The 72,089-nt window shown below is 37.0% G+C and overlaps 1 long non-coding RNA gene across 1 annotated transcript; it reads right to left on the bottom strand.

Annotated features, from left to right (window-relative positions):
• Positions 1 to 52,543: 52,543 nt before the first annotated feature.
• Positions 52,544 to 55,440, bottom strand: LOC128803246 (uncharacterized). Its single transcript, XR_008435667.1, has 3 exons — positions 55,275 to 55,440; positions 54,583 to 54,663; positions 52,544 to 52,638 (listed from the first exon to the last, which is right to left on the bottom strand). It is a non-coding gene; the product is annotated as an uncharacterized LOC128803246 (long non-coding RNA).
• Between the last annotated feature and the right edge of the window lie 16,649 nt (positions 55,441 to 72,089).

Here is a 72,089-nt window from a genome sequence, read left to right as displayed (position 1 = left end):
GATTTTACTTTTTGGCCATCTGCAAAATCATCATGGAAAGACAGGAAATACTGTTTCTAAAGCAAAGCTAGTACACTGGTCTTTGAAGCATGGTGCGTGCAAGTATGTTGTAATTTCTACACAGAAGAGTATCTCTTAGAGGCCACCTAAAAAGCATCCAGATCTCTGTTATTAATCACAATACAAATAACCTATTAAAGCTCATAATTGTATCTCAATATTTATGACTTGTTTTACTTAAATGTAAAGAAGTTGAACATCTCTTGGGAGAAAAGAAGCTGAAATTAGAAGCAATAAAATGCTTAGGTTGTCTTTTTCATAGAATTATGTATTTACCAAGGTGTTTAATCATGTTTTATTTTAAAAAATATTCAGGATATTGATCTTTACTGGAATATCTTTGCATTCTGAAAGAAAACCAAGTGTTCTTCCTTCAGAGCAATGAAGGAGTGATGAGGAGTCAATGAAAGGAGTGAAATTAATTCTGTTACAACCAGATGATAATTAGTTTTTCTTTATTAAATATGATACTTAAGCTGGAGAATAAGTTAATGAGACTGGTTTACAAATAGTGGCACGTCCCACACACTGTCTGGAATATAATTGTTGCTCTTGCAAATAAGGATGTATGACTGGCAAGATAAAATCAAGAATTGGTGGTAATGTTCATCAAGAAATAAAAAAGCAGGGAATGTAAGTCTAATGCCTTCCCAGCTAATCAAAGCCCCAGCAACTCCACTTTCTAACTAATTAAAAAAAATAAATTACTAGGATAAAATCATTAACATAAAAATTAAAATTTGCAATCCACTTTTTGGACTTAGCTGCATGTAAGTTAGATTTAGAGGGAAAATATTTTTGAGAACTTAAGAGTGAGTCTGGAATCAAGTGTCCTAGCATTCACATACTTTAATATATGAGCATAGATCCTCAGTAATCATGATTGCTCATGAATATCTTCATCTCAGGACTAAAAACACTGTGATGTACCCCAGGTCTCCTAGAAAGTAAATATCCTTTTGAAAGCCTCATTTCACAGTAAGTAGGTATTAAAGACAGTATTTTGCTCATTATTCATTCAGTAGTTAATGGGTTGAAGTGGCCAAACTGAATCAAGTTTTGTAGAAGTAGGGGAAGACAAGAGGGTATAAGAGAATCTCAGCTTTTGTGAATTTTGTGATTATTGTGAATCAAAGGAATTGTGAGAAAGTCAACAGAAATATTTGCACATAAGGCATGACTCAGTATCTTTCAGTGACAGAATTGGAGCCTTAGTAACATAAAGGCAACAGATGATGTAACTGGTTAAATATGAGCTCTTAGAGTCTTAGAAAGTGTAACATTTGCTTCCTATTGCAAACCTTTAATGGTCTACAGATCTTACAAAGACTTATGTGTTTCGAGTATACAGCTCCAGGGTACAGTCCAAAGCAGTACTGAATTAAAAGAGCAAATGCAGCAATATCTATGTCAATTGAAAAGAAGCTTTTACTTTAGTCTGGTCAACACAATCAGATTTCCTGAAATGCAGGAGGTAAATTAGATCATCTGAGCTATATAGCTTTTGACAAATACCGTCTTCTGCTTTAGAAACTCACTTGTCTTCTGCACATTCCAGCTGAATTCATTAAATCAATAGGATGGACAATATTATGCTTACAGGACAAGAAAGATGTCGGCCTGGTGTTAAAAACCACAAAAATCCTTAAAACATGTCACAGAAACATTTAACAGCATGTGAACAAAAGAGCTGGGTGAACCAAAAGAATGACTACCATATATGAATGTTCATCCTAACTTCATGATCAAGGAGAAAATAAAATGATCACTGGAAAAAAGCAAACAAAAAGCTAAACAAAAAACCAACAACCTTACCTTCTTCAGTGAGGATCATCCAAGGGTAATTTCTCTGCTGTGATAGCAAGGAATAGCCTTTCTAATGCCTGAATCCCAAGATGAAAAGCATGAGCAAGACTGAAGTATTCTGACTGCTACCTTGTTACAGACAAGGAATATAAAAGATCCAGAGTATAGGAACAGCCAAAGAAGGTTACAAGCAGCTACGGAAGGAGAGAAAAAAAGGTGCAGGATTCTATACCCTTGACACAAATGTGAGAGGAAGATAATTGAAAGCTTTTCTATTATTTAAGGCTAAAGGACTGACGTACCTATTCCTCATTTACCATGAAATTACAGGGTTTAAAGACACATTGCATTATCATTTAAGTCTATTTCCTTACATTAATTTTTTTATCTACATAATTTCTGTGACCTGCTTATCTACTTCTCCTCCACAGTTAGAAGCTACATCCAGGCAATTCATTTCAGAGCTTACCTACTTATGAATTTTGAAAAAAAATAAAATATCTAACCTTAATCTTTCTTATCATTTCATGAATTCATTATCTTTTATCTTCTCATGAACATGGAAAAGAATTATTCCAGTTTTCTTTGCAATAGTGTTTTACATATTTAAGACTATCATCTTAAACAGAATAACATTAGTTGAATCATATTTTTGTTGTAAGCCATGTTTAGTTGACCTATGCTCACCCTTTTTATCCCCTCTGAGCTTTCTCCATTTGTGCAAAGCTCAGAACTGGACAGAAGCCAAGATCCTCCCAGTATTCTGTAGAGCAGGATTATTTCAAAAGGCCTTACAGAATGTAGATTCACTTATACCAGAATATAGTATTTACTTTTTTTCTCAGAACAGCAGGATATCCCTGGGTTAAGGCTCAGTTAGAGGTTCATTACTGAGCTTTTTAGAGTAGCTGCCACCTGAACATTTATCTGACTTCCTATACTTCTGCAATTTTAAAATTCCTGCTTTTATGCATTTCCTCATAAGTTTGGCATCTTATTTTTTCCCAGCAACTTCAATTTCAATATTTTTAATTATCAAGTGTGTAGTCTCAGTTCAGTGACATCACATTTTATTCTGCATCCAGTTACCCCAACCACTAGCAAAGCTCTGATGAAATAAAAGCATTAGAGAATTGTAATTTGCATCAGTTCTCAAACCTTAATATTTAAAATCAGTTCTCGATAAGATCAATTACACCTATAAGTTATCAAATTATATTTTTTTCTCCTTTGGTAATATTAATATCTTATGCATTATTAATTTCATCTTTCAGCTGCTAACATCTGATATTTGGGTTTTTGGAGTTTTGCTTGGTTGGTTTGGGGATTTTTTTGTGTTTTTTTTTCCCTAAGAAAGTGTTCATTATCTTATTATAACATACTCTTAAGTGGCTCCAGTCTCAGCAGCAGTGCAAGCATTCAGTTTTCATTTTGCCATTTCACCTCTTGGCAATTTAACACAATTCTCTAAAGAAAAATATTCTGTGAACTACCTGTCCAAGGACAAATATGTATCCCTGGGGATTCAGAGATTAGGTATTCAGAGATTTAAAAACTCACAAGAAATTATTGGTTTTTTTTTTTTTTTTTTTAATAGTAGTGCTTAAGAGTTCAATAATTGAGGAACACCAGCACTAAAATTAGAGCTTTCCCTTCAGATTCAAATCTCAAGGTACTGTCTTTACTTCATGTGATTGTTATGGAGCCATGACTTGTTAAGGTAAGTGGGATACATATATGCTAACCTATTCGTGATATAACTAAAGATCATCCTTTTCCAAAGTTAGTGGCAAAGCTATTGAACCTAAAACCATGCAGAAATTCTGTATCTTCAACATATTCAGTGTTTAATACAATACAACTATAACAAGTAGTTGTATCAAAGTAATGCTCCTAAGTAGTGTGTTACGTTAGTGGGACCAAGAATTGTCCAAAATAAAGCTGAACTAATCAAAAGACAAAAGGCTAGAAAAGTAGATTCTAAAGTAAAACTTAACCTTTTTCTTTTTAAATTTGGAAAAAAAACAAGATTATTTTTCCCTGCAATCTGATAAGCATGAGTGAGATTTCTAGATTTATCTGTTTTGCCCTATCTAGCTGTAAAATACATTATTATTTACTCCTTGAAATTATCAAAGTATTTGGAGATTTTGACATTTTGTATAAATAAGTACCCATCTCAGAAAGGATTTGTCTTGTTTCCTCTTTTTGGCAATATGAGTTCAAATACAATAAATTACCTCTCTCACATTAAATAGATGCATTTCAGTTGAAAGAAATTTGAGTTAGTAGTCCTTTTTCAGAACCTAAACTAAGCCAGCTTGGGTAGTTTTGTAACCTATATGTTATCATATAGGCATGCACATGGGTAGCTTTAACTGAGCATTTTGTCACCTCAGAATGGTTTCTTTGTATGCCTGAGCTCATCTAAAGGGTTACATACAAGCAGTAATAGTAGCAAAACATACAAATAAACATTTGTCACTTAAAATTATTGGGGGGTATCAATAATCTAGGTTTATCTTAGACAATAATATTAAGATAATAGTATTATTATAACACTATTACTATTACTGATAGTAATACTATTAATATACAGATATCCTATTAATTTTAGTAATACTGTAATAATTCAGATTATAGTTACAAGTCATCTATCTGAGAGCAAACATGAAGGTCTTGACCCTGTTAAGTCGTGTTGAACAGTTAAGACCTGAACTTGAAAATACCTTGACTTTGCTTGCTTGCTTAACTGTGTATTGAATGAGCATCAAATGAGTGCCACAAGTATAAAAAACTAGTTAGTGTCAGCATTCAGGCATCCCATGTAAGTCACCATACTGGACCTTCATCTGACTAAATTTCCACATATCTTTTACCTTTCATATGACATGTGAAAGATATTCAGTTGTTTACTGCCAATACACAGACTGGAAAAAAGTGAGTGTTAGATACTAGTATTTTGACCAACTTCAAGATGCTGTCAGAAGATAGAATTACAGTCAACACAAGAAAATTTTTAATAATGATATTCTTAGGAGATAGTAGGTGACACATAAAGCTGACCATCCTCCTCACTTAATTTTGTTGCTCTGCATAAGACAGTTTGTCTTTTGGAAGGACTGCAGTTGAGGTTTTAGTTTGCAACCACAGTCTGTTGTTAATCTATTTTGGTAACCACATATCACTTTTCCCCATTAACAAAACAGTACTTACCTTTTCTCCCTTTTAAAGTCAGTTAATGCTAGCCTTTACAGGGTAGTTTTTGTTTTTTCTTCTTTTAACTGTTTAATTCATTTTGTCTAAAATTATTTCAAACAAATTTAATAAACAGTCACATGAAATGACTATCAAATTAAATTGATGAGCACTGTGCAGGAATGTTTTCTTCTTCTATCTTTCCCTTCTATAATACAATGCTTTTTCTTTCTTATTTGGTCAACAGAATTCCATTTTCTCTCTCTGTACTAAACAGAGCATGACAGCTCTGGAAATAGTTGAACTTACCAGCTGGAAAGGTAAATTACTCAATTCAAAAGTTAAGATTTTCCTCCCACAAAGCAAGAACAGAAATATTTCCTTCACTATTTAATAAACATTGTTTTTCTCTCCTCCTTGTTCCCTCTCTAAGACTATAACAAGCTTTTCTTAGACTAAAAAATCCAAAGCAATGACTTGGTTCTTCTCTACTTGAGAAACATTTCTGGTTTGTGTACTTGAGTAGCTTTTCTCACTATAATTCTAAGTATTTCATAAATTTACCTTCATCTCAGGACAAAGAAGATTTATTGAACTGTGAATATAAAGCAGACAAAAAAATGAAGTTCTTATATTTAATGAAGAAAGTAGCAACAAGGAGTAATCAGGAGGCTTAAAGCTATTTAAATGAACAGACTAAGGGAAGTTTTGGTCACTCTCTAGCCAAAATGATGGGCTGGAACTCATTTTTACAAGCGTCTATTGCAATTGAAATACTTCAAAGTAGCATTACTCCTGTCACAAGACATTTCATCATGGTTGTACTAGAAAGAACAGTCCCTTGTCAAATACTTTAATTTCCCCATTTGAGCTGGTAATGAGGGCACTGTTCAAGCATTACATAACCAAGTGACAGAAGTCTGCTGCACTAATGTGTTTGCAATAGTAAAGAAATGTTTTATGTAGTAAATATTTCCTCAAAAGTTTGTTATGGATAAACCTATAAATTCACTGCAAGAACAGGATGTATTCAAAAAGCTGCACTGCACAGTCAGTTTTCAATTGAATGGCTCAAGGATTGTTTTATGACTGGATAGTAATAAAAATTTAATTTCAGATACTAAATCTTATGATTGGATATCAATAACAATTTAATTTCAGAAACTAAATGTCAAGCTTTAGTATCTCAAAGCTACAGTAACAAAACAAGGCAAGTGCATGATATAGAGCATGTTTCTTTCCCTCAGTGGTCGGAATAAGAGGCATAACAAGAAGTATAAAAGGCATCATCTTCTGAGAAAAGTATCTGGACATTTTCAGAATGCATTACAAATGCAATAAACATCCTCCAAATTTTTTTTCAGATGCTACTTGTGTTCACAATGGCTGGAGGTGGCTATGTCACTGTGTTACAACAGATGTCCAGTTACCTGATGAAGAAACATCTGAAGTGGATTTGAGAAGGCAGTCCCTGCAAGACGCTCAGGAAAGATTTTTCTAGAGTTCAAGGCCACAAAAACTAAGAATTTTTGTAAGATTCATGGATTTCCACAAGAGTAAAGTACAATGAGTTCCCAGGCTGGTCCAGCTAAAAAGTCAAAGAACTTATGACAAGCAGCAACTCAATGAAGTAAGTTTAGGAAAATGCTGACCTCTGTCATACTGATCCTCTCTGGATTATTCTCAAGTTATTTAGCCACCTTCATTCAACTATTCCTCCTGTATGTAGAGCTTCTCTACAGATGTAAGGTAAAGCCAAAAGTATGACAGAAATGCAGCTTTTCTATAATTTCTGATTTATCTTTTAAAGAAAGTCCTTGTTATAAAGAATAATGACCCAAACTGGAACCAAAAACTTTTATGCTAAATATAGAGAGATGGCCCACTAAGAAACACAAAGTTTAAGTGTAGCAGTCTAAGTGTCCCTGTTCCTATTCTTATAACTAATACTTTTTTATTGATTTTTTTTATTTCTTCTCCTCTTTGTAACACAATAAACATTCTCAGATTTTTGTTTGATGCACCATAACCAGTGAATAATAGTTTTAATACCAGATTTGCAGATTTCTTCTTCAAGATTTCAGGTTTTCCTCAGTTCTTAGGTTTAAGTCAAAATAATGTTCCCCATTCACTGGCCCCTGTTACAATAAAGACAAAAAGCTACCAAAGGAAGATTGGTGAGCATTAGGTAAATTCAGTTAGAAACAGTACCTTCCTTCAAAGGTCACATTTAAACTAGATGAAACACACAAATATCAAATCCAGATTCAAATTCAACCATGATGTGGATGGGAGTAGGGGAGGAATTTGTATAATGGACAAGCAACTTGGTTGTCCTTGGTTGCCCAGGACAACCACATCAGACCACAAGAAGTAGGCATCATTGAAGTGTTTTAGTAAATTAAAGAATTTCATATTTTATTGCCTTCAGTTTTGTCTCTTCCCCTTTTTTTTTTTTTTTTTTTTTGTAGTAAATTCACATCCACATTCAGTTTAAAGAGATAAAACCCACTCCACAAAGTAAATCACCAGTGCAGTTTCTCAAGATCTATGAAATTTATAAATGTATAATATGAATTTTACTCAACTACTACTGCTTTCTCTAGTTAGTTAACTGTTTCAGAACTTTTAAAGCTTGATTCCAGGAGACAACCAAGTGCATCTCTTTGTTGATGATCTTAAAGTCAGTGTATGACTGCCTTTGATTCTCAAAGCCTTCAGTACTGGTCTCAAGTACCAGCTAGCATATTTTATTTTCCTCTTAATTTTGTATTTTCCTGTTTATTTGTTCAAATCTAATTGCACCACCTTATCAGACTGATACCACAACATTATTTGGCATTGAATTTTGCCCTTTGACATATACCAACTTAATTGGATAAGAATGGGAAAGACAAACAAAACTAATCAGAAACAAAATTAGTTTACTTCCAAGCATAATTCAGTGAAAGTAATGGGAAAAGGTCTGAGTCATTACTTAAACTGCAGAACTTCAAGAAGACAGATTGCACATTTACTGGACTCATAAGCCAGCAGTGGCCAAGAAGGCCAACAGCATCCAGGCCTGTATCAGAAATAGTGTGGCCAACAGGATGAAGGCAGTGATCATCACCCTGTACTAGTGAGGGTGCATGTTGAATTCTGTGTCCAGTTTTGGGTCCCTTAATTTAGGAAGAACATTGAGGTGCTGGGGCATGTCCAGAGAAGGGCAGCAAAGCTGGTGAAGGGCTTGGGGCAGCTGAGGGATCTGGAGTTGTTTAGCCTGGAGAAAAGGAGGCTCAGGGAGATTTCACTTTACAACTGCCTGAACGGAGGTTATAGCCAGGTCTGGCTTGGTCTCTTCTTCCAGGTAACCAGTGACAGGACAAGAGGACACAGTCTTAAGCTGCACCAGGGAAGGTTCAGGTTGGACATTAGGAAGAAATTCTTCACAGAAATGGTGATTGGGCATTGGAATGGGCTGCCCAGGGAGGTGGTGGAGTCACCATCCCTGGAAGCATTTAAGGAAAGACTAGATGTGGCACTTAATGGATCGATCCAGTTGACAAGGTGGTGTTTGGTCATAGGTTGGACTTGATCTCAGAGGTCTTTTCCAACCTAATTGATTCTGTAATAGGACAGAGCATATTCCTGTATGTGCATACTTAATGCTAATTCTGTCCTAAGGAAGATTGTAACTCACTTTAAGGGCCAAAATAACTCCCTGTAAACATTACAAGAGAGATTAATCTGGCTAATGACAATTCTGTGCTAGGTAACAATGTCAGTACTGTTGAGAATTCAATTCCTGTTGGCCTTGCAATTTAACATGTAAAACCACTTGTACACAGGAGTTTTTTGTTTCACAATGGTGGTCTGAATAGAAAATGGACTAACATATGTGATAAATCTTACAGCTTGCAGATTACAGTATATTTAGATTTTTTCTTTTTGTTTAAAAGCAAAAAAAAAAAAAAAAAAAGGAAGGCTGCTAAGCCTGCAGACCATCTCCTTTACAGACATCTAAGGAGAGAGTAACCAGCGCTACTAGCAAGGTCTGCTGCTCCACAAAGCCTGTTCCTGGCTTTGCAGCCCCCTCCTCCTGCTGTTGAGTTCGCAATTAAGCATATGGGCTGGTAACTGTAGTAAGAATTAGTAAAGACTTCTCAAAGACAGGCTTCCTGCATTCTCTCTGGCCTCCTGTAGCAAACAGTTTGCTTTTTCTCCACATTCCCCCTCAACCTTACAAGCCTTCAGTAATACCAGTAGGAATTTTAATCCCACCAGGTTATATAGAGTACAGGAAAGCAAATTGTTTTTTTCTAAAGTTAGTGCTAATACTGCAAAAAGATGTTACATGTAAAGCATAGAACACAGCAACTCTGTGGCAAAGAGAAATTAACACACCTAGATTTATTTATCATGGGAGAAGTTATCAAAAAATAAAACAGAAATAAAGAATGACTGAATCAATTTTGTGAATTTTTTAGGTACAATGAATAAGTTTCATCTTTTAAGAACACACAACTCTAGAGGTCCTTCAACTGCAGAACAAGTTTTTACTGCCACATTTTGGATGGCATGACTTGTCATGCTCGTAGCACTTGCAGTTACAATGCAATATTGTAATATGAGGGGAGGCCAAGATGTTTCAACTAAAGAGATATTCTTCTGTCATGCTTTCTTTTCACTTAACTTCTTTACCCCTTAGACATACTTGTTTGGGTCTCCACTGCAAGGATTATTTCCTCCAAACTAATTTCCTTCTGCAGGGGGAAAAACTGACAAGACTGGCATGCAAAAAATCTTACTGTTACAAGCTTCAAAGATGAGATACATTTTTCCTTTTGTAAGAGCTGTTGTAACCAGCAAGATATAATCACTATTTCCCTGCTGCTCCCAGAGAAATAGCACAGGATCTGTGCTCTTAATGGAACCTGAAACTGTTTCAGGTGTAGTAGCACAACACATGATAAATCTGAAGGCTTAAACTGGGATCAAGTATTATACTGAATGTCAGTCAAACACTATCCTACATGAAAGTGCCTCCAACTCCCCATTTGTTCCCCACTCACTCCACATCCCATGAAGAGTAAATGTCTGAAGGAGAGTCAATGCATTTTAACAGGTTTGATTTGTATGAAATATTATGCTGTGTTCTCTTTTATTCCTTAACAAAGCCCAAAATTGTAACGAAAGAAATAGGCACTTATAAGTTTTATCTTATTGAAGTAACACCCTAAATATGCTTCATTACTCAAAAAATGAAGTATGAATGGCTTCTCAGTTATTTCAAATTGTTGATAAAATAGTCAATATAATTTATATGACCTGTTCCACATGGGGTCATCAGATAATGCATGTCTAGGCAAAAACACCATCACACACTCTCATACTAGAGAATAAGTCTCAGTTAACCTAAAGCTAGCAGCTTGACCTTGTTTGAGCTGGGGTAGCATTAATTGTGTTCACCATAGCTAGTACAGGGCTGTGTCTTGGGTTAGTGCTGGAAACAGTGTTGATAAGACAGGAATAAGTTTTTTTTTAATTACTGAGCAGGGCTTCTGCAGTGTCAAGGCCTTTACTTCTTTTAGTACTGCCTTGCTGGCAAGGGGGCTGAGGGTGCAGAAGGAGTTGGAAGGGGACTCAACTGGGACAGGTGACACCAACTGACCAAAGAGATATTCCATACAGTAGGATATCATGCTCTGTTTATAAAGCTGGGAGGAGAACAGGGAAATGGGCAGGAGGATGTTTGATGTGAGGACCTTTGTCTTCACAAGTGACGGAGCCATGCTCTCCCAGAGGTGTCTGAACACTTGCCTGCCCTTGGAAGTGATGATTTAATTCCTTGTTTTGCTTTGCTTGTGGGCATGTGGCTATTGCTTTCCCTATTAAACTGACTTTATCTCAAACCATGAGTTTTCATTTGCTCTTCCTATTCTCTAGTCCATCCCACTGGGTGAGAACTGCATGGTGCTTGGCTGCTGGCTGGGGTTAGCCATGGCACCACTACAAATCAAAGACAGCTTGGCCTATCAAATATATATATTCCAGTTACCTCACACTCTCCAACAGAAAAATTTGCATTATAAATCAAGACATTACCCTTCATTCTTCTGACACATGATTATTTCATTTGAAGATAATTTATTCTCTTGGGGTTTCAGTCTATTTATCCTCATCTACTGACTTCTGGAAGAAGGAATAGAGTTACCTGAAAAAAACTATTATACTATTAAGTCACAAATGAACAGAATCTCAAAGGCAGTTCTCATTGAGCCAACCTCCACTGTTACAAGTATGATTTTAAACTTAATACACCCAGAAGGGAAAAAATATGAAAATGGGGTATTTTAATGAATTACTTTGCACAAAATGTCAGCTTATCAGGATGGATATGCAAGATAAGGTATTAATAAAGTTAACAAATTTCCTACTACGACATAAAGAGAATTATTAAAGTGATCTCACAATCAGTGATGTTTAATGCCATAACTCCTTAAATCATTATGTTCTACTCCAGTAAAATGAAAGCTTCCCATGAAGTGTGGAATATCTTACTGCCAGGTCTGACTAGGAAACTGCCAACATGTTTTAAACAGGATATATAGTAATAAACTGCAGTACAACTTGCCAATATGTAATGACTGACTTTTTCAGTACTGCATGCATTATAAAGTTTTAAAACAACACTGAAAGATACCATTTCATTTGCCATCTCTTTCCTGCTTGTTGAATTTTGAGTATCCTGATGACAGCCTAATTCTGCTAAAGAAAAACCCACCCCTGTAAAATAACTGGACATTTTTCCCCTGTAGTTGCATATAAGCTATTTTAAATACAAAAATCCTGAAGCAATTTCTCTGGACTGTTTCTAAACTTCTCTACAGGATGTTGATGCAACACTACAACCCCTTTGAGGGGAAAGGTTAGAAGTTATTGTTACAGACCCTTGCTGTGAATATCTTCTTGACTATTCCTTCCAGGTAGTCACTGATATAGTTCCATGCAGTATTATGCTGTGAATCCTATGTGTCAAGTAGATCTACTTGTTTTCTAAGAATGCTTTCCCTTCCCTCACCTTTCTATCTGTCTCTGGAGAGGAGGTCAGCTGTGGTTAGGCAATATCTATGCATTTGGAATACAGAAGACAAGCATCCTGAGGTAAAGCCATCCAGTTTTAAGACTAAAAACATCTTGACAGCAACCAGGGAAGTGCTGATACATAACAAATGCATACATAAGTCTGTAATAGAAAGATCTTGCTCCAGATATATGGATTGATCTGTTCATGCAAAATAACTTTTTCAAAGTGTCTGAGGGGTTTTCTTTGGTTCACTTTCTTTAAAAAAAAAGAGCTCTGCAGCAGCCTGTTTTGGGCAAATTGAACATTTTTCAAAGCAATGCCAAAGAAGTGCAGTTTCACAAACCAGTTAGCACTACTGTTGCAAACACAGGCTCCCAGCTTTCTCATGAAGCTCACTGATGATCTAATTTTTTCAGATCTCCTTGCTTGTGCAAAGGAGGTTCCTAGTACTACCCCTTATACAATTGCCTATGGTCAAGAGAAACAGCTCCAACTTTGTTTATTTTACACAGCTACCTTGCAGTCCGACCAAGGAGTGCTGGTGCTGACACTGGAAATGTGATTGACTGCATCTTGTAACAGTATATTTAAATAATTCATAAAACTATACCTAAATCTTTCCTTTCTCTCCGATTTTTTTTTCCCCAAGTGGTTCTTTATCACTTCAGAAATCCTTTGTTAGAAAACTATATTGGTGGCTGACATTGTCATTGCTTCTACACTTCCTCAAAATATTCTGCCTCTCATAGTTGATGATCTACTGAAGAGCTAATTGAAAGCCATACATTGGTCAGCCCATATTGCATTTAGACCATTCTTGTTTATCAGCTCTTCACAGAAATTTTGGGACTCTGAGGTATATCAAATATACAGGAAAAAAACAAAATAATAATCTCATGTTTTCCCCTCAAAAACAGAAAGCTGAATGTATAATATGGAGAGCAGGGATGACAAGCTTCTGCGGCACAAACAAGTGAAGACAAAGTCCCACAGCAAGGTTAACATTTTCTATTTTTTAACAAATTTCATATGATAGCAGTGTATCAGTTATAGCAGTTGACTCTTAGCTATAAAATTCTTCCTATAATTGCACCAATTAGGTGCTCAAGAAACAATGATGAACATTTAAGGGCTGAACATGAACACATGCTATATACACTTGAAATTTGTACAGCCATGGGGAAACATACTTGATCACTATTTTACAGAAGATGTATGCTTTAATATGTTGGTAGCTGAAAGCCAGAAGTTCTGATTTCACTTTCTGTTCCCACTGAAGGTGCTCAAAAGACCTACAGCCTTAACAAAAGTGGGGCAAGACCAGTAAGTAGGAAGATCATATGTGCAATATATTCACCATTGGTTCATCCCAAGTCTAAAGGTACTTTTCTCCATGCTTAGCATTCTGATATTAGAAATAGTCTAACATAAAGAAACAGAACATTAAGAGAAAAATAAAAGACAAATGAAAACAAAAAAAAATATCATTTTACAAAATCACGAGCTGATTTGCCACATGAGTGAACTGAACTGTTCAAGGCTGTGTCAATTATTTTGTCTACAGCTTAAACTCACTACATGTTTCTTTATTAAGGCAGTTTGTGTATGCCCCCATAAGTGCCAATTCTGAAGCTAACTGACACATTGAAATGTACGAAACCAAAACACTTTTTAGGTTATTATGTTGGCTAGACATGTACTATTTCATTAGAAGTACTAGGAAGTGTTCCACAGCATTGGAATTCAATTATCTGTCCTTTTAATTGTTACAACAGTCCTATCTGGCACAGTTTTTGGCCTGGATTAAACAGTGCTCTCCCAAACTATTCTTGGGCACAATTCAGGAATTGTCAGTGTTCAGAAACTACTCCCAAATGCCAATTTAGAAACAGAAATTATATTTTTAAAGACTAGGATTCTAGTGTTCTGGCATTAAGGCTAGTTGACGCAGTACAGTTGTACTCATGACATACCCATAGCCTTATTTAATTTACCAATGTAGGCATAAGCAAAAAATACCCAAAACATTCTTCTCAAAGCAAAAATACTGCAAAAAATTCAGATGTCAACAAAAGCTTGGCTTTGCCCAGATGACTAAATGAAATCCTATATATAGCCTAAGATTCAGATATTTTCTAAAGGTATTCATAAAAAATTTAAGCAAGGAAAGAGACAGGCAAGAAATACAAACCCACTGTACCACATGAAGAGAATCTCAATTTTAAACTTATCCTTATTTTTCATCTTCAGTGAAGAGGAAGAAAATCCTGACCTACAAGTGCTGACAAGAGTCATATTTCATTCTAGCAAAATTTCACCCAGCAAAAAGGTACTCCTTTACAGCTCTATAGGATACCTATTGATTAATACTAAAGAATGACAGCACAGTCATTATAGGATAGATGATAGAGCAGACTAAGAGAAATCCACTTTCCTGAACAATACGTTTTAACTGCTTAAGGACACCATAATACATAGAGCTGCTTAGAGAAGTGGAGATACCTACCTAAACATAGACCCTAAAACATCTTCAAATATTGACTATTTCCTTGATGATGAGATTTCCAGAAGAACAGAGGGTTTAAATAATATATGCCAACCAGCCTATATACATACATATATATAGTGTTCTATATTAATGAGTCTCTTCCCTTTTTGGAGTAATTTGAAGCTGTATTACTCCCCTTATGGGAGCCACCTGAAAGCAGAAATAAGAAACAGTTCCTTATTGGATTCGGTGATTTGTTTTGATGTGACATTTAAAAAAATATTTATACCTTTATATATATATATATAATCTTCCAATTGAAGCAGTGTAGTGTATTAACCTACGTGCTAGAAGCAGTCTTTTAAAATAGCATTCCTTTCTCCCTGCAGACTAAGAAGTAAAACCAACAGAATTTCTTGATGACAAAACAGTCATGACAATAATTAATTTTTATCTTTCTAGGCATCTACCTCCAGCTTCTAAATCTGACTAATAACAATGGCTTAATGCATGCTGTCTTCCTTCAGCTGAAATGTTTTGCTCCATAGTTTCAGGTGAATATTTAGTAAGAGCTTGGAGTAAAAATCACTGTAAGGGGAGGGAAAAAATCTAGTAGAATGAGATGCATAGGAAAACACTGTGCATTTAATATCAGTATCAATTTAATTTCAATAGCAGCCAATTACAGGTATGTGATCTAGTATTTTTTTAATTAATTGTGAAAAAAAAAAATTCTTAGTCTCCCTATCTGTAAATAAAGTGCTAATGGAGATATTAATGGAATATCAATAAAATTAGTATACAGTATTATTAACCAATACTGTTGGGCTACTTCCAGAGGTCTGTTGCAAGATGCCTCATAAGCCTGTACGTATTTGTCACAGCTTCCAAGAAATCCTAAAAAGTTAATGAGGATTCTTTTTTCCCTGAAATGTGTAGTATTTTAGAAAATTATCTCCTATGCTTTACATACTAAATGTTTAATTATGCAAAACACTACAGATCATAGAGGCTGTCTTTCTCATATCCCTTTCAAACTTCCCATATTTCTTCTCAAGAGCATCCTTGAAGTCACAACTCTATCTCATCAGTAGATCTTCCTGCTCTTGTTTCAATTGGAGAGCATTAACCTATTTTCTGTGCTTCATTTTCCTGTTAGTATTTTCTTCTTATACTCTCTCAATAAGTCACTATTTCCCTGAAGATATACCTGGCAAACTTGGATAACCCCTATGTCTAAATGCTTTTAACTCCTTTGTTTTCATTTGCCCAACTAACCCTAATGACTAGAAATGTTGATTATTCATTTATACTCTAAAAACTACTGTATCTACTTTATTACCTTTAAAATCCTGTAAACTAGCAAAAAACAAGAGCATGTTTGTATTAAAGGAACAGGGAATCAATGCAAAGAAAACCACACATTTAAAATAAACCTGAGAAAAGTTGCATAAATTTGCATTAAAAGTTGCAAGGTCAAAAAAACCCATGAAGGGAGGGCAACTGACACGGTAAAAGGGAACATCTTACCTTGAAGAATTTGCCTCTGAAATACCTCAAAGCCTGGCCTGTAGCTTCACCCTCTCTCTTAGGCAGACTGGTCATTACACATCCAAAAACTCACCTCCTGCTAGCCTCAGCAAAATACCTTGACACCGCCACAAATGGGCAAATGTTTTGAGTCATTAATCTTTAATAGTCCAGTTTCATATGCACTAAATAGTACAAACTCAAGTCTACAAAACACAAAAAAATAACTAGAGAGGGGGAAAGATGAATTTTTATGAGGCAGTCACTTGCCTCGTGAACCTGCCACAACAACACTATCAGGTACAGAGCACAAGACCAGCAGTCTGAGATTAACAACATGACAGAAAAGAAAGAAAAACAGGGCTACAGAGGCCCTGGAAAACTCTACCTCAACAGCTTTATTGCTGCCTTAGTAAAGAGTTTCAATCCTACTAATACCAAGGGACCTGCAGTGCCAGACATCATATTTATTTCTACACAAGAAGGGATTTCCCCCCAAATAAACAGCGTGCCATCATAGCTAGCACTGTGTAAGAATAGTCAGGCTTTTGCATTAATCATAGCTGGAAAGCTCTGTCAATATTGAGAAAATATTAATTTCCATAGGATAGCACATATACTTCAAATGCCTTTTGATAACATATGGGTTATATAGAGAAAAAACATTAGAGTGCTTCCCTTTGCTTCCCCTGCTGTTTTTGATGTGCTGCTATGACTGCCTTGAAAGAGATGTGTTTTCACCCCTGCTTCAAGACCCACATTAAACAGATAAAAGTACCCCCAAGAACTGCAGGGTACTGCATACCCTAATGCAGTATGTTAAAGGGAAAAAAAACTATCGACCCAAATCAAATTAAGCAGTGATGAAGAGGAAATTACTAAAGCCATATTTTCTGAAAGGTTCAGTATTAGTACCAGGACACATTTTCAGAATAGTCTAGCAGTAAGGATAAAAAAAAAATATAAAATTTGCAGCTTGCTATACAGACTGCAAAGAAGCATAGCCACTAATTTCATAAAACTTTCCACAAACCAGTATTTACTGAAAAAGTAAACAGGAACTGAAGTCTTAAAGGAGCAACTAAATATGAAAATGATCTTTTAAAAAAGGTGGATTAAACTTCTTTTGCAAAAATATATTTAAGCTCAACTCTCAAGCATTGAAAAAACTACTTGAGGAACTCAGATACTAAGCTCACTCATTTCCACCTTCAATGTATTAGTTAGGCCCAAATCTAGAGGATCTCCAATGATCTTCAACAAGCAGTTATGACTAAGACAGGAATTTAAATTTATTAATAGGATAATTAATCCTAATATTGTTGTTCAAGTTTCAGTAGCATAAAAGTGGTAAACTAACAAAAAAATTTCAAGCTTTCCCTTTAGATTGTAGATCTCCACCACATAAGCCAATCATCCCAAGAGTTGCTCATACTCTGTACAGGTCTAACACACTGGGGAAAAAAAACTAAAGCACAAAACCACACACCTCATAAAAAAATGCATTATGCAGTTACATTAACAATTTCAGAAAATAAGCCATCTATTTACCTAGCAAGGGGGATTGCAACCTGGATAGTCCAGACCATGTTCCACACTTAAGAGTAGAAATTTTGGCATTGCTAAAAACACCATAAAACTGCATTACAAAAAAATCTGAAAGGCATTCAACCTAGCTGTGTTTATGACAGAGTATCCATGCTTGCTTTCAGCTGAACTTTCAAACAAACTCCTTACGTTTCTGGCCTTCATACTTATTGTTTTTTCTATCTATAAAGCAGGAATATTGCAATTCAACCAGCAAAATCCTCTCTGCTGAAGATAACGGCCACTTCAGAGTCAAAATACATCAAAACATTAAAATCACTCCTTGCGTAGCCCAGAAAACAATACGACAAGCAAGAAGACTTGTTAAGCTCCTGTAAGTGCTAAATTAATAGGTAAAAGCTGATTAACAAACAGAAAGAAAACTTTAGACAGCTTATTCTAATGAACATGCTAAGCAGTTATTTAGAGAACACACAAAAGACTACATGTAAAATATTTTCCATCATGGTCCTGTAAAGCAGTGGTTTTATTTTTTGGTGATTATGTTGAAGTCATAGACTGTTGTTAGGTAATAATTGTGTCCTGTCATTCTATAACAGTTTCTAGGCAGGGTTCTATAGCAAAGGAGAACTCTTCCTTTTTAAAGGTCACATAAGGGAAATGCTGAGGCAGGAAGAATCCTTGCACTGCTTCAATTATTTCCCACCTTGCCCTCTAAACAACTACAAATACATCTTCATGCTTTTCCTGCTTCAAGGGAAAAAGTGCAAAGCATAAATATCTTGACTGTCAGAAGAAAGCAAACAGTACCACTTCTTTAAAAAAAATATAACGGAAAATAACTGCTATCACAGGCAACACAAATCAAAGACAGAAATAAGATGTTTCAACAAGAGTATTGGAAGTGGATGGTGATTAAGTGTACAGGTGTTATAATTTACTCACACAGTAAGGAAGAATCCATTGGAAGTACAAATACAACAGACATTACATACTTTAAGCTACTACCCTTTTCCAGTTTTCTTGTCTAAGTACGTGGCAGACATGATGATACTAATGTCAGATGGAATTTAGGTTTTCTGCTATATTACTTGAGTATAAAGGAGTTTCTAGGCAAGAACGATATTTAGGGCAGTTAATACTCCACAGCTGAAAGGGTCCACAGCAACATGGGAAGACAACACACCTCATACATCTCCAGAAAAAGATTGAGTAAAAAAAAAAAAAGGAAAAAGGATGCACCTCACATTACACTATAAAACTGAGATGTAACTTTAAACACATTTACTAAAGGAAATGGCTACAACTGTATATAAGCAATCTTCCCAGCTCCTTAGAACCCTACTTTATCTCCTTTTACCAAGGATGTTAATCTCCTCAGCACACAGAGGAGACAAAACACAGATTTTTTTTTTTTTTTTTTTTTCAGTTATACATACAAGCAAGGCCTAGGGAAATACTGAAAAGAATCTAAAAGTTTAATTCCTTTTAGATATCTAGATATATTTTTTAAAACAAACAAAAAAAAAATCCATAAAAAAACAACCAAAACAAACTCCAAGTTATTAGAAAAAAAAAATCTGTAAATCAGTCAGTGATAATATGTGATAAGACTTATCTACACTTCCCTCAGAAATTCGAGCACATACTTCATAGAATTTAATACAGAGAGCATCAACTATCTAAAAATATCACATAAAGAGTGAAAGAAAATAGTTTCTCCCAACTACTTTTTATTTTTTAAAATTTTAAAGAATTTGGTTGTATAGATCAGCATACATTTCTTGCACATTTAGTACTTCAATCTCATAATTTATAATAATACTAAACAGTGCCAGAAACAACATCAAAAAAGTTTGCATTACTGTCATACAGGTAAATTTCAATCAAAAGGGTTTCAACTCTTCAACATAACAAACAAATGTATTAGAAAGAATCTCCTATTTTACACAATCATTTCTGGAAAAATTAGGCTTTGCAGCAAGTTGAAGTTGGTAGTTCTTAAAAGGAAATTCAGACATCCATCGTCTCATCTTTCAGGAGATCAAGGACACCCATAGGATACAAGTTCAACCTTGTGCAAAAGCCGAGTTTCCTCCTCTACCTCCCTAGATCTTATAGTTAAGATCTTTGATACCTTTGAATATAAAATAACCTTCTTTTCCAGCAAAAAGCTTAACTTACACATCTCCCTAAAGCAAGTAATTTTTTTTAATCAAATAACAACCTTTTTCACCAGGAGAACTATTTGGACCACATAATTGCATTCAGTTATTAACCTACCAGACTACAAACAGATTTTAAGACCCTTAAATACAAGTAATATTATTAGCCTCCTTTGCTGACCAATGAAAAAAACCCCAACAAAATAGACTACCACAAATATGCATTGTCCTTCACTGCTTTCTGCAACTGAACCAAATTTTAAACTGAAAACAGAAATATAGGCTGCCTCATTAAGACGGGCAATAAATATCACCTGATCAAAAAAAAAAAAAACCAAGAAATTCTAACAATATCACCACACAAACACTTGCAAAAACAAGCAAAAAAATCCCAGCTTTGCAGAGGAAAGACACTTCATAAACAAAAATATTTCATTTTTCTATTCCTTTCCTGGGAGAGCATTTTATGGAGGGACCTGATTTCCCTAAGTATATCTGATCAGGCACAGCTGTGCATCAATTTCTTCCTCTGTACTGTTGTGAAAGATGAGGCAACAATTGGTGCACTGACTGCTGATATTTGTCAGTCTCTGCAAGCTGCAATAGAAACGGGTTTTGGGGGGGATGGGGGGCGGGGGTGAGAGGAAGAGTTTTCTGATGAAATTAAGTTAATAGTTTTGTGTTTAAAGTGTTATTTTATTCCAAAATACATTATTCTTTTGGTTGAGTGCAGGGATAGCTTAATTAATAAACACAACAGAATGGAGTTGGCCTAGCTGTTTCTCTGCTACATACCTCTCAACTAGCCAAACCCCCTCCTTTGGCCATTCTTTACTTACCTTCCATCTCACTGCTAAATTGAATGTATATGATTTGCTATGTTTTACAGAGGATGCAGCAACTGAAGCCTCATTCTTCCCACATAACTTTTCTTTCCATTAAAATAAAGTATGTACACCTCTAGAGTTACTAGCCTAGTGCAAATTCCCACAGCAGCCTAATGAGAAAGCTCATCAGCCTCTCTGAGCACATATTGAAGGTTATCTGCCATGGGTTCACATCCAGTAGGATGTAGGATTAGACTGGAGTGCCTAAGGCTAGTGGATGTAAATCTGTGTATTCTGCTTCCCACTTGCACTGCCTACAAAAACAGGTGTGTCTTAAAAACTGTAGGTAATAAAAATCGAGGCTTGGACTTATCTGCAGCCTCAATTTCTGACACAAGCAAGCATCAATTCACTCCATAATCAGGATTTAGCCCTGAAGAAGTTAATAGAGGATCAAAGAAATGTAGAAGAAAAAGGTGGAGACAAGGGGTGATGGATGAGAAACTTGCAGAATAAAACAGAGTAAAGAACACAAGTGGCACTTATGAAGAAAAGACATAAAAAAAGACAAAAGGCACTTAAACCACTTGTACAGACACTCACTCTGAAAGAACAGGGCAAGAGTTCCAGATTTAAACAAAAAAAGGTAAAGAAAAAATGCATACAAAGCATTTTAATAATGCTTTAATGTTTTAATAATGGATACAAGATTAAAATCAGGATTAATATTTGATTTTAGAAGTTAATGTTACAGTTTAGTGCTTTACAAAAAATTAGTCACCACATCCATTAGTTTGTTATTTATTTGAGTGAACATGAGTATTGTAAAAATTGTTCAGAGTAATTATAACACCGTTAATGACTCTGTAGAGGGACTATTGCTTGCAGCTTTGGAGACTATTGCTAACACCTTTATTAGGCCCCTGAACATATTCTGCTTTCCCAGAGACAATGTCATGCTTTGACCTAGCTATCTGTTTTTTCTTGATGAAAATTTATGCATATTTATTATTAATTTTATTATACATATTGTGTACCAAAGTATGCATATTCTGTATATTCAGATCTTCAATTTTACATTCATAGTGACTTCTAAGGAAGTTCATAATTCTTTGAATGGGATTCCTCACTCAAATATTAGATGACCATATTAGATTTATTTCCTTGAAATGAAAATAAAAATAAAAGCAATGTTTCCCTCAAAATTAGCAAAAGTTACTGGCTTCAGAATCATTCAGTTTCCTGCATATGTCAGGCAGATGATTTTCTTTTGTCTTAAGTGCTTTTCTTTGCACATCACTGACATCCTGTTTAACAATATCTTGTGTATGTGCTTTTTCTTTCCAAATCTCTCTCTCTCTCTTTTGGAAGGAGAAACTCACTTTTTCCTTCTAATTCTGGCAGTCTTGTCATGGCTTTAGAAGAACAACAGTGATGAAATTTTTGGTGATAAGAATGTTTGAGGTGTGGGTGCAGAAAAATAGGATGGATCCCTCACAACACAGACTGGCCGTGATGTAACATGATCCACCTTTCATTCATACCAGGATTAAATATTTTCAGGTATTTGGGGATCAGTCAGGTCACAAGTACTTGGACAAATCTAATGTTGTGTATTTTCTGTTAGCCTCTACCATTCCAAACTAGGATGCACAGACCACTCCTTTTTGTTTATTGCTGTATACTTGATATCAGGGTGACTAAATTTAATGGATTAAGAAGAGCTTTGATTTTCTTAATTGCTTCTCGCAGTATCAGCCACAATTCATAATTATTTCAGCTTTTATTATTTCATAATCTGCTAGAGTTTACTAATGCCTTGGTTCTGCTTTTGTCTATCCAACAGCTTTTCCTGCATGATGAGTCAAATTCCACCCTTTTCTTTAACTCCAGGAATGAAAGCAGGAGTACAGAAGGCCACATAAGCATTAGAGTCTTCCATGATGCTGAAGCTTGAGATGCATAACAGAGGAGCCATGTAGACACCTAATGCCCAATGTCATGTGGCACTTCTCACTCAGCTTGGATGGGTGTTTGTGATGTGGCACAGTATGGGCAACTTGGGGAGAGTTCTTATGGAATCTGTGCTCCTACATTTCCAACACCTGTAAAAACAACATAGGAATCCTATTTACCACAGCAGGTGTAGAAGTGAAATAAATTTTGTTCTAAAAAAATATAATAGTTTTCATGTTATTTAAGCAGTGTTGCATTCATGGTAGCTTTCTTAGTTTTACTGTTTACATTCTGATACCCTATTTGAGTAAAAGTGATTTGCATAGCTTCTTTGACAAGAACCACATTTCATAGATGACACTTCAGTATTTTGCCCAAAATCAACATAATTATTTTTATGTGCATTCTTTTTATTACCTACTAATGCCTAAGTCCCACAGCAAATTGAAAAGTCATTAACTTTTCTTGTTATACTGAAGTGTGGCAGTGAGTTTTTATTCATGTGAGTCAATGATAAGTGTGTACAGTTTAACTTACAAGTAAATCTTCTAGGGAATAAAGTTAAATCACTGGCCAAACATAGGCTTCACTCTCAGATAAGACAAGCTATGATACAATTTGATACTAGATTTTATACAAATGAATTTATCAAAATAATATCCAGTAAATTATCCAGAAACCTGAATGAAGTCTTTCACCACAACAAACTGGCTTTTATCACATACTTAAATTTCAGCTTCTGCCATTTCAGAAATCACTGACAGTGTGCTTATGCTTGTATATTTGGTCTACCAGAGTAGATATTTTTAGGCTATATTCTGTTAAATTTGCTTTCATTACACTTACAAATTTGTGTTAGAGCTCCAGAATCACACATGCACTGCTGACATGGCAGTCAAGGAGAAGGCCATTTAGACTTCATGCAATTTCTTAAGATAAGATAGTAGGCCAAGAAATTATACTTTGACATTCCCTATTCATATAAGAACTGACACATTAGTCTAAAAATCTTCCTTTTAAAAAAAAATAATTGAATTAATGAACAGTTGTTTGATACTGAATTTGTGAAGCTATAGTTATTAAAAATAAAGGGATAAATGATGATTAGTCATACATTAAGCAATGTGAATTGTTACCATTTCCTTTTTGTTCCCATTCTTCCATGTGTCAAACAGATTCTGCTATTTATTAACAGAATACAATTTTGTTATACATTAATATTTATGACTTTTTGTCATGTAGAAACACATTAAAACTAACAGCATGACTGCATGTCTTTCAATGTGCTATGAATTTTTTTCAGGTATGGTATTCACTTGGAACATAGTTTCAAAGCTTGAAATACATTTTAATGTGTAAAAATTTACCATATTTTATATATTTTCATTTGGCACTTTTAAAGCATCTCATGTATGCATATATTGTTGCTCTCCTGCTTATGCATCTCATCTCTTGGGCTTTTTCACATACATAGATCATCTCCTGAGACTGCAGGCACAGAGCCTGTATGGATGGTCTGATCTAAATTTAATGTCATTTGAGGAGAGAAGACACTAAGGCAAAAAGTTTGACCATGGACAAAGCAGGTTTTTCAGTGTGTGATGTTGATAACATTTACAATAAAGAATTTTACATCCTCACAGAGAATAAGATCACTGCTGTATCCAGAGAATTGCTCTTCACGGCATAGATTTGCTTCCATTTTTTGCCTGGCACAATGGTGTCAGGCAAAAAATTGCTGATAGATTATTTAAGTATTATGGTGATACAAAGGACAACGTTGTTTGGGAGATAAGAATCTTTTACATAGACACACTGATATAGTTGGGGAAAAAAAAAGCATAAGATTTCAAGCACAAAAGCCTTTGCACAGTCCATCGTCAGAGAAATAACAAATAAGAAACAAGAGTGTGGGGGCAGCAGCATTGTTCAGAGCTTCATCCGCTACGGAAATTAACTACACAGACGTATTTCATTGCCTGGTATCATCTGATCTTTCATTCAAAGTGGACAGCCTTAAATCTAGGTCATCTATTCTTTCAGCAGGCCTGTAATTCCACACCATATTGCCACAAATCATGCACACATTTCTTTGTTATCATATATTTCCTCATCTTCAGATGACAGTTTGATGTAGTTTATGAGCTTGCACAAGTCTATTCTGTATTTTTTTCTGACAGACGGTTGATTTTTGGTGTTGTACATAGATTCAGCATTTCTGAGTTTAGAAGTCTAGCCTCATAAGGACCCTCAAGGGAAGCAACCAGGGTTTTTTTCCGATTTATGGGTAGGAAGTTGTGCCAGAAACATCGCTTTATTGCTTAAAGAACCCCTTACAAATTATAACCTTTTTGCTGTTGACAACATTTGGCAGTAGATAGTTTAAAGTAATGCCAAGGCACAGATTTTTGCAAAATTGCTGGCTATACATCCTTAACTTGTGCTGAAATGAAAGCACAGCTCCCTTTGAAGTTACTGGCTCAGAAAGTTGTATCCTTGTTGGCATTCTTGTCAGTGGTCTCAGCAGACAGAAGCACCTTCTCTTTTGAATAGCTCTTGGTTTAAGTCCAACAGATAAGTACAACTGTCCCCACAGTTGTACTAATTCAGTGGACAGATAAAGGGATTTAATTCTCCAGCTTTCCCAAAGCTGTTCCTTTTGAAACAGTAAATTCAATGAACAGAAAACAAAATGTATAAGCCTCCCTAAGATAACCCAGGCAATCATCAAATTAAATCTAAGTATTATGTAAATGCATTCTTGGTATTTGACTTGATGTATTTCAGGATACTGCCTTTAAGCTTCCTAGTTCTCTACATATTATAGTCATTTTGCCTCTGGTATAAAATACTGCAAAGCCATACTTCTTCCTGCATCTTCAAAGCTTGAGGAACCTGACTAGGTTAGGCTTTTAAACTAAAAGGCTTTTTAGCCCAAGGTTAATTAAAGGGTTAATGCAGACAGTTAAAAAATGTGCTTACTTTGATTAACAGGCTTAAATAATATTAGAGTTTACATATTCCTATGTGATTATAGTAAGCATATGACAAAGCACTAGCATGGGAAGCTCTTGTTACAGGCCTGTGTGCTCCAACAGGTGTTCAGTGGGCATACACAGACCTATGACATGAACTAACATCAAGGCCAGTTTATGTTTAATATGCACCACAGGGGTCATGTCTGCAGTGCTCTCTGCATGTTACAGTTTGGGGGAAACTTTTACAAGTTACAATTGTAAAATTTGTAACTTGTAAAATTACAAGTTTTACAATTCTGTAGTGTATTTGTTGTGGTTTAGGGTAAATTTGGGAGAGAATATTTAAAGGGGTTTATTTTAGAAGATAGATTTAATTGGTTTTTCTTTTTAATTGGTTTGGGGAAAAATACTTTTTTGGAGAAAAGTGGAAAAATTGTTTATTAAACAAGAAAACTTGTTCACAAACACCTCCTAAATATGTATTACTGTGGTCTATCTGTTGTATTGCTGACACTAATCCTGAAGATGTAGTTCTCTTATTACTTATTAACTACTTGCTGCTCATAAATGCTTCAACCCTGATTTAGCTCAAATCAAGCGAACAGAGAAGTTTTTCCCAGTACGAGTGGTAATATTGAGTATTATGCCATACATCACGCAACTCCTTGGAGATCAGCAGAGATCCTGGGTCACTTTTATTTCCAGGGAGATAAAAATATTTAGAAAACTGTAAGTCACTGCTGGAATAATGAAGTCACTTAGAACGGAAGAGTATACAGGAGTGACACCTAGGATACCTGGCAGTTCTGGAACAAGAGCAAGGGAGAGAAAATTCCTTGGAAGACAGCAATCAATTTGTACCTCAGGGAGATGTTTATATCTACAGAAAAAAAAGCAAGGATAAATTTTGACTGGGAATGCAATCAGCAAGCGGTACTTTACTATGAGCAGTGCACAGAGGAATAATAAAACCCACAGACAACATCATTGTCATTCTGACAATGAGATCTCTCTTAGAAGTCCTATTTTTTTTTCCTTGACTTCAGATTCTGAAAACAGATTCTAAGGAAGCCACAAAACACAGACACTGGATAGTGCCCTTTCTGTAAAGTTAATCCTATTTTTTCCTGTTTGTGTGTAATATGAATAATAAAATATATGAGGATAACCTGTGTTTTTTCTCCAAATGAAACATCCATGATGTGCTGATACACACTGGTATTTTTAAGGTTATTCTCCTCCTGCCTGGACAGGATAAACTGCATTTACGTCAGTCTGAGGAACTGATTTATACTGTCACAAGAACAATGTGTTTTATAGTGTTGTCTGACTTTGCCTATCTATTTATAGTTCCTGATCCAGCTCACTCCTAGACAAGCAGCCTGTCATGCCTTTTCTTAATGTGCTCAAACCAGTGACTTTGAGCTGTCCTTACTCTTTCTCTTGAAACTGAGAGACCAGAATTACACTAGTTTCTAAGTAAATATATTTGAGTACTGCAAAACTAGATCCCATTCAAATTAATTTGTTTCACAGTTTGATCAGTGCCCTAGCTGTACATTTCCTAGGACTTTATGAGGTAAACTTCATTGCATTGTATCATATGAGGTACATTCCACAGCTTTTTATCAGGGTGTTTTATAAGATATAATTGATAGCATTTTATGTAGCTACTTTATCAGATAGCATAAATAGCATTTTAACAGTAAACATTTAGGGCATATGTCATGGCATACAGTTGCCCACAAATATATAAACACAGAAAGAGTGATAGAAGACATGAAGAACAATGTTAACTCTCATTATTCTGAAGAAAATAATTGCAAAACTGAACTTTTGGTACAGTATATCTTTTTGTACAAGGTAACGTACTGTACAATGATTCAAGCAGAGAATTCTTCTGTTTTGCTTCTTACATGATAAAGCTGCTCTCTCCCAGGTGTATTTCCAGTCCAGTAGTACTTGTAACATAATATTTCTGTATATCCTGCTAATGTATACTCACTTTTTTCTGATATATTTTCTGCTTTCTCTCCTCACAAATCAGTTCCAAGTCCTCTGACATAAGATGCTCCTGCAGAATTGCAGTCCCTGTCCTTACTCATCCAAGATCCCTGCAGTGAGTGCACTTCTGCATCATTCAAAGATGCTCTGCAGTCAAGCTCCCCAGGCAAAGTCCACAAAATTAACTCAGGCATTAGACAAAGTAGGGTACCAAAATACAGAACTAAGAGGGGTAAAATTCATATGATTTCCCTGGTAGTGGGAAGAAGTCAGGAGAAAGGAAGCACAAAACTGATGATTTATTTTTGTATTTGTTTCCATGGAAACTGAGCAAAAAAACCCCAATAACTTCTGGATTTTTTTTTCTGTACTTCTTACAGGCCCACCATATTTGCTAGGGTAACCATGAAGTACAAAATCATTAGCAGACTTCCAATACTTGTCAAATATATAAAGGAAATAAGGAAGGCAAAGAGGTTATATTTGGAGAATTTAAAGTGAGGCTAAGAAGGGTTGGAAGTGGTTAGATAATTGGCAGAATATCTAAATGATCTGAAGCTTATGACTGAACAGTCTTGATATGACTTGGTAGGGAAAAACTCTCAAAAACCTGACTCAGAAAGATTTTAGAGCACAAAAGAAAAAAATCATTGAAACCAGCTTGTTTAAATCACCACTAGACAAACACTAAAAGTGGCATAAAGTGATAGTGCTAAATGAACACCATTATTTTCCCCCATTTACCAATACAGTGACCTGTAAGAGCAAGGAGTTCTAGTAGTCCACCATCCACCTCCTAGAGTCTTTCTAAAGCAGCATCTCAATCTACTCATTAGAAGAGTAACCATGCAAAAAGCCACACATTCATATTTGCACAATCAATCAATCAATCAATCAATCAAAAAGACAGAACCTTATCTAAAGACAGATTTCAAAACTTGTTTAGTTTATACTGTAATTCTTTTTTCAACAGTTTCTGTTCTTGAAATATACTATCTGAAATGATTCACATTTTCCTGTAAGATGCACTTAGTTTTTTATTGAATTTATTAAAATGTAGAAGAATTGTGATAAGAATACTTTATCTAAAGGCATACAAAGTCAAACCTCCTACATGCCAAATACCAGGCCTTGCAAGTTCATTAATATGTAAAATAAAAGTAACAGCGTGCACCCTGTCTTAAAGGAAGGAATATTGGCACCCATAAGTGCAGTAAGAAGGATCTTGAGGGTGACATCCATCTGCCTATCCTGAAGTTCTGCACATAGAGAAACTTCAGAGAGATCTCAGATTTCTCATTAACCCTTCCATCTTGAGAGTAAGGAGGAAAATATAATATTCAAATTTACTTCCAGGTACAGACTACACAGAACATTCTGGTGTGTTACATGGAAATGCTGCCATGTCTTTTTCTAAATACATGCTTTTGACTTTTATTTTTTTTTTTCAACCAATTGAGTAATTATTTGCAGCAGTGCTAGCGTGGAGGGTAAGATTTCATCAGCCAAAATTGCAGAGTAACAACACCATTAATATTTACAGGACTAAACAAAAATCAAATATATGTAAAGACATGAGTTCCATGTTATATACATGGATCAGAGAAAACAGTGCTTATAAACATTGCCTAAGGAGAGGATGAACAACAGGAACCAGGTTTCCTCCTTTGTGTATATTTGGGAAACCTACGTGAGTAAAGTTCTGCACAACTTAAGCATGGCAAATTAAGTAATTTGTCCCTCAGCATTTTTTTAAAAGTAATGATTTTCTCATAATTTCAGGCACATTAATCTGTATAGCAAAGTCAATCATGTTTCTGCAAGCTAATAAACAGTGGAACAGAAATTTCAACACTAGTTTGCTGTTGATGCATGAGATAAATTCTTAGGTAAGCTCTCTGTCATCCTGATTCTCCAGAGCAATTGCTGGATAACCAAAGTCTGCAGCAGTTTCCTCACACCAGTAGCCCTTAATCTAAAGAAATTTGAATCATGAAGATCAAGTCCTTCATGCTACTATTGATACTGCCAGGTCAGTTACTAGAACATCTACTGAAGCTGCTGTGAAAACTATTTGATAGTACAATGGTAATTTCCAGTGTGAAGGCAAGCAAAGACATCATAATTGTGTTGTCACGAACTGCTTCATATCATGACCATTTAATGGCACTGAATATTTTTTCTTTAGGTCTGATAATCATAAGTAGCAAGTAGTATCTTCTGCCTGCCAAGCTGTTGATGAAGTATGTGACTGAAAAGTCACATAACTGTCTGGCTCACATTATGCTTCCCATGGTGCATCACAAGAAAGAAAATGAAAAAATCGCAAATTTTTTCAGACTGCCAAAATAGCTCATATAATTCTGAAATCAAATCAGCTTTGTTGTTCCAGGATCAGCTGAAGGGGCAACACAGCAGGGCACAATCCATACATGATGCACACAGTGGTGACGACATTCTGACATAGATGATTTAGAAGTTGATATGCCACTGACAAACAAGAAAGAACTGGCTGAGGATGTGAAGATCAGAGACAGTCTTGACAGCAGTGAGCTGCTGGAGTTCAAGATCCCAAGAGAAGGGAACAAGACAAAAAACAGGAGCACAATCCTAGATTTCATGAGAAGAGACTTTGGACTGTCCAGGAACCTACTTGGAGGAATTCCATGGGATATAATCATGAGAAAGAAGTGAGAACCAGAAGAGGTGACTGATTTTCAGTTTAACATATAAGCACATGTAAAAGTCCCCCTTTTATTGGTATTCAATAGTTTTTCACTGGGAAAACATACATAGGATTTCCCTGGGAGAACTTACATTGCTTTAATTTAGTATTCATTCTTATTCAAAAAGAAACTTTAAAATTATCAACTTTGCAACATTCCAAAACTTTGTTATGGTCTCCTTCCCTCCAAAATTTCTCATTTAGAAATATCAGATTTAAATGATGAAAAAAAGAAAGAACTCTCCATAAGACAGATGACAACACAAACAATAAAGATGGTTATCATAAAATATCTTTCTGACATCCAAATTGAAATTTAATAATAAGTGAAGTAGTAAAAGCCTGATAACATTCTGATCCATTTCCTATGAATATATGTTTAAATATTATGCAATACCCTATTAGCACCATTTTTCAAAAAAATGATCTTTCCTGTCTTTCTTTTTTATTCATAACCAGAGGAAAACATTAAACTCTATTACTTCCATTTGAAATTGAAGTACCATCTGGCTTATTTTATCTTGTCATGTTGCTCACCTTGAGTGAATATGGAGAAAAAAAAATTCAACAAATATGGAAAAAAAGCAATTTAAGGTCAACATATGAGTGGATGTACAGATACAAGGCCCGATTCTCTAACTTCTCCCTTGTACAACTAATTTTAATCATGTCAGAAAGAATCGATGGGCTCAGGGGTAAGAGAAGAAGGGAGAAAACAACTTTGCAAACTGTCTAAAGGAAACTTTAGTTCTGTAGGGGTCGCTGAAAGGGTTACTGTAGAGGTGTCTGTTTATACAGAATTTAAGCTGCAATCACAAACCAACTGCAGAGTCACAGTAAGACCCATATTTTCACAGATTCAAAATGAGGAAATAATGACAAAGTAAAAGAAAATGCACAAACATGGGGGCTCAAAGACAGACAATTTCATCTATGCTAATCATCATAACTTTTCTGTCATTATATTAAAAAGTCATTAAATACATGAATAAAACAAAACTCTGGCCAGTGGACTTGTAAAAGAAATTCTTTGCATGATATGGGTAGCAGCAAAAAGAGACAAAATAATAGCAGCACTCTAAGATCTCCAGAAAGGTCAAAAGCTGTTAAAACTCAACAACAAAGAAGAAAAAATTGTAGAGTTTTCTGTTTTCACTGTTGTATGTTACGGAAGATGGACTACTGCATTGAAAACTCATTTTAGTATATGTTGAGGTTTTTTTCTTGGTTTAGCCTGGAAGAGAGAAAAGTTGAATATCATTCTAGTAATTAATTAAAATCCAGGTTATTTTGGCACTTCTGGAAGCTGGAATCACATCTGACTAAACTACAGTTACAAATAGTCCTTGTATAAAATCAGCTCCTGTCTAGGCAGGACATTATTTAAAGTGGTCCTCATTACATTTGATGATCTTAAAAAAAAAATCTTGCTAAAATACAGTGGACCAACAGAGATAATGTAAGAGTAAATTCTGAAGTACTTTGCTGGGTTTTGACAATCAATAAAGAAATAAAGATATGCTTTGCTGCTTTATTGAATCAGGGTGAACTTGTTTCAGCAAGTATATGTGTAAATGTATACACACATATAACTAATCCTGTTAGCATTTTTAAATAGTGAATACAGACTTCACTGCTCTCACAACAACGGTCTGTGTGCATGTTTATACTGGTCCTAGGCAAAAACACAGAAAGGGTGGATGTCGTGCAGAGACAATCCAGACCAAGACATTTATTTTTTGCGGCATTGTCTTTCAGTAACAAGAAGAGTTTGATTCCATCTTTCAATAAGGAAAATTCTCTTGATCTCCTCTTGAATGGCAAGATGAACACCACGGTCTATTTGCAACATTTCTACTTATTTATAATTTTTTCTGCATAGCCATATTCCATACATGCAATCAGGATATTGTATTTTTAGATGGAGAGTAGTACATCAAAATTATTCTTCTCTTGTTTATGAGCTTTACAATTTGTACATACATATGCATGCATGAACGAGACAAGATGTTGCAATCCAAAACTTTTAAAAAATCACAAACTCTAGCTATAGGCATATTTTTACAAATATTAAAATCCACAGTTACATAAATGTTGTCAGTGCTACATTCATCTACTAATGATCAGCACACAAGACAGCTGGCAGAATTTCACAAGAAATATATCAATATGCCTTTTGGTAACCTATTTTTAATCATCCTTATATTTTAAGCAAGAGACAGTATGGGATATAATAAAGGAAATCACGTGAAAGCTTGAAGGTAACATAGAAACAAGCAAGGGCTATTCTATTTTGTGCTTTTATGTCTTTTTACAATCTTTAGATTTCTTCTTATTGCTTTTATGTGCAACTTTTTCTTTTACATTTTCTTTTATCCACTCCATGGCATGATAAAGCTACTGAATATTTATACTTTTTATAAGCAAAAAAAGGAATCTTTTTGATTGAAATAGAAATATCCTTCTTCCTTCTTATACAAATTTACAGTAATACAGTAAAAAATTGAAATGATTCCTCAGTGTTGTAAAGAAACAATAGCTTTGACAGTTAAAGACACTAATGACATCTCATGTGGCAACTATAATGACATCTTGTGACACTGCCATAATTATTTCGGCCATCACTATATATTATCAGCAGCCACATTTACTATCTTTTTATCTGTCATTTATTTCTCATATATAGTTTCTTATATAGCAAGTGGCAAACATGTATTGGGACATTAAATTTTGAAAAAAAAAACTTGTATTCTTCTTCAAAGCAATTAATTCCTACACACTTTTATCTGATATTGCTATATCTCAGAGTTCTTTAAATTTCAGACTATAACTTAAAATTTAAAATATAGACTTGAATATCCTTTGTAATAAAACATTGCACATTTGGCTAGGACATGAATGTGCTACAACAGGAAATTTGTTACTAATCTAGTAACAGTTATTAGGCTGATATTCTACTGCAGAGAGAAATCGTATAGACAGTAAAAAAGTAGTATTAGAACCAGTAATTCAAGCTTAATGAAGCAACATTAGCACTTTTATGCTGTACTTTCTAATTAGAAAGTCTGTTAATGAAATTGGGGCATTTACTTAATTGCTGTGAACAATTATTTTCAAATTAAGCCTAACAATTAAATAGCATGATTAAACTCATGCTACAGGCTTTTTAGTAGAGATATGGTATCTTGCCTGTTGTATTATGCATGGTAGTCAAAACTGTGAAAATCTTCTGATTAGCCAATGTAAATTAAGTATAATGCCATTTCACCAAGAACATGAATGAATATGCAAAAAGGGGAAAAAAACCACCTCTGTTATGGAGTCCAAATAACAGCCAGAAAAACTAATGTAAAAACTACTTGTACTGGTGATATTTTCCTCATGATTTTTTCTGTACAAGGGAAGGTCAAGGAGATGAATGCAAATTTATCACACCAGTTTGCATTCCATGTAGCAAGGATGATGAAATAAAATGCATTTTCCTGTTAAGTTCACAGTTAATGCTGACAACCCTTTAAACCATTAGATCTCTCCTAGCATCTCACATAGGAATTTTTCTGGTGAACAAACTGAGATAATTGAGTAACCTAAATTAGTTATACCAGTAATAATAAGACACTAAGGTGATATGTATGACTTCATAGGACATATGTGGCGTTCTGCTGTCTCTCCCGGCTCCAGAGCAACCACCATGCCCAGCAGGGCACTGCGGCTCCTCCGGTCCCGGTCCCGCCGCTGTTCCCAGGTGCAGCGCGCTCCGGGAAGGTGGGTCAGCCGTTTCTACCGCTGCGCGCGAGGGACCTCAATAAAGGGGGTGAAGGAAGGACTAAATTTCCCGCGGCAGGAGCTGAGAGCATTTTGTTGGTGTGCTCCCAATTCCTGTATTGGGGAATATGGCTGCGCGGCTCCGGCCGTGTGGTGCTTTTATCAGGGGTGGAGCGGGGGGTGTCACGTGGTCTGGGGAAGCTAATAGGGATGCAGTAGGGGACGGCACCGGGGCCCAGGGCAGTCCCGGGGCGTGGCGTGGCCCGGGGGAAGCCAACAGGGGCACGGCAGGGGCGGTGCCAGGGCCCCGGGCACTCCTGGGGCTGCAGGGGTGTAGTGTGGAAGGCAGGAGCCAATGGGGAGGCGGCAGGGGCGGCGCCGGGGGCCTGGGGCGGCCCCGGCCGCAGGGGAGGGATAACAGCAGGAAAGGACCCACAGGAAGAGACAGGGGGGATGGGAGCCGGGCCGCATGGTAAGGCAACCCGAGAACCGGCTACCGCAGGGGGGAAAACCCAGGGGATACACGGGGTACACAGAATTTGCTAGCACACATCAGAACCCTGATCTAAACCCAAAGTACGAGATGCAACAGACATACATGTTTCTTTTTATAAAACACACGACCCCATTCATCAGTGCAGGACCGTGGATAAGAGTTGTGTCTCACATGAGATACTAATCCTGTTGCATGCTACTGCTTTGATTCTAATGATAAAAATGCATTGAAACTTGGAAATGGGTATTTTCAACGTTCAGCAACCTAGCTAAGAACTTATTAAGAATATATGATGGTTGCAGTATTTGAATCCCTGGGAGAAAGAAATATTAACAGCAAAACAAAAACTGAGAGAGACAGTGCTCTTTCTCATCAAGTAATATCTGTTGCAGTGTGCTGCTACGCAAACGGAGCAAAAAGGCTTTGAGAATTTGAGATGGGAGTTTCTGTTTCCTAAACCTAAAGCTGGAGTTTCTATTCTGTATTTTTACGTGTATTCATCCTTCCCCCTGGAGTTATTCCCATTGGATTTTACCTTTAATGTATTCACACTGGGCGTTGTTCTATTGGTTTTACCTTATCTCTTATTTTCCCCTATATAACCTGTGTCTGGACCCCTGATCATTGTCACTTGTACGTGCGGCGATCGGGCAAATACAACCTACTTTGGACTGCACAACAAGTGTCCAATCTCTTGAGTCTCTTTATCCTGGTCTTGATCGCGCTCTCTAAACAGCTCTGTCCGTATCAAACGAACCCACAAAGGTGTTTGTTGCCTCTCTCTCTCTCCGGCGGCTCCCAGAAGCGCCTGGCCAGCGCCCTGGGAAAGAGTAGCCGGGTGAAAACAAGGAAGTTGGAGAGAGAAAAGAACAAGGCAACAAGTGGCGCCCAAACGTGTGGCTTTGATGCGGGAACTGTTTTCATAGCGCGAAAGATAGTGCTCCGGTTTGGGGCTTTTCCAGACGCTGATTTCCGCCGCCATCACTGTGGGAGACACGGCTGCTGACGCCGCCACCATTGAGCTGTCAGCGCCAGAGTCCGCCCAGCGGGAAAAGCCTCTTGGACCACGGCGAGCCCGAGGGGGCTTCCGCTCCTTCCGCTCAGCTCCGCAGCACTATTGCCGCTGAGAAACTTTTCTGGCTCCTGCCCGGTTCCGGGTTTCCAGCGGAGCGAAGACGCAGCTTCTGCACACCCCAGGAGACGACTTCAGACTGGGAACCGCTGTTGTTTTTTGTTTTCTAAGGTTCGATGGTTCGGTAAGATTCAATACTAACACGGGAGGGCCCCAGTTAGTGGATCTGGGTGGAGGCACCCCCGTTCCCGCAGAGGGAAAGGGCACGTGAGCGTGCTGCATGCGGGGTGCCGCCGTCGGGTTTTAGACTTTTTTAGTTTTTTTTCTTTGTTTTTTCAGCAGCAGGCAGGTGAGGCTTGCTGGTGGGCAACATGGGTTGTCCACACAGCAGAAAGAGATTTATTACCAAGTAAAAGTAACCCTGACAGAGTCGGGAGAAAGTTTTTCTAAAAGTTTTGTGAAAAAGTGGTTGATTTTAAAGTTTCCAAACGTCTCAGCTCAGGATGTGAGGCAGAAAGTTTTTTGGAAGGGGGTTGGCACAGTTTTAACAGAAGGCACCAAGAAGGGGGATCCTTCAGTGAAAAAAGGCTTCATGAGGATCTTTTTGTTAGTTTATGACATTGTTAAGGAGGGCGCAGACAGTCGGTAAACGCAGGAAACTGAAAAGAGCCCATCTGCTTTATTTCCCCTGTCTCCCCGACCCCCACGGTCTGAAAATGCTAATCGCTCTGTTGAAACTTCTGTTCCTAAACCTTCTTCTGATTCTTTTCACAGTTGTGGCTGTTCCCAAAAATGCTGTACTCCTTCTAACTCCTTCCCTCAACCCCCACGGGACGAACCGCCACAAGATGGTGGCGGCTGCGTGGCGGGGGTCGTTGTCTCATCACAAGATGGACAAAGAAGCACGGCGGGAACTCCTCCTTCCCAGGTACCCCCCCCACACCAGTCCCTGACCCTCCTTCCCTTTGTCCTGACCCCTTCTCCTCCTCCCTTGCGGCAGACCAAACCCCTCCCAAATGCTATTGCAGGCCTCCACCCACAGCACCGCCCCTCCAGGTGATTCCTTCAGCTCCACCCCTCGAGGTTCCATCACCCAATCCCGCCCCACTTCACACGGCATCACCAACCTCAGCAACTCCCACACAAACCTCCACCCCCAAGCCTCCGGACCCTGCCCCCCCTCCTCCTATTTCCCAAGGCCCGGCCTCTGGTTCCCATGGTGACAGGAAAGGTGGGGAAGCTGAAGCCTGGAAACAGAAAGCAGGCAAGGATTCAAACTCCTTGTTTCTCGCGCCATTGTTGTACAACGCGAGAGGGCAAAACCCCAGATGGGAACCACTTTCATATGAAAGCATAAAGGAGCTCTGCAAAACAAAACGTGAATTTGGGCAAAAAAGCGAATTATTTAAGAGCATGTTAAAAGCAACTTTCAATTCTAACACCTTAGTTCCCACTGATTTAAAGTTCTTGTTCAGTTGCTTGCTCCCTCCATCAGAATACAGAATGTGGGAAAGAACTTGGAAAAGGTTTGCAGGAGACCTTCTTCCAGGATTTTTGCAGAGTCCCGAATATGCAAAAGATATAGAGGATGACGAGATCACCCTCGAATATCTTGTAGGTGAAGGGGATTGGAACCAAGCCCAAAAACAAGCAGCAGGGATTCCAAAACCAGTGTTAGATCTCACAAAAGACGCAGCAGGACGGGCATTTCTTAGTATGCCCTCAAAAGAACCTATAATACCTTATATTGCTCTCAAGCAATCTGTTTCAGAGCCATTCATGGATTTTGTTGATCGAGTGAGAGACACGGTTGAGAAAAAGGTGGAAGGGCAAGAAGCACGAGACGAAATCACGTTTGAAATTGTCACCACAAATGCCAATGATGCCTGTCAGTGAGTCATCATGGCTCTTCCAGCATCACCTCCACCTACGCTGGATTGGCTCATCGAGGAGTGCACAAGAAAAGCCACCCTGATGGCAGAGGACTTGGTGGAAAATCCTCAGGAAAAAGTGGTTGCTCTGACATGAGCAACCCCAGAAACTCCAACATCGAGCTCTCCTCCTCCCAAACGCAGGTGTTATTACTGCAATGAGGAAGGCCATTTCATCAGCCAGTGCCCCTTTCAGCGGACAGCGCCTCCTCATGGGGGGAGGGAGGGGGGGGGAGAATTCTCCAACCAGCAAAAAAACTGACTGGGGAGCACAGACCTACCCTGCGTGATGATACAAATGGGGTGAGTCAGGGGGGTGTTGGAGACCCCACAGATGATGCAGTTGCATCAAACAGGAAACACCGCAAGGGAGGAGGAGAACCCTAATTCCTGTTTTTCCTTTATACTAGCAGAATTTTTATAGTTAGTTTACCCTGTTGTATGATTTCATTTTTCTTTCAGATTAGCAGGATGTCAATTCCTACATTCCTGCTCCTCATTTGGCTCCAGAAAAGCAGGAGAATGAGGACTGGTTCAAGGGCATGTTTAAGGGCTGGGATCTTTCTGGGTGGGTGTTGTCCCTTCTAAAGGACATTTGTTATTTTGTAGTTGCAATCTTTTTAGTTTTGATATCATTTGGGGTTCTCAAGCGAATCATTTTTAGCATTGCTTCCTCCAAGTCTGCAGCCTCTGCACCTGTTGTAGTTGCTGCTGCCACCACGGGAGGAGAATGGTGGGAAGATGGAAAACAAAATAACACTGCAGTTTGATAGCCGCAGTTTCTCCTTCCCCCAAAGCTCCGTTCATTTTATTAAACAAAAAAGAGGGAGATGTTGCAGTGTGCAGCTACGCAAACGGAGCAAAAGGGCTTTGAGAATTTGAGATGGGAGTTTTTGTTTCCTAAACCTAAAGCTGGAGTCTCTATTCTGTATTTTTACGTGTATTCATCCTTCCCCCTGGAGTTATTCCCATTGGATTTTACCTATAATGTATTCACACTGGGCGTTGTTCTATTGGTTTCACCTTATCTCTTATTTTCCCCTATATAACCTGTGTCTGGACCCCTGATCATTGTCACTTGTACGTGCGGCAATCGGGCAAATACAACCTACTTTGGACTGCACAACAAGTGTCCAATCTCTTGAGTCTCTTTATCCCGGTCTTGATCGCGCTCTCTAAACAGCTCTGTCCGTATCAAACAAACCCACAAAGGTGTTTGTTGCCTCTCTCTGACTGCTCCCAGAAGCGCCTGGCCAGCGCCCTGGGAAAGAGTAGCTGGGCGAAAACAAAGAAGTCGGAGAGAGGAAAGAACAAAGCAACAATATTTAGGTGGAATTCATTTCCTACTTACAGCACACTAAATTTAAAAAAAAAATCAAAAAAAATACACAATTTAAATAAAAAATGTTCTATCCTTTTCATGAAAACTTTGGAAAGTGATTAAAAATAACTGACTTCACAGCATTAATTTTCAAGAATAAACAGATCCTAAAAGAATTCTAAATTTCACTTTATTGCAATCATTCACCATGTGTTAGCTACTATTCTTAAGTACTTAAGAAAAAAAATAAGAAATTGAACATGATCTAAATATCAAGCATATTCTGAAATAGTTTGATCAAGGATGTAAAAAGTGAAGACTGCAAGTTATCTAATAAGGTGGGATGGTTCTAAAACATTTCAAAAAATTAAATGGAAAAGTTGGAATAAATGTGGCCTATGACTTGAATTCATTTCCTCTAATCAGAGTCTCTTTTAAAATGGCATATTGTCTTGTATTCAAATGTCACTCAATATGAAATAAAATGTGAAAAGCAGGAAATAAAAATAAGATAAAAAGAATAAAAGAGAAAAAAAAAATAGAAGAATTAGCACACAATCACTTTCACATTGAAATGAAAGCTAAATAGTGGTTATATTTTGCTTACAATTTGAAAGTGTTCCCTTGAAGATCTAAGATGTTCTTTTTTGGCATTCCTTTGTAATTACCGTAACCATCTATCAATCAAAAATTTCTGCTTATTGGCAAAAGTTGCTTCTGTTCTTATTTTTATTAAAAATAAGACTAACACTGGGATGTGGAGCACTATACTGCTGTATCATTCATATATTATAAGCATTAATGCAACTTGTTACAAAAGTAAACACATTTTTTAGGTTTGAAATGAACATGGGAAAGGAGGAACCTATGATTAAGTGCTATGAAAAAGCTGAAGAAGTTAATTATTGTTGGAAGATAAAAAGTTTACACAGTTTGATGCTCCAAATTGCCTGCCACCAAGGTAAACATCTTACATCAAAATCAGGATCTCTACAAACACTTTTGTCATGTGAATTTATTTTAGACATTTCTTCCCATTTAGATAGATCATTGTTTTTCCTCTCTCAGCTAACAGCCAGAGCCCCAAGGCCACCACGGGACTCTCCAAGCTCAGCCTGGGTTGGGGACTGACTTGCTGCAGAAAGGCATGCTCAGACCCTGAAGACAAAGGCCAGGGTCTTTCGGGGGATGCTTTTTTCCACCACAGCACCCTGCATCTGCTGTGTAGTGTTTTGGTCACACAACCACCATGGTTACTGTCACTAGACATGTTGTAACACCCTGGACACTTAAATGTACGGGGTAAACTGAGGTTCCACTGCTCTGAGTAGGCACAAGGTAGAGATTCCAACCAGATATTCTCAAGAGGTGAAAGTTACACAGGTTTTTCTGGCAAAATACAAAAAAATCAAGAGACTTTGGCAGAAGACTTAGTGCAACATAAAACATTTATCACAGCATTGACTTAGCCCATTCAACTTAGCAAACTAAGTTTTGTTTGCACCCATTTGATGTTACATTCCATGAAGAGAGTGTTAGAGGAAGAAGAAGAAAGGGAGAAATACAAAAAGACAGGAAAGATAGAGAAAGACAGACATATAGCTACGAGCTTCTGGGTTCCAGCGATGTAACAGATAAAAAACTCCAAGATGAAGGAAATGTTAAAGAACAATGTGCTTGTCTCCTGGTGACCCCTCTTAAACCTTGGCCTCTTGTGAGCCTTTCCCTCAGATGGAACTTCCAGTCTCTCGGACACTCAGGTTTCACTAAGGTCAAATTGATTTTTGCCTTTTTGCTTTTATACATTCTCTATATTCCTTACATATATATTTGTAGCTTTATACCCTATTATTATACTCCTAGCTAGCATTTAACCTATTCTATTAATAGACAGAAAGACAAAATAAATTCCCCAGCAGCTCCAAGTCCTGGGGATCCAAGGTAAGGCTCTCTGGGAGCCAAAGTTGAAGCCAGCTCTCGGAGACATATTTCATAAACAAAGTTTAGTTCCTATCTAAGGGGGAAGTGCGGTGAGAATTCAGAAAAGGGTAGAACCAGGGACAAATTACCTCATCACTTATATCTACAGCTGGGGATTCTTGTCACTTATGCTAATTTTCTAAATATATAGAAGTTGTATCCATTTTATGTTACATGTTCATCTTCGGTGTTTTCCATCCAGGAAGCTGTGCACCATATGGATCTTTATAAAGGTAACCACTTTTTATCACCTAAGTGTGTCTGGCTCATGATATTAGGACCAGTGAAAAGGCATCAAGGGGCAGCCTCTAGTGTGCCATGGCTGACAGACAGTGCGGGGCTGGGGGCATGGGAGGCAGGGCACTGTCTCACCACCCCCTACCACACACACAGAGGCATTCCAAAGAGTCTCAAAACATCAATCTTTCCAGTCTCTGACACCTGTTATGTCGGACTGTACTATCTCACCAAAGCCACTGCCCTCCACACTCTCTTGTCAGCCTTAACCCCTTGCATGCCTCCTCTTGCACAGCAAAACCATCTTTTTCCTCTGAGACTCCATTACACCTGTATTAGAAATAGTAATTCTTGTCAAAAGATAGCCAAAGAAAAACAAATATTCCAAATGGTTATGGTTAGCACATGGTATATCATTAGATAAATGTAGCATAAATTTCCACAAACATGCTACTTCAATATATTTACAAAGAACATACCACGATGGGAAACACAATATTACTATTACTGATGTCACAAATAAAAAGAAAACAACAAAACAGATATTACTATCTCTTTAGTATGGAATTAATTAGACTAAAGTGTCAAAATAAAAGCAAGTCATTAATATCTTCAAAGTGAGATAAGATATATAATGTTGCAGTATAGAGAAAAATAAGCCAGGTGTGAGAGCTCATACCAGGAGATGTCCTCATATCAGGAGATCAAGGATGCAGCACAGGGGAATACAGGCATGCGATGAGAAGAGCTGGGACACAGGCTAGAGAGCAGATTTCTTTGTCATAAGCAACATTCCACATTCCAGTTAAAGACATGTAGACTAGAGCTAGGCAAAATTGGCTTGGTTTTAGGGAACAAAGGGAATTCATACCTAACAGAATCTAACATCCACAAAAGGCAACGTATCTATTGAGAGGTAGCATGGAGCTGCAGACTAACAAAAAAGGAAAGTTTACAATGCATGTTGGAAAACATATAGGAGCAGACCCAGATGAATCTAAGGCATGTAAGAAAGAAGAAGTAAGGAAGAGGTAGAAAAAAAGTACCAGCATTTTATTGTAGGAGAGTTGCTTTTCCCTCTCATCCTCTTCCTGGCCCTCCTCTGCACGTCCATGTCTTTCTTGTGCTGAAGACCCTAAAGGTGGATGCAGTACTCCATGTGGGGTCTCATGTGAGCCAAGTAGAGAGGCAGAATCACCTCCTTTGACTTCTTGACATATCAACCTCTTGATATAAACATGATCTCAGATTTTGACTAGCACTTAGCAATACAATCTTTCTGCATCTTCCAGGGACTGGTAACCTGTTCTTAAGGAAAGTCAGTTTACTTTTTGGTTTGTTTGAGGGTTTGAGGTTTGGGGGTTTTTTTGATGTTTGGTTTTGTTTTGCTTTTGTTTGTGGTGTTTGTTTTTGTTTTTGTTTTTTTTTTTTGGTGGTGTTTTTTTTATTTTTTTTTTTTTTTTTTTAACTAGATTGCTTCAAATTGTTTATGGTTGTGAAGAAACCTGGTGGAGAAATGCCTCTGCAAATGGAGAGTAAGATGTTAATAAAGCTGGTAGAACCTACCAGCTTTGTTCTACCTGCTGGTAGAATATTTATTTCACTGATTCATATGCTCTGCTGCTCTCTGAGAAATACAGAAATAGGTATTAACTAAGGAAGAGGAAGCGGAATTTATTTGCATCAATGCTTTTCCTATTGAAATCATAAGTATGTATCTACTACAAAGGCATTCCCAATGCAGGCAGAATTACATCTGAGGACCTGCAAGCCTGCTCTGTTGTTACAATGAGGAATTAATCTAAAGAAAATAGATGCATTTCAGGGAATTATGCAAATATAGTATTTTGAACATTAAAAAAACTTAGCAAGGCAGACACCTTTTTGAGGTACTTATACTGTGGTCTGAATCTAATCTGAAATTATATTTACTGCATTTGCCACTACTTTTCTTTTCCTATTGCTTGAAATGAAGAGCTAAGCTGAGGAGAAAATGAGTAATTTTTAATAGCGAACTGTCCCTACGCAAAGCCCAGGAGTCTGTAGATTTGGCAGCTATGTTCTTATCATAGCACTCCACCTACTATGAAGAAGTAAGTCCTTGTAAGATATTTTTCATAGATGTCTTTACTTAATAAAATTTCCCCACATTTATGTATGTGGGGGAAAAAATCAAAGTTTGAAATTATAAAAGTATTTAAAGGTTTGTCACACATCAAACACAGTGAGAAGAGGGATCTGAAGATTAGAAAAAAATCATGCTAATTACACTCAGGGGCAAAAGACTTTGAAAGCATGATATCCAAGAGAAATAAATGAAACAAAAACTGAATTATGCTTTCCAAAAGTCTTTTATGCATATGCCAGCCAAGTAAGGTATCATGACCTTATTACATGAAAAATATGAAAATTAATAGAAAAATATGAAATGAATAGAAACTGTTCTGACAAAAGAAGAACAATTTTACTGACAAGTACTAAATCAACTACCTTGGCTGACTTCTCACTTCTTCAAATTAGCACAGAGTTTTAGTTCTTCAATGAGCTAATAATTCCAATTTAACGAAGTAAAAATCAATTTACCCCTGTCTGGTATTTCAGCTTTCCTTTTGTGTGTGTGCATATATGTGAGTTAGAGGTTTTTAATTCTTCATATAAGGATCCTTATGTTCTGGAATTAAAAAGTATACCAAAAAATGACTGAATTTCTACCAGATTTTTTTTTCTTTGATATGCAATCCATAATATATATCTTCCAAACTTGTCATTATGATCTTTTAAAAAATAATACTGTTGGCTTTGGAGTTTCAACTCAGGTTATTTTTTTGCTGTAATTATTTCAGTAAGAGTGAGAAGATCTTCCAAGAGAGAAGGTATATTTGATAAACATGGTTTATCTCAGTTAAAAATATTTGACCAGAGCAGCACAGACTACACTTCAGGAACCTTCCTTTCCTTAATATGATAAGAATTTTTAGTGTTTTAAAAGTTGCATGTAGAAGCCAAACAGTTCAGAAGAATCCTTACACTGAAGCAGTTACAATTAAAGCTTAATTTAAAACACTCTACCTTTGGAGATAGGGATACTACTTGGAAATCCTTTCCTGAAAAACTTGGACATAATTAATAGATGCATAATTTCTGACCTCTGATACAGTTGGTGGGTGACACAAATCTTTAAAGTAATTGTGACAGCATGCTAAGCTTCTTAATATGAAAAAGAAGTAGTGGACTAAATAAAATTAATACTGGTTTATATATATTTGCACACATTAAAAAGAATATTTTTTAATAATGCACATCTTAATGCTATAGAAATACATTCTTTCCTCAATTCTGTTTGCATGATTAGTGAAAAAAAATGGACAAACAAATTTATTATTATTTAGGGTTATCAATTTTTTTGTCTAAATCATTGTCTTGCATATTTTGTAGTATTTTATGTTTATGTGTTATCACAGATGAGAAGTTACATTACAGACAACAGACAGCAATGAAAAATTTGAAGCAATGAATGCCTCTGAAAAAAAGTCTCATTAGGTGTTAATTTTTAGGGGATTAATTATGAAAGAGTTATGACTTGCAACAATTAATATTTTCATTAGACAGAGATAGTTTGTAGACACTGACAATATAACATGGAAATCTTTAATTGTCCTCTTTGAGGTGTCCTTAGGGACAGTTACTAATTCAATAGAAATACTGCTGTGTTTCTACAGTGCCTAGAACCCTTCAGAACCATTTATTAAGCTAGTAGAATTAACAAAAAAATCCATTTAAGAAACCTTTCACAAAGGGAAATCATAAGAATCAAAAAAAAATGTATGAATATGTGAAACAAATTCCAAATTAGTGACTATTATGGAATAATCTAGAGTTAAATGACTCAACATATGCAGTGAGCAAACAAAATTTAGAGTAAAGAAGGAAAGGAATTTTACTCTTCCTGTATGCATACTTATAATATACTTGATAGAAACAATAAATTAAGTACATCTGGTAAAGTATTGGCCATTACTTAAGCCGTATAATAAAATGAATGGATCTAGAAAAGCTGAGGTAAAAAAAGCTTTCTTGAAAAGCCTGTTATTAAGGGAATGAGGGGCAATGCTCTATAAGCAATGATCAAGAGGTTTATTCCAAACAAAAGGAAATTAAGTGCATTTTAAGTGCATCTATGACGGCCTTAGAGTATTCTGCAAGACCCTTAACTGTTATTTTTCTTTTTTGAACTTGTTTTTTTTTTTTTGAAAAACAGGGGAAAATGTTTGCATTAAAATACAAGAAAAGTTGTTCAAAGATGGTGAAGTATTTGATTTTTTCTTTCCATAGACACCAATGCATTCTATATGGTGAACTTTGTTGTAAGGTTTAGAGATCTGTAAGTCACTGGTATGTATGGCATTTTACAAATTGGAAGTGTTTTCCTGTGGTGTAACTAAGAGTCCTTGTGGGCTATGAAGTAATCTGTCTCCCAAAAGCTGTAGGCAAAAATCCACAATTCTAAAAAGGAGAAGTTAGAGTGTGAGAGTCCTAACGGCTGGGAGAGATGTGTATTTTGAAGGAGAGAGTAATTACTTCTATAGAAATACATGATGCTAAGTTAAATAAAATTAAGAGATAATTACTTCAGTAGAAATACCTTAAACCAAGACAAAGAAATAAAAATGGCACATAGAAAACGTAATATGGAATGAATTCCAGCAAGATTAAAGTTGCGTGGTTTAAGGTTACAGTGTTAAGAAGATGGAGTGGGTTTCTGTACACAACCCTTCCTGCTCTGGATCATTATTTGGGTAAGCAAGGCTGTCTCATCAGCATGAGATCCTTCATTATTCTTTCAACAATAATTCTGCAAAATTTTAGTCAATACCTATCTGAGACTACTACTTCAGCCACACTTCAGCTTGGTTTCTAGAAAATCATTAAATCAGGCATTGACACAATTTCATGTATCATTATCCCAACTCATCCCAGAGGATTATCTATGACTAGCAAGCAAGCCTTTAGAAAGACTGTAAGGATGTTCACTGTGGAGCTTGGCACATATCCTATCCAGCCACTTGTTTCTGTATTCAGACCATGTATCACAGAGGATTGCTGCTGTTAAATGAGGTCCCGGAAGGTAGAGCTCCTTACCAGCACCTCAAACTCTATCAAGAGTTGGTACTGCCTGCTCAATTTTTCTGTGCCATTTAAGGACTTATACCTTCTGAAGACCATTGTTATTTCTTCCACTTATTCATCTCTCCTCTCTCTTTTTTTCCTAAACATATATAAATGTACTTTGAAATGTGTTCTTCCTTACTTTATAGTATCAATAAATATACTGTAACTCCTAAACTAAAAAAAAAAAAAAAGTCAAGATAAGAGGACATAGGAATTTTCATCATACCAGGCATTCCTTATTGCAGTCTTTCTGACTGCTGACCATTCTATTTTTCACTGATGAATTGTATTTATCTGAAATTTTGCACAAACTGTAGATCTTATCATAGGTCTATAACTAATCTCTGTTTAAATTCATGGTCAATGGTTTGGATTCTCATCCCTCCCATGAACACCAACCTACTCTGCTCCCTAGATATTCCTTAGAGCAAAGCATTGGTGAATCCCTTCCCAACTCTGAATATTTACCTTGAGTGTCCTTGACATTGTCCCTATCATATAAGTTATTTCTCTTCTAAGATCTTCCCTCCTAATTCTCAGACCTAATTATGTAATCACTAAAATAAACTACTCGGTCCCACAAAGCTCTCAGTCCATAGCTATTTCTGTCCAATCTTTTTTTTCCAATTTATCCACAGTCCTTAGCTGTACAAGACATCATTTGGGGAAGGAAGGCTTCCTAGACTCAAACAGCATTCAAGATAAGGGGAAGAGAGAGGTAAGACCACCTAGAGCATTCCTCTTGAATTGGTCAGTAAGAGGGAGGAGAGAGCTGCTAAAAACACAGCGTGAGTAACTAGTGGAAAGGTAATAAGAATGGTGGCTGACCAAGTTTCCACTGGTGTGACTGTTAGTCACTGTACATAACAAGATGCCTCTTAGACTCTTTCAGGCAGTAGATTTTGACCTCTGTCATGTCCTCATCTGCATGTGCCACTGTTTAGATGGTCATTCACAGGAAGGCTGTCAAAATCTCAGTTCAACAAAAGAATATAGCAGTAGTCACAAAGATAATGTTCAAAATGCTGAACTTTCACAGAAAAAGAAGTATTTTCAGATGCAATTCACAGTTTATACATGGTGCAAGATGCATTGCATCTTCCAGGTTTTTGGAATGCTGTGCTAATCAAAAATAGTACAGATTCCCTGTGAGATGGTTTGTATAGTTCACTTGGATTCACAGTGGGGCAGAGCACTTGTTTAATTCCACTGCGAAATCTCTGCAGTTCCCAGAATTTCTAACAGCAGCTGCTCCTCGGCTGAATCACAGCAATAGTACTAAACATGAAAAAAAAACCATCCATGAGAGTCACTGTGCTGAGATGTTTAATGGAAAATTTACATCCTGCCATTATACTTCCTTGTCTTACACAGTCTCATGCTGATGGATAATCTATACTTGCTCATTTTACATGTAAGGAACTGATGGATGGGAATGACAGTTAACCTTGAAATCATGTTGCACTTTGGAAATGTCTGTGAGCCTTGATGAGGAAAAAAAAGTAAAACATTTCAATTTTTTTGTTTACCTGCTGAAACACTCTGGTAAGATTTGAACTTCTTCATACTGTTTTCAACACCCAAATGATATGAAGAAAAAGTCCCTCTGACCCACAGGTATGCATAATACATATTGTGCTGCCCTAAGGCACAAATGTAATAGATAATTATAACTGATGAGGTTTTCAAGTACTTACTGCGTGTGATCTTCAACATTAACTTTGATACAAATGTTTCATCCTCTTTTTATAACTCATATTTTTACCATTTCCTTAAAAGAAATAACTAAGATATATTTTACCAAGTCGTTATCCATAAAACTTACAAGCTAAACTCTAGATCTGGAAGTAATTCTGACAGATCCTTGCACTTGTAAATGTCTCTGTTACATCAGTAGGACTCTCAGGGGGTCACTTCCATGAAGTGTATTCAAGTATATCTCTATCTTTTCCATGTCTGGGAAAACATTTGGTAGATTGCCTAAGCTACAAAGAGCTGAAAAACGTTCTATGTCCTTTTCATCCACATATTAATTGGGAGAAATTTAAGAAGTTAGATACTTAAAGAATAAGTAAATATTGCTCAATTTATTTTCAGATTCCTTTTGGCTTGGCAGTTGCACATTATTATGATAAAGATCTTTCTCTAGTTTGCCTACATAAGCACTGAGAAGAGTATCAGATCAAATATAATATTAAATATAATATTAAAATAATATTTTGACCTTAAATTTTGATAATCTATATATGATTTACCATAATAGTCATATATATATATATACACCCACATATATATATATATATATATATATATATATACACATACACCCACACACACATATATATATATATATATATATATATATATATGCAAGGAAATTGCTGGGAAAAAATCACTCAAAACTCAATAAATCAAGCCAGAGCAAAATAAACCACATGGAATAATTTCCTCAAAGGAATGTAGTTCCTTGGTAGGTGCAGCCCAGGAATTAGACCTGCTGTTGCTGCTGCTGACTCATGTTCAGCTTGTTGCCCACCAGGACTCCAGGTCCCTTTCAGCAAGGCTCCTCACCAGCCACACACATGATAACCTGTAGTGGGTTTTTCGGTTATTTCATCCCAGGCTCAAGAACTACCACCTGTCTTTTACAAACGCCATACTGTTCTCGCTAGCTCACCTTCCAGCCTGCCAGGTCTCTCTGTGGGGTGTCTTGCCCTTGTGACATGTTCACCTCAGCACCACATTTGGCACCATCAGGAAACTTGGTGAGGGTGCTTTCAATCCCATCACCCATGTAATTTACGAACATGTGGGACAGAATCCCTTAGGGACCTCACTTGTGACAGGTTGCCAACCTGAGCAAAAGTCATTGATTACCTTCTTCTGGGTATGAACTGTTTGCAATTTCCTACACTTCTCACATACAATTCATTCAATCTGTATCTTTCCAGTGTGTTGAGGAGAGGCCATGGGAAACAGCACTGAACACTATACTGATGTAAAGAGGTTAAGTAAGGACGTATTTTTTATGTCTCTGATGTCAGTAAAGGTAATTCTAATTATGATTTTATTGCTTATGTTCCCGACTAAAATGTCAGAAACTAAGAAGGGAACAAATAAAAACTTAAAACAAAAAGCTTAAAAGCTTTTGTGGGTTAGCAAGAAATATATTGTAAAGGGAAATACAGTGTGGTAAAACTCAGTACATGTGGCTTATTACAAAATGAAAATGCATAGAAATTGAGAAGTAATTAGTTTGCAGTGTACAACTGCCTTCACAAAGACATGCTGGACACTGAAAATCTCTGGGGTCTAGTAGCCAAAACCAAATGAAAAGAAACAATCAAAAGAAATTAAAATCAGAAATAGGGATGAATGCATAATTTTCTATTTGTAGGTCAAATTTGAAATTCAATTTGTCAGGAATTGCATATCCTTTTTGTATTGATGTCCCTAAATGGACTTAATGGTTTTCTAATTTAGCTCTTTGGTAAATTCAGCTGTAGGTAAATTAAAGTATTTTTTACATTTAACAAACACTTGTTTAATATATCAGTAAAGAAAAACACTTTCTCAACCAACTGAGTGGTATTATTCCAATTTAGCTTCAGAATTTAGAGGGAGCAGATCAGAGCTGCACTGAACATTTTTTTTCTCCTATGATTTAGGATGTAATAGCAATGCCATGTTTGTGTTCAAAGGAGCTGTACTGCCACAGGAGGTCCTATTCATACTGAGCCTCAAACAGACACTCAAACAATAATTATCTGATCCTAAAAAGGCATTTGTTAAATATCTGGAGAGCTGAGGTTGTCAAAACCTTGCGGATACTGTATTTGCAGAAGGGTTTTAGAATGTATGAGAGGTAAAAAGTAGTGTCAGCTTTGAAACCTATTACTGAACAATAAAAGCTATCTGTTCTTATATCCATGAATTGCATCCTGCTCAGTCATCGCAACACCTTTTTTTTTCATTTTTTTTCTGTGGTACCATGATGGCCTCCCCATCCTTTCATATTGCTTTTCCTCTTCTAGTCTTAAGGTCTGAGCCTTTTTCCTATACTTAAAGGTATTCCACCTCCTCTTATTCCAGCCCCCTATCTAACCTATGTTACACTAGATGTTGGGCAGTTTTTAGAGTAAAACTCTCTGAAAACCTGGGCACTTGGTAGTCTAAGAAACTTCAAGCAAGAGAAACAAAACCCAAGACTTTGTTACTGCAGATGACATGCTGGTTTGATTTGTTACTGTATTATTTTTTTTTTTATTGGAAAGACCAGAGGGAAGTGAAGAAGATCAACATGTTGAATATCGTTTCACAGCATGAACAGGTGTTACAAGGAGCTGATGACATATAATTGAGGGAACAAGAATATTACTTAGTCCAAGCCTGTGGTGTGTTTGTACTTTTGCAAATACTCTTTTGTGAAATATGTACAAAATAAACATTTTGAATGAAAACCAATCAAACAAAATAATGAAAAAAAAAGCCCCAAGAAATCACATTTTTGCAAACATAAAAGTGAGTCATGAAAGATACACAGTGCTGCTGAGACAATGTTTTTCCCTTACTCTGAGCTGCAGTGAAAGAGCAAATCTACCAATTTAGGGGGCAGAGGGAAAGTAGGTCCTGTTGTGCTACATGGTGCAGTGCATTCTTGCAATGAATTGTTTACACTGGAATACAATCTGTTTTAAAACACCTTTTCATAGAATCCTAGAGTCCTTTACATAGAAAAAGACCTTTAAGATTATCAGGTACAACCATAAACCTAACACTGCTAAGCCCACAACTACACCATTGCCCTAAGCATCATATCTATGGGTCTTTTAAATACCTCCAAGGACGGTGACTGGGCAGCCTTTTCCAGTGTTTAACAATCCTGTTCATGAAGAAATTGTTCCTAATAGCCACTCTAAACCTCCCTCAACACATTGTGAGACCATTTCCTCTCATTCTGTCACTTGTTACCTGGGAAAAGAGATCAACACCCACCTGGCTACCACCTCCTTTCAGGTAATTCCAGAGAGCAATAAGGTCTCCCCCGAAACTCCTTTTCTACAGGCTAAAGAATCCCAACTCCCTGAAACACCCCACATATGACTTGTGCTCCAGATCCTTCACCAGCTCTGTTGCCCTTTTCTGGACATTCTCCAGCACATCAATGTCCTTCTTGTAGGGATGTCTTCTTGATGTGAAAGAGGATGGACAGAGGATTTGAGGTGCAGCCCCACCAGTGCTGAATACAAGAGGAAAATCACTTCCTCTGTCCTGCTGGCCACACTATTGCTGATACAAGCCATGATACCATTGGTCTTCTTGGCGTCTTGGGCACACCCTGGCTCATGTTCAGCCACTGTTGACCAGCACCTCCAGGTCCTTTTCCACTGAACAGCTTTTTAGACATCCTTCCTCCTGCCTGTACCCTCGCACCGGGTTGTTGCAACCCATGTGCAGGAACTGGCACTTGGCCTCCTTAAACCTCACACCATTGGCTATGGCCCATTGATCCAGCCTGTCCAGATGCTTCTGCAGAGCCTTACTACCCTCCAGCAGGTCAATGGTCACACTGAACTTGGTGTCACCTGCAAAGTCACTGAGGGTGCACTTAATCCCCTCATCCAGATCATTGACAAGGATATTAAACAGGACTAAACACAATACTGAGCCTTGTGGAACCCCACTTGTAACTGGCTGCCAACTGGATGTAACTTCATTCACCAGCACTTCTGGGATGAACCATCCAGTCAGCTTTTTACCCAGAAAACAGTGGATCTCTTCAAGCCATGAGCAGACATTCTCCAGGAGAATTATGAGGGAAATGGTGTCAAAAGCTTTACTATAGTCCATGTAAAAAATATCCACAGCCTTTCCCTCATGCATTTAGTGGAACACCCTGTCATTGGAGGGGATCAGGTCAGTCAAGCAACACTTGCCTCTCATAAACCTGTGCTGGGTGGGCCTGGTACCATGGTTGTCCTGCACATGCCATGTGATGGCATTCAAGATGACCTTCACTGGCACTGATGTTAGACTGACAGACCTGTAATTCCCCGGATCCTCTTTCCAACCTTTCTTGTAGATGGAAGTGACATTTGGTAATCTCCAGGCAACTAGGAAGTTCCTCCCCAGTGTTGTTATTGTGCACGAAATGAGTACAGAGAAGCTTGTTAAGTTCAAAAAAGAAAAAAGAGAAAGTTTTATTCGAACATCTGGTATTTATAGAATTCCGAAGGTGACTGTGGATTGGAGGATGGAATTACCACCTCTCCAACCACACTGGTCAAACCAGCAGTCCATCAATTCTCTCCTCCTACAAAAAAGAATGCAAAACAATCATTATTTACATGAACAGTGTGTGAGAACTCCAGTGGAAATATGTAAACATTATCAGAAGGCTAAAGAAGTTTTATGAGAACTTTAAAACTTTCAAAAGAACTATAAAAGAAAACTTAACACTTTTAAAAATCAGGGCAACACCCCAGTTAGTCAGGAGTTGTGGGAAATGATGGAAATCTCTCAGTAAGCACTTCTGCTAGCTTCCTCATGTTATGATCCCACTTCTGCTGCAGCATGGGCTCCTCTCTCCACGGCTCTGCAGGTCCCTGACAGGAAGCAGGCCTAGTCCAGCACAGGCCTCCCATGAGTTCTCAGCCTCCTCTCAGGCATCCACCTTCTCTGGCATGGGTCTCCTCCATGAGCTGCAGCTGGATCTCTGCATCCCAGAGGTTCTCCATGGGCTGCACGGGCACAAGTACTTCACCATGGTCTGCACCACAGCTGCAGGCAACTTTCCAGTGCCTGGAGCACCTCCTGCCCCTCCTTCTGAACTGATGTTTGTATGTGCAGAGTCATTCCTCTCACATGTTCTCACCCTGCTCTTCTCTGGCAATAGCTGTATCTGCCCAATAACTTTTGTTTTTCTTCGTCTTAAATCTGTTATCACAGAGGTGTTACCACCATTTCTATTTGGCCCAGCCTTGACCAGTGGCATGTCTGTCTGAACCTGCAGGCATTGGCTCTGCCAGACACGGAGGAAGCTTCTGAAAGCTTCTTACAGAAGCCACCCCTGTAGGCCCCTCCCCTACCAAAAACTGTCATGCAAACAAAATACACATGGAAACAATAATTCCAACAAAGTCTGAACAGATGATTTTCTAAAGAATTCAGAAAAGGAAAAAATATTTGTTTTTCTGTTTTATGGTATATATATAGTTCGTAAAACACTAATTACAAACACATTGGCATTGGCATTACGTTTTTACTCTAACACTGTCGTCAGCTTTATTTAGATTAAAAATATTGGTATCTCTGACATTCCTAGCAGCATTCCATCATTGTAATAATTTGCAATATATACAATATATAAAATAGAACTCTCCAATCCCTTTCATGTAAGAGTAAATAAAGTGCTGAGAAAGCTTTCCTTATAAGGAATTATAACCAGAACATTTTGTTTACAAAGCCCTTTGTACACAGGACACATAGTATGATGGTGTGGAAACAATCAATGCTGGCCTAGCGGAGTGTATTAAAAGACAGATGTCAAACAATATGACAATGCAAAATAATGGGGACAGGGGAAAGTGGAAAGCCAGAGCATGATATAGAATAGAAATTCTCTTCCCTTTCAGTACATAAACAGCAGGGTAGTAATTTGGGGGAGTGAGAAGCATGTTTACAGTCAAGAGTGCACTGAAACGCTAGGTCTGGATATGAATCTATCAAATTTGTCCAAGTTTTATGGTATTTCATCATTTCCAACTCAAGTTGGAAAACAGGAAGGAAATAAATACTGTCAAAACCTCAAAAGAGCTTAACATAAACTTGTATTCTAAACATGAACACAATTTTAAAGGTCTTTCCTTCCATTCTTTGTGAAATGATTAATCAAAAGGTCTTATGAAATGAAAACAAAATAATGCTTAAAGACTGTGTTTATAGAAACAAAAGGAAAGACAATCAAAATGCATATTTTGTTTTTTTTCCCCTTTGTTGTCTGTTGTCCTAAATACTGCAGACAACATCAGAAAAACCTGGTGAAAAGAAGCATACACTTCAATACCTTGCACAACAGGGCCACTGCAGATGGAGATAACACTTTTCTCTCTAAGTTAATGCCATGCAGATACCTTTGAGACCAAAAAGAATCAGTTCTATATAAATTCAATTTGATGAGAATTCAGTACAAAGAAGACTCAAAATGAATGTTAGATATATTGCATTGAATTCCTGTTAAGAGAAAGAAAAACCTCACCTATTTATTTATTTACTTCTTTTAACACTGGTTAAAACCAAGTCTTCGGATGGACTTACATAACCTATTTCTGCACTGATCCTGAAAGAATCAAAAGCAATTACCAGAAAATGATAAAAAGAATGAGAGACAGATGCACTTCAAACACTATTCATTCAGGAAATGGCAGGACCACACATGCTGGCTGTGTTCCAGTTTCAATATGTGTTTTCAGTCAAAATTATTTTTGTTCGCTGTCCCTGTAATTAAATATAGTGTAAGTGGGATGCTAGCTACACCTTATCTCTGCAATAGAGTAATTCCCCTATTAATGGAAAGATAAGAGGGAATAAAGTGGAACAAAGCTGACACTTAGGTGTGACTTAAGGCCAAAACAAGTACAGGAGTGAGACATTAATTTTATTTGTGTTTCTCATTCTCTACCCCTAAGTTTTCCACTTAATGTTTCTGGTTTTGATTTTATCTTAGGAAAAACAATATATACAGTAGCGGCTTCTATTAGCATGAAACAGAGACATTGTGAACTAGAAAATTATCATGAAAATACTGTTTCTGACCTTAGCTTTACTCTTCAAACTAAGCATTATAATGAAATAGATTCTTAGGGTTTTCCAGATTTGGGCTTGTCACAGTACAGTTAGTCTGTAGCTGAACAAGATAAATCTGGCCATAACAAATCCAACTCAGCTGACCTGGCACATTCTAGAGAAGAGGTAACAGAGACCTTAGCCAACCCTGTTCAAGCTTAGATGCAGACACACAGAGAACAGGGCTGGGAGAGATCCCATATAATCAGCTATCTAACCCAGGAAATTCAAAGCCCCTATAAAAAAGGCAGCCATAATAAACTTGTGGCTGTCTGCTGATGACTCTCAGTGTGTTGTGTTGTGTGTCTGCCTCCAACCCACAACCCCACATAACAGGGCTGTTACATGAAGTTCTATTTTATGTAACCACCTACTCCACTGGTCTTCTTAATGCAAAGCCTGATTCCTATTTTCATTTTGTGACACTTTGGTATTAGGAGTCCAAAGTAGTAAGTAAAATCCATAGATCCTCATTCTATAGAGTAATTTTCTCTCTTTCTTATCAGCATTGGCTGATGACATGGAACTTGCATAGAAGAGCAGAGGATGTTAGAGATAGAAACTGAGTAAATATACTGTTCTGCTTGTAATAGTCACATTTTGGTAAGAAAAGCTCTAAAAATAAAATAAAATAAAACCTCTAGTTTGAGGTAGTTATTGTACCAGCACACAATGAGTGAAACATGGTATTGAAAGCCATGAACAATGTGATCTACTAAAAGAAAAAAAAAAACAGTCAAACTATACAACATTTAAAAACTCAGACTAGAGAATAGAAAAACTCAACCTAGATGGTAAACCAGAAAGAAAGGATAAGAAAACACAGTAAATGGTATCAAAAATGAGTCTGCATGGAAGATAAGTGGAATTTTTTGTATTTTACTGAAGAAGTAATGAGAAATTAATAAAACAAATGCTAGAAATGAAAACATGTTTACACCCGTTAAAGTTTTAAAATGAGTAATATAACTCTCAAGATAATGGGATGCAATTTTTTCATTTGAAACCAAGAATCAAAATAAAAATAGATTAGATTAAAGCTGACCTTCATATAAGTATTTGTAGCATCCCATGAACTCTCCCACCTTGGTCAATTCCCAACTTCTCAGCCCTGGCAACAGCAGTAACTACTCACCATAGAGTCAGTCCTCCTGGGGGAAAAACAGACTTCCAAATGGACTTCTGTGCTGCAACTTCCCCTGGCTTCTCCTTTCCCTGTCCCTTGACTGGATTGGTATCCCTGGTGGTCACCCCCCTTCCCCTAGAGACCAAACCTCTCTACCCAGCCCTTAGCTCCACCCCCCATCCCTTCCTCTTCTTAAGCTGTCTCCTCCACGTGGTTGGCCTCTTTTCCTCCCTGAGTCCCCTTCATCCACATGTGATATCCTTTGCTTGACTAATACCCTGCAAAAAGAGCCTTTCTTGCCTCTATCACTGAGCCAGCTGCAGTGAGTGTTGAGTGAGGATCTGACTGTGTTGCCTGAAGGTTAACTCAACTTGCTTTTCTACAGGACAGGCTGGTTGGGGACAGATTATAGGCAGCAGCAACCACTACTCCAACACCCACATTTTTAAGTATTCTGTAATGGTACAGCTTTCTTAATTAGAGACAGACTCATCATCTAACACGATCAACCTCTGTGGGAAAGTAATCAAACAGAACAGCAATAAGGAAACTTCTTCCAAAAAAACAATGAAAACTGAATCACCATCATCATCAAAAAAAAAAAAACAAAAAAAACAAAAAAAACACCAACAAAACAAAACCCAAAAAAACAGTAAAGTTACTTTTAATTGAGAGACATATGAATAAAGATATTGCAATATAAAGTTCAATACATTCTTGAAAAATGCCATGAAAATCTGAGTAACTTCTCATGCCTGTATGACCTCTATGCTATTCAGCTTCATTGGTCACAAGTTTAATGATAGTTCAACAATATTTGCACTGCATTGCTGTATAAGTCTAAGTTTTTGTAGCTACTGATATAAAGTATAGTAAGCAGGATTGAAGACTCATTCAAGAACATAGCAATAAAATCATAAAGGAAGAATGTCCAACAACTGAACAGGACAGCAAAGTAAAAGAAAAAAAAAAGCTACATATATAGTAAATACATACCTTCAACAGAGGAAAGCATCTACATCAGGACTCAGACAGAGAGATTTCCAGTATGCACATATACAAAGAAGCTGCCAACCATCCAGCTGCCATATTTACAATCACACTATTGGATCAATGACTCATTTCAGTTGCATTGTAAAGCCAGCAGCAATGTGATTCCAATAATATGAAGCTCTAACAGCCTGGAGGATTGCGACTAAAGCTTAGGAGACAGACAATGAAACCTTTCTCTGGTGGGTGGATACATTCAGGCTGTCTGTAAAAAATCTCACAGAACCAGACACCTTTCTGCATTGAGTTCATAATGGCTGCACTGAGTTTATAACAGCTGGCACACCAAGGTGCTGGAAGAGGGAAGACACCATTGTAGTTTCTGTTCAGCATTCTAATAGAATGTGGGGAGAATACATCCTCTCAGTACATTCACAGGCAGAGCAAGCTGCATTGTGTACATCCACAAAAGTGTGCAGACAAACCAGTGATGTTAGTGAGACACTGAGGAAGAAGCATGTTTCATCTCTTGAGACTAAAGCAACACTCGTCAGTGGACTTGTAAGAGTAAGACAAATGTTAAATGTTAAACAGAGAATCTACATTAAGACATACTTCCTGATTTATCCATGGCAATGTCATTCACATTGCTTGTGACATTAAACGGGCTCTGGGATTTTACACATGCTGTGTCAATTTTCCTCATGCCTTCTTTGTAGGTATCACAGAACATGAGCACACTGTCAAGTTTCTCTAAGAAAACCCAAGAATCTGAGACAGCCAAGATTATAGATGATGGTCTTATCCTATAACAGAAAGAAAAATAAGGAAAAGGCAACCCAGGACTATGGACAACGACAGGATTTCCACATCTCAACGAGTCTTCACTCTTAAGTGACTGCCAGGATTTAAATGCCATCCTAAAAGAAGACAGGCTGAAGCTGATTTATGAACATAAAAGCATAAACAAACCAAATGTATATATAGACTTTTTTTCTTTTTTTTCCACTTCTCTTGCTTAAATCTGTGAATATAATGTTTGGAAAAGCTGTGTGATGCTGAAGAAGGAAGCAGCAATCCAGGGAAAGGGGAAGTTTCAGTTCAGAATTTTCAGCATTTGCAGTTGGTTGCAACGGGGTAGGCTGGAGCTCTGCCTAAAATTCAGGCTGGATGTCTTGAGAAGCAAATAATGAAATATGTATATACTTAGTAATTGTTATTACTTAGTTATTTTTATTACTACCATGCCACAATTTATGGGGAGGAGATACATTCCTACAAAGGGGGTATCTGTATCTGATAGCCTTTAATGGACGACAGTGAGATTTTCAACCACCCTTTGGACTAAAGTGAATTTTTATGGCTTTTTCAGCCTTAATATACATCACGTGAAGAACCCAAAATGGACACCTGTTGACTTCAGAGATCTTACAGCCAGAGAAACTGAGACCCACTAAATAAAGGCTGAGTAGAAAAGATTTGAAGAGAGTCCATAAACTGAGGGGAACAGCCAACTATCTTTCCAGATTGTGTGAGTATACAGGAGAATCCCTTGAAGCCTTTAGATAACTAATATACAAAGTGCAAGTGTAAGAATACTTATATACAATAAAAGAACCCAAAAAAACAAAGTTTAAAGAGGTGCTTTTACTCGTACTCTGTGCTAATAAAACAGTGAGAGTTAAAGTATACTTTCTAAATTATCAAAATATGGTCAACTTTGCATTTGTAAAGCTTCCCCTACCTGCCTTGAATATTTTCACAAGGCTGTTTTAAGTACTTTCTCAGTCATGCAGAGAATCTATGTACTATCAGAGAACTAAATTAGGGCTTCTTAGACATTAGTTAGCTTTTTAACCACCAGCTCTTACTCTGAATGGATATAATTATAACTGAGGTAATGCCATTATCACTAAATTTTCAGAGAATCTAATATTCATAACACAAGATTTATTAAATAAAACTTGTTCATAACATAAGATTTATTCAATCTTAACGCAGTCTTTTCCATAAAGAATATTTTAAAATCTCCTCTCTAGTAGAGATACTATGGAGACACCTTCCAAGGCAGGATTTTCTAGGGATGGACTGAAGGGAATACCAAGGCATTTTTGGTAACATTGTACCTTTGAACTGAACAGCAGCAAAGTTTTTGCCATTCCCACAATATTGTGACTAAGATAAAACATCTTCAGGGTTTACAGTGACAAAACACACTTGATGATTGTTGCAGTTGCGGGTAGTTTGGTAAGTCCCAGCAAAGAGAAAATTACAGAATTACTGATTCTTTATTGATTAATAAGTACATGTCCAGAAACTTCCCTGAGTCTAAAAATGACAGATGTGCATAGCATTTGCCAAATGAGATATGTGACCTTGACTGAATAATGGTCAATGTAAGTAAAATAGTTGTTGAACTGGGTCACGGAATGAGGTGATTTGTAATAAAGATCATGTTATTGCATCATACTTTGGGAGCAGGAAGAAGAAAGGTCACAACTAAAATTATTTAATCCACAGTGTCTATCTAATCAATACATTGTTTATAATAAACATAGTTATTACAACTACATCAGATTAACAATGCTTCTCCTTTTCTATTTCTAACTGTTTCTATGAAGATCAAGCACTAGAATAGATGAAGTTAACAATAACAGTCTTCTCAGTAACCACAGGGTACCTTTTGCTCCACATGTTTTTCACTTGCTCTGCAATTTGCAAGGCTTAGAATAAAAATTAAAAATACCTGCTTGAGTACTTAAAGAGACAGCCCTTATCAACTGATTCCATTATGTCACAGTAATTACATTAAACAGTAGAGAGAGTGACAAAAAAAAAAAAAAAAAAAAAAAAAAAAGACATTGGAATATTTCCCCTGCTGGTTTTTGAGGTACTGAAATCCAAAAATTCTAGTGCTTGCTACTCCTGAGCACGTTGACAGCAAAGCACTAGACATCACTTCTCAAAATGCTCTTCTAACATGAATAAATACATAATATAAGCAAAATCTCACGCTCCAGACATCAATGACTTAGTTGTGCCACCTTCTTTACACTCATCCACTATTAGACCAGACAATGTATTTGAGGATGATTTGAGCCCAAATCGCAGGGTTTATTGTTTGTTTTTCAAAGAAAGAAAAGGAATGGAAAGCACATTAAGGGCCTAATCCCATCCTCTCTCATATCTAAACACATTGTATATGATGAATATTAAAAAGTGTTCAGAAGTGCTGTTCACAGATTGACGCAGATGAGTGGAGGCAGCTGGGAAAAAAACCCTACACTTGTAAAAAGGGTATTCAGGTTATAGATTGTCGTGTTCACAGGTTTTATGGGAACAGAACATATGTCAGCAGTCTAAGGGAAAATGGAAACTTGTACTGTTTGGAAAAGTGACCTAGTAAAATAGTTTGGTGATCCACTGTTGCTGTCTACTAGACATAGTTAAATAAATAAGAAAAATAAATAAAACTGACATTATTGTGTGCAATATCAAAACAATATAGGTTTGAATTTACTGCCTTATTCTGAAACTAACCTGCATAGTAATGGATCATCAAGTTGATGAAATGGATTGAGATTGTAATCCTTTACTGGCACTAGGTAATACTAAAGAAGCTATCTTAAATGACAGTGAATGAGTGACATAAGACCATAGTTTTCAACATCTAAAAAAATAAGGATAATTTGCAATATTTTTTAATGTTATTTCAAATAATTTTTCTCATTGAAATAAAATTATTATTTTGGGGATGTCTCCCTGTGTTTAAATTCCTTACTTCATAGGTCGCTGCGGTGCAGCAGCAGCGTGCAGCGGCGTGCTGGGTGTGAGTGAAAGAAGGGGGGTGCGACACCTCCCCTGGGACCCCAAACCTCCTAAGCAGTCACAGAGTGATCAACGTAGAAAAGACGAGATGGGCCTTGCTTGCTTATCCAAGGATCGTTTATTATGCCAAACGGGCAAAACAAAAGGCGTCCATAACTTGAATATACAGCAGAGGCAAGGACCCGGGCACAAGCAGGGCAGGGGGGTTTTAGGGACATGACTAGGATGGAGCTTGGGACTAGAACCAATAGCAGAGTGGCAGGGGATGAACATAAACCAATAGGGAGTTTCAGGAGAGGGGAACAGTCTAACTAAATCAATGGGGCAACAAGGGATACATAAATGACAGGGAATTCTCCGGAATAAGGGGTAGGTATGAGAGAGGACTGACAGCAAGGACTAAACCAATGCCTTAGGGGAGGGTGGGGTACAAAACCAACTATTGAAAATTATAATAAAAAAAGAAAACACACCACAACAATAGGTCATTCTTCAAAGGAAAAATACAAGTGCTCATACAAGATACAAATTTTTTCATGTATGCATTGAAAGGATACTTACGACTACTTTTGTACACATGATTTAAAACTGCATACTGGTTAATTGTTTAACTTTTATCGTTTTTTTTCCCAGAGATAGCTTTGGGTTTTTTTCCAACAGGTATAGTTTATATTTGCTGGGATTTTTATAAAAATCTTTGGTTCCTCCAAATTGCTTTTTTTTTGTTTTCATGTTCTTTTTTTTTTAGTTTCTTTGAAAATTTATTCCTTTTAGTATGCAAAGTCATATAATACATGAATGTATACTCAAGAAGCACTGTTATTATGTAAAAAGTGTCAAAATGTGCATTTTTGCATCTACAAAGATAAAGCTAAACATAGATGGCTGGACTTAATTTATAAAGTGAATTATAATATGTTTGTATGAATAATTAGTATTTACTATACTTACTATCATTCTTTTTGTCCATATAAATAACTGCTCATATTTCTGGGTTTTATTAGGCAATTTTCCTGTCCTTTAGATTTCTAACATCTCTGGAACCATACTCGTGACAGGTTTTAATGCTTGCTTTTTTCTTTTTCCTAGAAGTCAACTTCTCTGTTACACTTCAGTGGTTAGTATTTTTATCCTGCTTGAAAAACCTTTGCTGGTCATCCAAGAGGCAGATCAAAAGTGCTGCCCACTGAATGAGTAGTTGGCAACAAAAAGGGAATTCCTGAATGAGTAGTAGGCAACAAAAAGGGAATTCCTCATAGGAAACTGGTTTTGTTTTAAATGGCAACTCCTAAGAAAATACTTAGATGGCCTGAAATGTCACAGCATTCAGCCCTGAAGGGCACTGTGTCATCCTGCTTGCGGAGAGTGGGTGAAACCTAAGAGCAGTGCAGGCGTGGCCAGATTGCTCTTCTATACCATGTACATCATCACCGGGGGAGGGTGGCTCTGGGGAGAAGAAAAAGGAAAGTACCCCTGGAAGTGCATAATTTTGTCTCCCTCTCTTCACTGGAGGGGATTGCGAGGATCAGCCCTGTGAACCACATCCTCTGAGATTCCCCATCCCCTCTGCGTTCCACTGAGACACAGCTCCAACACACAGTGCTGAAAAGCAGCACCAGTTGCTTAACCCTAACCCTAACCTCTAGGGAACGGAGCAGCAGAGGTGAGCCCAATTCCAGCTGAGCTGAGCCAAAAAGAGCTGAGTCATACCACGTGGAGCAGGGTGGAGCAGTCTGAATTGTCAGTGCCACATGGATTTGAATCAACAGAGTGCAGTGGTCAGGAAAAATAAATGGACAGTATAGTGCAAACAATCCAGATTTTTTGGGATTTGTCCATCATTGTCATTGTTTCAGGCTCAGGGATGGGAGTGCCTGCTGCAAGGAGCACCCTACATCTTGTCTTTGTCTGGGAAACCACGTGGTGCTGCTCACAGGAACAGCTGTCACCTTGCTTTTGTCCCAGCAGCCACATGGAATTAAGCTGAGCTGGTGAACATCTTTTTGTGTGTAACACACCTTCTCTTTTTGTGCACTTTTTTAATTAATATTGTTGCTATTACTGTGCTTTTTATTCAATTGCTTTTTGCTTTCAGTAAATTGTTATCTCAACCCATAATCTTTGCTTTTGTCCTTCTCTTGCTGGAGGGAGTGGGGGACGTGGGGTGGCTTATTTAGAGTTTAATTTTGGTCTAGAATTAAACTACCACATATGTTATCTTCAAAATAATTTTCAGTGTAAACCTCTGCAATTTTTTTTTTGAGTTCATAACTGGCCAAAATTGACTTTATTTGACACCTTATTAGGGTTTGCATTGGTGACTCATAGCTGAAAAACGCAGTCCCCTACTATCTCTAGTCATCCAACACCACCTGGACATTTTATGCTTCCTGGTGAACATAACCAGGAACATAGCCTAGCATGATGCTCTAACACATGCTGTCAGAAAGACTTGCTTTGATACAGACTTCTAGAGCTGAAGTTTAAATGGGATTTCTGGGCAATAACTATATAAATAATCAAAGTAGAAAAATAAAAGTAAAAACCAAACAGAAAATCCATAAAGAAAAGACAAAATCCTGTCACTTTTGATAACATCTTTTCTGGTACAATATTTATACCTCACCTGCACCGTCCTCTGTGCTACCACAGCTGTTATTGAGATCATTCTGTGGGGGGAAAAGAAAGGGGGAAATTTTTAGCAATTAAAATAACCCACCTTTGAGGTTCTATTTGAGATGGACCTTTTCAGTAATATGGTGTGTAACACAGCCTGTACAGAGTAACATTAACACAACTGTTGTGGCAATGACAAAGAGCCAGAGGAGAAGCAGGAGTTTCTTAAGATGCCTCTTGACTTTTCCATCAAAGTCAAGAACTGCATAAATACCAACCTTTCTGGTACAGCCTTGAAGGCTGACAGCAGAAGATACAAGTGGGAAGAGGATGAGGGCCCATTTTTTCAGAAAATTTGTTGACTGAGCAGGTAGGGAGATGCAAAAATGGGAGTCATATACACTTCAAGGATTGTAGCAATTTTACTTACTACTGAGCACAGAGCCTGTATTTTGGCACTGAATGTAAGCAGGAATTAAACCAAAATGATGGTTCCACATTTGATTGTATTCAGATTATAGGAATACTTGAAAGGGAAATCTAGAATGCAAATTTTTGGCTTAAAAAATTTGCCATAAGCAATGATGAAAGCTGTAAAAATATTAGTATAAAACAAGTCTCAAGCAGAGAGGGCATTAGTAAGCAATGAGAGCAGAAATGCAATTAAGCTTAAATAGATGTTAGTTTTGTCTCTAATGATTTTTTGTTATTTGTTGTATTCAATTCAATACAGTGTCCAAATATATTTAATAAGGTTTTAATTAGATACAATGCCTTTTATTTGCCTCTGTATGAGTTTCATTACAGTAATTACTTTAGGAATCTGAGCAAACATTATAAGTCATCAGTTAATGAAAAATGGGTTTGTATGTTTCACTCAAAAATTTCATTGGATTATCCCCATCTCAAAAAATATGGTCAAATTCAAAATTAAAGAGACAATAAAATACTACTCATCAATAAACCTGCACATGTGCTAAATCAGAATAATTTATTCCTCCTATTATTTAAAGTTATAAGAGAAGCAATGCCTATATAAAAGGACCACTATCAACCTGCATTTAAAGAAGAGTAAATGTAGAGAGAAAGCATTCAAAAATGTTCTTTTGTATTTTCTTTCTTATTTCTGGCCATAGGCATTACATTACTAAACATTCAGCTGAAGCAAACTTCCTTTTTGCTCAGAACTAAAGACTTGTGCTTTTCAGTCCTCTGAAACTGGCTAGATTTTTTTCAAATTAAAATATTTATAAAGTGATGAAAAGATAGGCAAATACATATAAACTTATTTTCAGAAAGGCACAGGTAATTTCATTCAATGCACTTTCTCTGGGAAGCTTATTTGATGAAACATGCATTTATCTTATTGATGCTTAGTTTTGCCTCTAGTTCACAAATACTCCATGCAGGTTTATCCAAGAGAGTTGTAGGAATGGGGTCCATGCTTTCGATATTCATAGACAATGTAAACAGTTTGGTTTCCAAATTTTTAAAGCTCTCCACACTTCTTCCCCTCTTTTCACAATGTCTTTATTCTGTGGAAAAGAGAAGCCATAAAAATTTAGATGATTGAATGATTTGGGTTAGAAGGGACTTCTAAAGATCATATAATCTACCTGCCTGCCAGGAACAGGGACATCTACCAATACCTATCAAGTTGCTCAAAGTCCTAAGCAACCTGACCAACACTTCCAGTGATGGGGTATCCACACTCCAGACAACCTGTTGCAGTCTCTCACTACCACCATCATAAAAAACCCTTTGTCTTTATGTCCAGTCTAAACCTACCCTCTTTCAGTTTAAGATTGTTGGTTACAGACTTTGAAAAAGAGTAAAATTATGTCAGTGGGTTGTCTGTATTGAACCCTCTAATGCTGGGTGGGCAACCCGGTCTTGTGAAAGGTGTCTCTACCTTCTGCAGGGGGGTTGGAACTAGAAGAACTTTATGGCCTATATCAACCCATACCATTCTATGATTCTATGAAAGACAGTGTTAGAACTATGCAGCAACACAGGAAAATATAATAGCCACATGCTTTTAATACCATAATGGTATTAAAGATAACACAGGAAATCTTAAACTGGTAAATCTCAGCAGCAGCAGCATCTGTTTCAGTGCTATCAGACTATGTGTGGCAGCTATGTATGAATGTAAACCTTTCTTCTTCCCTCATTAGCCAATTTTCCATATGTGTGCACATAAATATGCTCAAGGATGCAAGCATACTTTATTCAGAGCACTCTTTCCTCTCTTCCTTCTCCATCAGCTACAACATCAGCTACTCCAATGACAGATTATTGTACAGAGGGAAAAAGTATATTTCTTACCTCCCTTCTTTCTTGAATTTGAATTCTCTGGCAGAAACAGCAGCTTTGGGCTCTCTGATAGGCATACAAAGGCAGGTGCTACTTCAACAGTCATTGCCTACTTCTTCCCAGAGAAAGTATTTGCTATTTATCATGATGTTCACTGAGCATTTGAGCACATGTAAACTAAACTCACTGAGAATCCATCACAGCTCACAAAAGACAGAAAAATACTGATTTCTGTTTCTTCAAAAGAAAAAAAAAGCAAAATAGGCTCTGAATTTTGGCAGAATTCAAACCTGAGGAATTTTACCTTGCGATGAAAGCTTTAGAGATTGTAAGAAAACACTCTGAAAACCCTACCCATAGAATTTCCCAGTCTGTTTTCTCCTAAAGATGACAAATGGAAAATATAAACAAATTTTGCCTCAAATAGAAATGGGAAGTCATCCTCTGAATTAGATGAATAGGATAGGGTTTTTTATATTCATTCTTTATATTACAGGCATGTGTTAGCAAAGACAGAAACCTACATGAAACATACACAAGCATAGATTAACACTGCAAACATCTAATACCTGCTTTAAGCTACAGAAATGCTTGCATTCCAAAAAAAACCCCAAACCCTCCAAAACCATGACATGAAAAAAGTCAGTTAAAAGAGGTATTTTGAAAACACAAGACTATGCTCCTGCAGTTTTTATATTATCACACTAAAAAATATTAGTTATATATTGTCTCTTCTTCTTGTCACTGATGTATGAGGAAATATTTTGCTTGAGGGAAAAAGTAGGAGAACATGAGGAAGCCTTTGCCTTTCTGCTTGTGTATTGCCAGCACTTGCTCCCCTCCTCCATCACTCAGCCTGTTTTGGGACTCTGGCAAGTTGTTTTGCTATCTCTGAAAAAAAATCTTTGTTCTTTCTGCTCCATTAACATTACACATGGAAATTGTATTTACTCAAAGTGGATTTAATATACAGAATCTGCCTCCTTCTGCCTCTCCTGGTTATATGGCTACGTAGGTGGCCTTTAGTTAGGTTTGCTGCTATCATTTCAAGGGCAATGGCATAGGCAAGGAAGTACCTGGATCTCCTGCTGGAATTTTAAATGCATTAAATTACTGTTTCAGCAAAAGAGTTTGGGATCAAATTGAAAGTTTCTTTGTTGGATGAGTCACCAGGTTTTGTTACTACAGAATGACAAACATCTGATAAATGACAACCTGCCTAGAGATAAGAATACCAATAAAATAAACATCTAGTCACTGCAGAGAAGCATCATTCCTGCAACAGATATTTTCTTAACTATATTCACAACTGAATGATGGAAAAGCATAAGCAGACATTAATCTGGTCTAGTTTATAGAGAGAAAAAAGTGACATGGAACTCTGAAGGTCTAATGGCAATTTGTGCACTTTATCTGATTACTCTTTCAATATAATAAACTATTATGAGAAATTATTGCATTGTTATGATATAAAAAATATTCCCAGGCAATTCTAATAAACAAGAATCACAAAGTATATTTATTACATTTTATTGCTTTGGCTTCTTTTTATGTTAAAAATAAAAATGAGAGATACTCAGAGAGATTACTTATACAGGAGGCACTATGACTCATAGGCTTCACAAAACAGATGGGACTTATTATTAGGGCTGGGCAAATCAAATAATGAATATGCTCCATACTTACCAGAGATTTCAATGACAGGAATAGGGCTTATTCTCTCTATGTCTTTAGTAATTTCACAGCAGTGCAAACTCATTCACTTCAGTGAGACAACTCTACAGGTGTTACGAGTGATTTATGTCATGGCTACACATAAAAGGCTGTATATCAAAAAGTTCTCCTGATCCCATTATTTGTTGTATTTTTAATAAACATCCATAAATAACTTCAACCATTTCAACACTATTCTCCATCTTTGTATATGACATTTTTCTCTTATTGTAGAACAAAATCATACAAATACTTAAACACACACATCCTAATTAGTAGTATAATTGAAATTAACTGGATTGTTCACACGATCAAATGAACAAATGCTTAAATATACTCCAAATCATAACCATGGTGAGTCAGTTGCTCTTACTTCTGTTGTGTGATTCATCCCATGATGAACACAAAATTCTGTGAATACCTTACCGTGCTAGTAGAGCTCTGGATAGTAACTTTGAAAATTTGAGTATCATTGGTTTTGTATAAATTGAATTCTACTAAAGGTATAACAGTTTCAAAAATCCTTAAGAAATTTACATACTTATTCCCATTCTCAGAAATTGCGTTAGGCACTGAAAGAGTTTTATTTGGAACTACCAATTTTCAGTGAAACTTAATATATGTCACAGTTCTCATCTGTCTAGCATGGAATTAATCTTTATGAAAGACTGACATGAAAATCCATCTGATACCTACATCAGTTTTAAAAAAGTAATGCTCTGTCTTTCCTGTCATGACCTGTAAGTATTTTGTCCACCTATTCCTCCCCCAGTACAATTTTGGAAATCTTATATGGTGGATAAGGCTGTTGTGCTCTTTATAAAAATGTTGTTTAGAAATTAAAAAAAATAGAAATAGAATACAGAATATTAAATTTCCAAATGTAGGATGAACAGAAAAGACCTGTAATGATTCTGTAGACAGCAGAGTTCCTTGAGAAGAAGAAACACACTTATTACATTTTTACAAATTGATGTAGTCTATCTGGCCCCAGCAAAGCCTTAACACTGGCATGTGTCATCTCCCATGCCATTCTCCTGGAGAAGATGGCAGCCCATTAGTTGGACAGCTGCACTGTGGCTGGGTTAAGAACTGGCTGGATGGCCAGGCCCAGAGAGTTGTGATGAATGGTGCTGCATCCAGTTGGTGACCAGTAAGTAGTAGTGCACCCCAGGGATCAGTGTTGGGCCCAGTCCTGTTTAATACATTTTTTGATGATCTGGATGAAGGGATTGAGTCTAGCATTAGCAAATATGCAGATGACACCAAGCTGAGTCACAGTGTCGATCTTCTGGAGTGTAGGAAGGCCCTGCAAGAGGGTCCTGGCCAAGCTGGATTGATGTGCCAACACCGATAGCATAAGATTCAACAAAACTAAGTGCCAGGTCCTACATTTTGGCCACAACAACCCCATTCAGGGCTACAGGCTAGGAGCAAAGTGGCTGGAAAGTTGTCCAGTGGAAAAAGACCATCACTGGTCCATAGCAGCTGAACATGAGCCAGCTGTGCCCAGGTGGCCAAGATGACTAATGGCATCCTGTCTTGGATCAGGAATAGCGTGGCCAGCAGGACCAGAGCAGTGATTTTCCCCCTGTATTTGGCACTGGTGAGACTGCATCTCAAGTGCTGTATTTATTTCTGGGCCTCTCAGTTCAGGAAGGACATTGAAATTCTGAAAAGTGTGCAGAAAAAGTCAAGAGAGCTGGTGAAGTGTCTGGAGCACAAGTGTTACAAGGAGCAGCTGAGGGACGTGGGGTTGTTTAGCTTGGACAAGAGGAGTGACCTTATCACTCTCTAGAACTACCTGAAAGGTGGTTGTAGCCAGGTAGAGGTTGGTCTCTTCTCCCAGGCAACCAGTGACAGGACAAGAGGACATAGTCTTAAGCTGTACAATGGGAGGATTAGGTAGGACATTAGGAAGAAATTCTTCACAGAAAAGGTGACTAGATTTTGGAATGGGCTTCCTGGGGTAGTGCTGGAGTCACCATGCCTGGAAGTGTTTAAGGAAAGATTTGCTATGGCACATAGTGCCATGGTCTACTGACATGGCAGTGTTAGATCATAGGTAAGATTTGATGATCTCAGAGGAGTTTTCCAACCTAATCGTTTCTGTGAAATTTCTGGGGGAAAATCACTAGTTTCAGTTTATGCAAATGAGTATTTGATTATAAAACAGCATGTAATATACTCTTCTATTCTCAGAAATAGATTGATAGAAATAACAATGCCTAGGGCTGAGAAGCAGAGGAAGGTTTCCAATGTCATTCCCTTTACTGTCTGTATTACAAACTGAAGTTTCCAAGAGCTGTGCTAGGAAGACAGTAAATATATTTTCCTCTTTTAGAATGTATAATATAGATATGAAGAAACCTTCATTGACTTTGAGGCTGAGTGCTCCAAGTGATGCACATCTCTCTGCTACTTACAAACAACTGAGCAAAGCTGAATGCACTAACAGCTGTTGTACTGGTTATAAACAGTTTTGCCCTCTCCAGCACAGGGAATAACAAAGTCAAAATCATGCTTCCTAGAGTATCTTGTTTGTCTCATGACTCTGAGTTTGTTTGCTCAGAGGGGCATCACATCCCCATCATGCCTTTTGCTCACTCTAACAATCTGCTGCTGCTGCCAATAGTTTTGCTCCAATTTGAGAATGAGGTTAAAAGATTTTTAGTTCCAAATCTGCACAGAGACTCGAAACATATGCAGGTAGGATTTCAGGGTTTGGGTGTGAATTTTTAGGGTTTTTTTGTTTGTTTGTTTGTTTTTTTTTTAATAATTATTTGAAAAAAAATCCTAGCAGTGATTATAAAAGACTCATCATATTAATTTTCTACTATAGTTGCTGTGAATTTACTGGAGTTGTAATAGGTGAGCCAATATCACAGAAGATTCCGCATCTAATCCTGTCACCAAGAAGATGAACAGCCTCACACTTACAGTACATCTCCTAGGTTTCTTTTAATAAAGACATCATAAATGAGAAAATTATTCTATTGTTTCTGTCAAAAACTAAGAATTCACATCATGGAAAACTTGATGATGATAGCTGTACTATGAAAGATGAAATTCTTGTATTTTGGAACTTAATGCATCTGGTTTACTACTTCTGGCTTTGTAACAGATTCCTTTTAAAAACCTAAACCACTCTTTTATCTCTTCATGTCACAAATTCCAGTTTTTCCCAATCAGAATAATATTTCCATCCTGTTGACTTTTTTAGCTTTTTCAATTTTCATCTCTCCAGAAAAATGACAGTGTAAGTGGACATTGAGCACAAGGAAAGGAGTATGGCACGCCTTAAAAACTGGGCCAGAGAAATCAGTTTTAACTAATTCTCTGCAAAAAACAGACAGTCAAAATTAGTTTTTTATATTAAGCCTTGTCCAGGTCATCTCTTCAGAAATCTTAACCACTGCAGATCTCATGCTTTATTTTTCAATGTACTGTGATAGCCCAAATAATAATTCTTTGCATCAAAGAGCATTAATACATACATTACATTGAAAGATGATGTTACAACAACATTAAAAGGATGAAGTAATGTTCATCAAAATTAAAGGAAATTCATTTCCATCACTTCGTGACTATATTGTCATATTATTACAGGTTTCATTCTATTTCCGAGTGGTATCTGCTACTTCATTAAACTAGTTTCCATTAAAAAAAAAAAAAAAAAAAAAAAAAGCATAGAAAGTGTCTGTTTCCAGTTAGATCTGCACTTCACAAATCGTAAACAGTGTCGAGCTTATGATGAATGAGACAGAACATTTCAGGAAAAAAGCACAGTCAAGAAGCTGAGTATGATCATGAATAAGCAGATTTTTCTCTCTCTCCCCATCACAAGGCCTATAGTAATACATATTTAATATTTATACTAGATTCTCAAAATTAAAAACCTGAGTTCTAGTCTAATTCTCACTAATTTCTCATTAAAAAGGTTTAAACATCTAAATAGCTAAAAGCCATAAACCAGACATTTTCAGGAAATCAGTAATACATGTTCCTCTTCAATTTTCCCATCATAGATAATACTATATACTTTTAATGGCAGCTGTGGCCTATATAAAGACTCCTCAAATTGATAAACATCTAATTGTTTTAAAAGCAAAAAGAAAGTTTTGAGAAACTAGATACTGATGTACTGAAATTGTTATCTCAATCTCAACAAGTATTTCTGACAATTTTTTTATCATAATATTTGTTTCTTGGCTCTCCAAGACTTTTCTAGATTACTAGTAATAACAATTGATCTTTCAGGTATCCATGAAATTTCACAAATTACTAGGTGTAAAGGAGAGAAATCTCTGTTGGTAGTCCAAGTGGTATGT

Source organism: Vidua macroura, chromosome 1, assembly GCF_024509145.1.
Source record: "Vidua macroura isolate BioBank_ID:100142 chromosome 1, ASM2450914v1, whole genome shotgun sequence".
NCBI lineage: Eukaryota > Metazoa > Chordata > Aves > Passeriformes > Viduidae > Vidua > Vidua macroura.
The sequence above is the reverse complement of the archived record's forward strand: the minus strand, read 5'-3'. Positions and strand labels throughout refer to the sequence as shown.